Source organism: Dipodomys spectabilis, unplaced genomic scaffold, assembly GCF_019054845.1.
Source record: "Dipodomys spectabilis isolate Male_0828 unplaced genomic scaffold, ASM1905484v1 ptg000157l, whole genome shotgun sequence".
Lineage (NCBI taxonomy): Eukaryota > Metazoa > Chordata > Mammalia > Rodentia > Heteromyidae > Dipodomys > Dipodomys spectabilis.
The window spans coordinates 19,011,421-19,083,509 of record NW_024870834.1 but is presented as its reverse complement, the minus strand read 5'-3'; positions in this window follow the sequence as shown (position 1 = coordinate 19,083,509).

Below are 72,089 nucleotides of genomic sequence, written 5' to 3'. Positions count from 1 at the left end.
GGGTATCCAAACACTTGAACCATGACCCAGTTTTTCTTTAAAACATTTTTTTCATAAAGCACTAATAAGCTAGTTGTTTTTTAAGTAGTTGTACAAAGGAGTTTCAATTAATATCTTTTTTATTTTTTTTTCTGGTTGTGGGGCTTGAACTCTGGGCCTGGGAACTGTCCCTGAACTCTTCAGCTCAAGGCAAGCACTCTACCACTTGAGCCACAGAACCACTTCTGGTTTTCTGGTGGTTAATTGGAGATAAGAGTCTCATGGACTTTTCCTGCCAGGGCTGGCTTTGAACTGTGATCCTCAGATCTCAGCCTCCTGAATAGCTAGGATAACAGGCATGAGCCACCAGTGCACAATTCAAAAAAAAAACCTAAAACAAAAACAAAAACAAATCATGTTTTCTGTCCAAAGACACTAAAAAATTAGCTTTCCCTATTCATCCTTTCTAACTGTAACTTTACTTGTAACCATGGAATAAGGGCCTGTTTAAAGACTTAAAAAAGAATCATTTAAATCTTTTAAAAACAGATTAAATAGCTGGGCCCTGGTGGTTCGTGCCCATAATCCTAGCTACTCAGAAGGCTGAGGTCTCAAAGTAGAGTTCAAAGCCAACCTGGGCAGAAAAGTCTATGAGACTCATCTCCAATTAATCAGCAAAAGCCTGAGGTGAAGGTGTGGCTCAAGTGGCAGACACTGGCTTAGAATGGAAAAAGCCAACCAGGAGCTAGGAGCTCTGAGTTCAAGCCCTAGTGCCAGTAGTAATGAACCATAAACCCCCAAACAAAAACAAAACAAAAACCCCAAACAACAACAACAACAAAAACAAACCCTCAAGAATAATCAAGCTAGCAAAAAAGTACTCATTTCCTACTTTCCTTATTTTAAACAACCAAATACTCACATAAACATATATTGACAAAGCAAACACTATAGGTTCAGGACAGGTGCAGAAAAAATGCCATAGGGCTGGGAAGGTGTCTCAGTGGTACTGTGCTTGCCTTGCATGCACCAGGCCCTGGGTTTGATTCCTCAGCACCACATAAGCAGAAAAAGCTGGAAGTGGTGCTGTGCCTCAAGTGGCAGACAGCTAGCCTTGAGCCGAAGAGCTGAGGGAAGTGCCCAGGCCCAGAGTTCAGGCCCCACGACTGAGGACAACGAAAGATATTTACATTGATAGTAACTCTAAAAAAGGATTGCAATCTTGAAACAGCATTCCTAGTTACCGATTGGCTTCCAATAGAAGGACTCAGCTATCTGCCTTGATTTAAGAGTATGTTTGTAATGGTTAAGAAAAATCTGAGATTGCTATGGTTCAGAGTATCCAAGCCTATAGGAAGAAGATTGCAACTCTACTCAATCAGATTTGAAATAAACTAAGAATGACTGTACAGACAAAGACAAAGAAGTGAAAAGTAGCCTCAACAGTTGTTTTACTGTGTCTGACCACTTGGGAGTTGTGATTAGTGCTTGAAGTTTTAGAAACGGTAAAGCAGTGCAGTGTTATGTTCAGTCATGTTATTTGGCTAATGCACATTTTAGTATAAACGAAATAATTTTTAAACTAGATTTCAATGTTATCTTTAAAAGGGAAAATTCCTTACATTTTTTTTTTTAAACCAAGGACCAAGGCGGGTTTGGTGGTGTGTGCTTGTAATCCCAGCTATTGTTGAAGGCATCCGTGGGAGAATCGTAGAGAAATAACTGGCTGCATGGCTCAAGCGGGGGAGTGCCTGCAGGCCCCGAGTTCAAACCCCAGAACTGCCCCCAAAACAAAACAACAAAACAACCAACAAGAAACATTAAAAGATAGAGCGTGAACCTCTGACATCCTAGAGGGGGATGGAGAGTTCCCCCCAGCCTTGATTACATATCAAGGCCTTGTCTGAAAACATCCACAAACAAACAAAAGCCCAACTAAAAGGCAAGGGAGGAAACAGAAGATCGAGTCAGCAGTGGTCGCACTCCTACCCGTCCACTTCTCCTGGGAGACCTAGGTCAAACTCCCTCTCTCAAGCGGCCACAAACCGCTCTAAACACCGCGTACACCTTTTTCCTTTCAAAAACACCGTCCCAGCCCCTGGCCGGTGAGCCCTGCCCAGGTTCTCAGGGTCTGGATAATCAAGTCTGGGCTGCAGAAAGGTCGGGACCGGCTCAAGGTCGTCCGGCCGGGGACACTCGTGAAGACAGACCCGGGCTTCTCTCCCTGCACGGGCCCCGGAGCTCCGCGGCAAAGGCAGAGCTGGCTCCCGGGGCCGGGAGGCCGGGGGATGTTCTCCGAGGCCTCCCGGAGGGACTCGGGCTGAGCCCTCCGACTCCCCCCCTTCATTTCCCGCATCCGCGCCACGCCCCCGCCGGCCTGCGCCAGGCCCAGGCTTCTCCCGGCCCTTCCCGGCTTCCGGCCCTTTGCTCCAGGTTGGGTCGCCGGGGCCGGCGGTGCCAGGAGCCCGCGCGCCCTCTGTTTACTGTTTGGTTTCCACGGTGACACGTAGGCGCCGCCAGCGCCGCCCGTCAGCGGCCCCGCAGCGCTGCCCGCACCCGGCGCCGTGACGTCTGCCCACCGCTTCCGTTCTGCCCATATTTGGCGCAGCTGCCGCGCCGGGCGTCGAGAGGGGAGGGGTGGGGGGGGGTAATGAGAGCCAGACCGCCGCGCCCCCTCTGACCACGCCCCCGCAGGCCACGCCCCCGCAGAGCGGGCGGGGTCCCCGCTCCCACCGAGGCAGCCCCGGGGGCTGAAGGCTGGGGGCTGGCGGGGGCGCCCCGCGTCCCGGGTCTCCGCTCGGGGACTGCAGGCCTGATTTGGGGGGCTGTCTCGTCTGTGCAGGGTGGGTGATCTAGCATCACGATTTTCTCTCTGGGTGCCCGGAAATCCTGGGAACAAACGAGCCGTTCCTGGCTTATTTTATAGGCTTGAATTAAAAAAAAGAGCGGGCCCTTGGCGCAGGGGAAAGCTTTGAGCCCCGAGGTCGTGGGGTCGGCGCTGGGGGATGGGGGGCAAGTGACCTTGGGCCAGGCCTGGTCACATGACCTGCGGGGATGGGGCCCCGCCACCTCCTTGCCCCGGGCGGGTCCCGCCCCCCCCTCCCGCACACTCCCACCCCGGGGGCCTTGGAGGCGGCGGGACGCGGGAGGGGCGCCTCGGGGACCCCCTCTCCCCGCCGGGGCTCGGGTGTGCGTTGCCGTGCGCCTGGCTCGGGCCGGGCGCTGTGAACTGGGGTGAAATGATGACGGAATGGGGCCGATCCCCAAATCCGCGCCCTGCGCGGCGGCGCTGCTCGGTTGCTGATGCAAAGCGACGCGCGGGTGTGCAGGGCAATCAACATTCCCGGGCGGAATCCGGTGAGATTCCAGAAGTCTCTGCGGAGCCGTGGGCGTGTGGCGGGGCGGTGGGGGCGGGGGCGGCGGCGCGGGCAGTGCCGCAGTGGCCGGGGGGCCGGGCAGCCGGGCGCCGTGGCCCGGAGATGCGCGCGGGGGGGGGGGGGACGCTCTAGGATGCGCGTCACCCCTCTGCCTGCGCGCCCCGGGCCCCCCGGCCCCCTGGCCGGAGGAAGGTCAGCACCGAGGGCACGTCAGGGATCGATCTCGTGTTAAACTGGTTGTTTTCCCCAACCGGGAAACTAAGGCTCAGGGAAGTTGGCAGAGCTAGTTGGAACCACTCCGGGCGGCTTTCTGCCTTCCAGCGGCGGCGCTTGCAATCCCGCACCGGCGCGGGTCTCAGCTTGGCGGGGTGGGCACTCAGGGTTCGTGCTGCCTTCGGGGCCACCTGAGGGATGCGCGTGGCAGGGGCACAGACACCCGCGGGGCACAGCGTGGCACCGCGGGCCGGGTCGAAGCCCACCCCTGTGCGCGCGTGCGCGCGCTCCCCTGCAGCTGCTAGCATTTAACTTGATGTAGAGCAGAGAAGGAGCAGAATCGAGGTCAGCTGATGCTGAAAGCCAGACTAGAGTTAGCTGGTCACTTCTTGGTGACCCAGGCTACGCAGGAAACTCCGCCGGCCTGCAGCCGAAGGCCGACGAGCCCGAGCCCCAGGGAACGAACCTGGGCCCTGCAGCCTGGAGGTTATTTCCAGGTGCCAGGAGGTCCAGGCTGTGGGAGTGACTCCTGGATGTGTGCTGTCCATTTTCCGTTTAGCCTCACCCAGCCTCCTCCCACAGCCTCTCTGTCCTCTCACCCCCCAGGAGGAGCGCGAAGCCGTGGACACAGGATGGACGGGCCCACCGCCACCTGCCCTCCGGCCCGGCGCACTGGCTTCAAGGGAGGAAGGCTCTGCACTCCTCCACCTCGGCGCCGGGGGTCCGGCGAGCTGTGGCTGCAGAACTCCAGCTCTGCCACCTGGTGGCCGTGCACGGCGTGGCGCCGCTTCCCATTCCAGAAGCGTCTGTGGGCTTTGGAGCTTTCCACCCTTCACGATGATGAGCAGAGCAAAACACGATGGAGAAAACTCTAAAACAAAAATCAAGCACATAAGCAACTCTATTTCTTTTCTTCGTGGTTTATTTATGAGGATCTGGTGCATGTAGGAGACAAGTCTGTAGTTGCTCTTGCCAGGGCTTTTTTGTTTTCTTTCAAATAAAAACCTGCTTCTTCCTTTCAAACCCCATTTCACATTTCACCTCCTTCAAAGTAATTTTTCTGACCCTCTCAGCATTCTGCTCCACACAATCCCTAGTGTGCACAAACAGGCTGACTCCTCCTTTTCTTCCTCCTCCTTCACAGGATCTTGAGATATAGTCTAGGCTGACCTTGAACTTGCAGTCTCCTTCCTGCCTCACACCTGGGATTACAGCTGTGAACTACCATGCCCAGTCTATATACTATCTTCTTTACTAATTTCATTAGGTAGAGCCATGTCTTGTGTCTTTTGTGTTTATAGACCCCCATTGTGCCCAATACAGGGCTAGGGACAAAAATGACTCCCAAGAAGCCATTGTTTATTAACAGATTCATTTATACAGAAACATCTCTGAGACTTTGCATGTACACATCTTCTAGCACTTTTAGTTCTTTGGCCCTGGGGAGGAGGAGAGGTCTAGATCGTGATCTAATCAACTGGAGCCTTGCACAATAAGGAGTTTCACAAAGCAGTTTCACAAGAACACACAAATACCACCCAGAGTGGGATGAGGAAGTCTGAAGTTTGCAGAAGACTTTAGAAAAATGAGGAGGAGTCACTTAAGGAGGGAGAATGAGAAGGGGGTGTGTGGGGGGGTTCTGGGCCCTTTGCTTTGGAAAGGCAGCGCAGGCTCCACAGACAGCTTCATGTTCCAACCCCATTATTTGCTGTGTGACATTGGGTAGGTTTACTTTCTTCTCTGGGCCTCAGTTTTCTCTTCTGCACAAATAAGTGATGCAATGCATTTGAACCGCATCACTATTTGTGAAGTGTTAGAACAGCGTTCTGACACACACAAGCACTGTAGAATGGCCTGCACGTGCCTTTCCAGCTGTCTTGTGGATGGAATAGGGAACATGATACAATCCCCAGATCCCCTTTGGCATTGTTCTCTTGGGGGTCCCTCAGGTCCCATTTCTCAGTAAGTAGCTTTGTGTATTTGGGGGATCACTAGTCTGTGGAGCTTTGGTTGTCTGTAGGGATGATTGTGTGTGCTGTGAAAAGTATGGCTACGTGTTTATCAGATGCCTGGCCCATTAGGAGCTTAGTAAACAGAAGCTAGTTACTCTGTTAAAGGAGACTAGACATTCCCAAATCTTTGACGTTTCAAGAAAGATTGGACTTGGTGAATGGTGGTGAGGCAGGCTCTGCTTACAGAGCGTGGCAGGGCCATGGAGCTGGGTCAGGGCCACTGACAGCTATCAGAGCTTCTGAAGCAACCAGGAATGGGCCAACTCTCCCATCTCTAGGAACATTTTCTGCCCCAGGGCTGTGCTGAAGGTGTGGACCCAAGTGTGGCTGGGAGCCAGGAGCTGTAGCCCCTCCTGCCTTGCTTTCCCAGGAGTGGGGGCTTGAGCAGGAGCGGGTGTGTGCTGGGTGGGCCTTGGCAACCTGTTCTTGATGCTTGTGTGCATGTGTGGGAATGGCCTAAGGCCCAGAACATGGAGTCCTGGGCTAGGAGTAACCCATCCACACAGCGCCCACCCCCTCTTCCCAGCTCTGACTGAAGATGTCCCAGATTGATTGCCTGCCACTCTCCCAGGTGTGTGTGTGTGTGTGTGTGTGTGTGTGTGTGTGTGTGTGAAGAGCCACAGGAATAATCACAATTCCCCTGAACCACATGGAGTGGAAAAGTACTCAATGGGCCATGCAAATGGGTGTATGATTTCTTCCAGTTCTTTCTGAAGAAGGAAGCAGGGTTGCAAAAGTGAACGAGAGGGTGTTGCAATCCTCGACGTGTGGGGAATCACACAGCCCTTCCCCACATGGCCCAGCTCTGTCCACACGAGGGGTTCAGTGCTTCCAAACAGACGGGGGCTGGGAGTGTCCCACTGCTATTCCCGCGTCCTAATGCAGCACAAGATCCAGGCAAGCCCCCCATTGGAGGAAGCGAAGCCTCCTTCCCAGTTAGATCCCAGTCATGGAAACACGGTGGGCCCCATGAACAAGAGAAGAACTAGACAGTAGAATGGACCCTAAAAATACTGTAAGCCTACAAAAAAAACCCCAAGGGGAGAATATCAGTTGTCCCTTAGAGGGAGGCAGGGTGGGCTTGTTTGTGTTTTCTTGTCTCTTGTTTTTGAAATAAGGAAAATATTTAAAGTGTTTTCAGCATTGCTTGTTTTTAAAAATATTAAGAGAATGTAATAAATGAGATGACCCCCCCACCTCTGCTTTCTTCTACTGGCTTCGCCCTCTAAAAGAAATAGATGTTCCTGGTTTAAAAAAAATCCTTTGAAAATCTGGATAGTTATAAGAAAAAACTCAACTGAAATCCCATCAAAAGGATAAAAAGTGTTGGCAGTTTTCTTTTGTGCCAGTACTTCCGTTTCTGCCCAGGCTAGCTTGGAACCTGGATCCTTAGATCTCAGCCTCTTGGGTAGCTAGGATTACAGGCCTGAGCCACTGGTAGCCAACTTACTTCTCTCCGCACCCCCCTACCCCCCAAGATTGCTTGGCTTCAGGGCCTTTTGTGTCCCTTAGGAACCTAATCATGTTAATAGTCTACTTCGTTGGCAGTTATGAATATCTCCTAATGTAACCAATTGTTTGGTGTTGAACCTTTGGGTTGTCTCTGTAGTGTGTTAAAGGCATGCGATCGGTATCTTTGCAGCTGAGTTTTGTACATATGCAAGATTAGTTGTTTAGGAGTGGGTCAGAGGCAGTGCTCCTTCAAAGGGCTTTCGAAATAGAGCTGCGTGATCAGCACTGTGCCAGGTAGCATGCTAAGCAGGCCCTGTGGTCAGATAGGAAGGAGGTTTGCAGGTAGCACCTGAGTCTGAAAATCACACACCTGAAATGCTTCAAAATCTGAAATGTCCAAACCCAGCGTAGTGTTACGTGCCTGTAATCCCAACACTCAGGAGACTGAGGCAGGAAGATTGCAGGTTGAAGGAAGCCCGAAGCTACATAATGAGCCTCTATCTCACAAACAAAACAAAATCAACAAGAAATAAGCAAAAACAAAATGACACAACACACACACACACACACACACAACCAAAAAACAAACAAACTAAAAACAAGCTGGGCACTGGTGGTTCACATCTGTAATCCTAGCTTGTCGGGAAGCTAAGATCTGAGGATTGTTGTTGGAAGCCAGCTCCAGGACCTGCACCACATACCACACACACACACACACACACACACACACACACACACACACACACACACACACCTAAAAACAACAATAAACAGACCAAAAAACCCCTCAAACCTCTCAAAACTATCTGTACTGATATGAGGCCATCAGTAGGAATTGTAGTCAAAATGGAGGCATACCAAAAATATTGTATAAAGTAACTTTTGGGGCTGTTTTATAAGGTATTTATGAGACAACAATGAATGGTTCGTTTAGACCTGAGTCCTATTCCTGAGACATCTCACGGACATGTAAACATTCCAAAACCCAAAGCACTTCTGGTCTTACACACTTGCCTGCTGCTAGCTGTCGAATTGGAGAAAATGCCCTCAGCTAGCAAACTGGAGCGATCGTTTTGAAGACTGACTGGCAAGATGGTGTGAAGTGAGAGCTGTTAATAAATGGTGATGGCTTCTGCCTTACATATAGTTCCTCATTTTTTCCAGGAAGAGAAAGCTGTCTTGGAGATTGAGGCTATGGCCTGGACCAGTCCTGAGGAGCCTCCAAGCAGGTGAGTGGGGAAGGCTCTGGAGAATGGACAGAAAGAAAGAGAGATGGGAAAGATGACTGGAGGAGAAAACAGGTTGGGAATGGGGAAGATGAGCGCTCAGTGGACATAGGGCCGATGTCCACACAGCTCATTGGGAGACAGGACCCTGGGCAACAGAACCAAGTAGCAGTCATCTGACGGCCAGGGAGGCTAACTCTGTAAGGTCCCAGGGCATGCTCCCTGCATCCGCTGGTCCCTGGCTCCTGGGGCCTGCTGCTTTCTGCTTCCTCTTAGCCTCCTCTTGCCCATATCATGCCTGTCTCTCAGTTCCTTGAGTGTGTCCGGTTCCTTCCTGGGGGATGACCTTTGTATACTTTGCTCCCCTGCCAGAAACTCCAACTGTTTTCAGGGCTGCATCCTGGGTATCCTTCAGCTAACGCTTGAGAGGACCTGTCCTGTCAATCAGCCCCTCTTCCCTCCTCCTCACACCTTTACTTTCTAAGGCTCCTCTCTCTGTACCTGCACAGCAGCGCCCAGGTTTTGTAGCTGTGTGTTTGTGGAAGGGTGTAGGCTTGGTGTCTCTACCAAGGAGCTGCAAGTTCCCCGGGGGGCAGGAACAGGTCTGTGTTTTGTATACTACTGTCTTATTTATTGGAATGGAAGAAGAACACACCAGTGGTTTCTTTCCTAAATTTATTTTTGTGCTGGTACTAGGCTTGCACTCAGGGCCTTGTGCTCTTGCTTAGCTTTTTGTGCTCAAGGCTGGTGCTCTACCACTTGAGCCACACCTCTACTTTTTGCTGGTTAATTGGAGATAAGAATCTCTCAAATTTGTCATCTCTAGCTGGCTTCAAACTATGACCCTCAGATTTCAGCTTCCTAAGTAGCTAGGATTACAGGCATGAGTCACTGGCATCCCACTAGACCAGTTATTTGTGACATATGAGATCCTTTGATGCCTTCTCTTGTGGCTTTCATTCCTCTTTTCCTTTCCTCTCCCTCCCTTCCTCCGTTCCTTCCTTCCTTCCTTCCTTCCTCCCTCCCTCCTTCCCTCTCTCCCTTCCTTCCTTCTTCCCTCCCTCCCTTCCTCCCCTCCCTCCCTTCCTCCCTGGTACTAAGGATTGAACTCAGGGGCATATGTTTGCTAGGCAGGTGCTCTAGCACTTGAGCCATCTCCAGTCTCTTTTTATGTTGATTATTTTTGCTTTATATCTAAGCTGGCCCGCAATTCTCCTACTTTTATTTCCCTGTCTTACTGAGGATGACAGACACGGGCCCCATTACCCATTCTTTGTGCCATTGTGCTTTCCTGTGGTTGGGGTAAGAGGTTTGCACCATTGTGCCAAGCCAAGCCACTGAATGAGATGGAGTTTCTATATATATATATATATATTGAGAGAGAGAGAGAGAGAGAGAGTGTGTCCTAGGGCTTGAACTCAGGTCCCTGAGCTTTTGTGCTCAAGGCTAGCTTGAGTCACAGATCTACTTCTTGCTCTTTTTGGTGGATAATTGAAGATAAGAATCTCACAAAAATCTGGGCGCTGGTGGCTCATGCCTATAATCCTAGCTACTCAGGAGGCTGAGATCTGAGGATCATGGTTCAAAGCCAGCCTGGGCAGAAAACTCCGTGAGACTCTTATCTCCAATAAACCACTAGAAAACTGGAAGTGGTGCTATGGCTCAAGTGGTAGTGTGCTTGCCTTGAGCTGAAGAGCCGAGGGACAGCACCCAAGCCCAGAATTCAAGCCCCATTACTGACAAAAAAAAAAAAAAGAATCTCACAAAATTTCTTGCCAAGGCCGGTTTCAAATTGTGATCCTTAGATCTCAGCCTCCTGAGTAGCTAGGATTACAGGCGTGAGCCACCAGCGCCCGGCTACAAGGGTACTTTTTAACTTGCACATTCTGGCATGAGAGGCCTCGGGAGGGTATGGAAACAGCTCTAAGATGTGCTGTGAATGCTGTTGATCTCTGGACCACTCTGAGCTGCAAGGCTTCTTCACTGCAGCCTGGTGTTGTCGGCACTGTGATTTCTGCGCTTAAGGTTGAGTTACAGCGACCCCTTTTGGCCACTATGGGGTACAACACTCTCCCATCAAATTGATGACAGTAGACATGGATTTTCAAATTTCCTTGGGAACAAGGTCTTCTGTTAAAAGCAGCATCTACTAGTCTTTGGAAACTTACTCTGAGGAACTCATCCAATAAAAGGTACTTGATATCCTGAGGCAAAGGTATTCCTGGAACTAAAAGACAGTACAGTAGGTGGAGAGCCTTTACACTTAACTAATGAGCACTTTTCTTTCCCCTTTGCCTGTTTGCTTCCCACTCCCCTCCTTCAAACAGCAGAAAATTGATTAAGAATTGCATGTGCATTTTGCCAGAATTAGTTTATTTAGTTTCCTATATATTTTGTAATCCAAGCTACATAGAAGGCTGAGATCTGAAGATCAGAGTTCAAAGCCAACCCTGGCAGATCAACCTGAGAGATTCTTATCTCCAATTAACCAACAAAGACCCCCAAAGTGGATTTATGGCACAAGTGGTAGACCCTCAGTCTTTGAACAAAAAAGCTAAGGGATAGTATCTAGGCCTTGTGTTCAAGCGCGGTGCGCGTGCGCACACATGCACACACACACACATACACACAAATTGTGGCAAAATACCCATTGCAGCCCTTGAGTACTGTCCATCTCTAGAACTGTTTCCATCAAAAACAGACTCTGTATGTATTCAAGAATAACTTCCTGTTCTTTCCCTTTGGCTCCTGCCCTAACTGCCATCCATCTCTATAATTGAGATCACTCCTGCGACCGTATAGAAGTGGAATCATATGGTATTTGTCTTTGTCCTCCCTTTTTCTTTCCTTTTTCTTTTTTGTCAGTTGTGGGGCTTGAACGCTGGGCTTGGGCACTGTCCCTCAGCTCTTCAGCTCAAGGCAAGCACTCTGCCTCTTGAGCCACAGCACCACTTCCAGTTTTGTGAGTGGTTTATTGGAGATAAGGATCTCATGGAGTTTCCTGCCCAGGCTGGCTTTGAACCACGATCCTCAGATCTCAGCCTCCTCAGTAGCTAGGATTACAGGGGTGAGCCACCAGCACCTGGCTTTCTTTTAAGCTATGATTGTGATTATGATGATTTTGTGCTAGTATTAGGGCTTGAACTCGGGCCACAGGGCTTTTGCTCAGCTTTCTTGCTCACAGCTGTCACTCCACCACTTGAATCATTCCTTCACTCTAGCATTTTGCCAGTTAATTGTAATGGAGGCTTACAGACTTTTGACTTTCCTCAAACCATGATTGTCCAGGTTTCAGCCTCCTGAATAGCTAGAATGCAAATGTGAGCCAACAATGATTGGCCTGTTTGTTCCCCCTTTTATTAGCATACATTAGTTGAACAAGGGGGTATTCATTGTGACATTTCCACACATGCATTAATGTTTCAGCAGATTTCATTGTTGTATTTTGTTTTTTGTCGGTCATGGGGGCTGAACTCTGGGCCTGGGTGCCATCCTTCCTTCAGCTCAAGGCTAGCGCCCTACCACTTGAGCCACAGCACCACTTCTGGCTCTTTTCTGCTTATTTGGTGCTGAGGAATCGAACCCAGGGCCTCATGCATGTGAGACAAGCACTCTACCACTGAGCCAACTTCCCAGCCCTGTTCTATTTTTTAATACATGCAAATAAAAAGCTTGCTTTACCCAGTGCTGGTGGCTTACGCCTGTAATCGTAGCTACTCAGGAGGCTGAGGTCTGAGGAATTCAGTTTGAAATCAGCCCAGGCAGAAAAGTCCCTTGAGACTCTTATTTCCAATTAACCACTCAAAAACCAGAAGTGTTACAGTATCTTTACAATAAAAACAATTAATAAAAAAAATAAAGGATGTGACAAATGTAAAAAAAATAACAACCAGAAGTGGTGCTGTGGCTTAAGTGGTAGAGTGCTAGCCTTGAGCAAAAGAGACTCAGGGACAGTGCCCAGGCCCTGAGTTCAAGCCCTACAACACACACACACACACACACACACACACACACGTGCACACACGTGCACACACGTGCATGAGTGTGCATGCTTGTTTTTATCTTCTGATTTTTTTTTTGAGGCAGGGTCTTGTTATGTAGCCAGCTCACCATCTCCTGTCCTAGGTGTTGAGTGCTGGAATTACACATGTATTCTAACACTCTAGTGATTTTTTTTGGGGGGGTCCGGTCGTGGGGCCTGAACTCTGGGCCTGGGCGCTGTCCCTCAGCTCTTCAGCTCAAGGCTAGTGCTCTACCACTTGAGCCACAGTGCCACTTGCGGCTTTTTTCTTTTTGCTTATGTGGTTCTGAGGAATTGAACCCAGGGCCTCATGCATGCAAGGCAAGCGCTCTACCACTGAGCCACCTTCCCAGACCCACTCTAGTGATTTTTAAAGGAAGCCAAATATTTGCATGGATTCCTAAATATATTGAGGACCTTAGGTACCATGCTTCCTGTGTGAGCCCTGCTGGCCACATGGATTATGTCTCCAGGTGCCATGTGTAAGATTATACCTGATGCTTTGAGGGCTATGTTGCTTTGTATGCAGGAGACTACACTGGACATGCTAAACAACTTAACATCCATTGTGCAGAGTGTTTACCACATACCAAGTGCTTCAAATCAATCATTGGTTAAGTTTCAGAACAGTCCAATAGGTACAACTACAGTCCACATTGCACTAATGAGAAAAAAACAGTCGACAGGGTGACATTACTCTCTTCACATCACATGACTAGTAGGTGGCAGAGCTGAGACTTGGGTCCTTGACCTGTTTGGTCCTGCCAGAGGCTGTGCTATTGATGTAGACACCTTCTTCTTCATCCTCCCCCTCCTCCTCCCCTCCCTCCCCTCCTCCTCCTGAACAACTTCTTCTTCTTCTTCCTCCTCCTCCTCCTCCTCCTCCTCCTCCTCCTCCTCCTCCTCCTCCTCCTCCTCCTCCTCCTCCTCCTCCTCCTCCTCCTCCTCCTCCTCCTCCTCCTCCTCTTCTTCTTCTTCTTCTTCTTCTTCTTCTTCTTCTTCTTCTTCTTCTTCTTCTTCTTCTTTCATTTGTGGAGTTTGAACTCAGCACCTGAGCACTGGCCCTAAGCTCTTTTTGCTCAAGGCTAGTGCTCTACCACTTTGAACTCCATTTACGCCACAGCTCCAATTCCTATTTTTGGTGACTAATTGGAGATAAGAGTCTCAGCCTTTTCTGTGCAGGCTGGCTTCAAACTATGATCCTCAGATCTCAGCCTGCTGAGTAGCTAGGATCATAGGTATGAGCCACTAGCCCCTCGCTGAGACACCTTAGGTTCCAAGGTGTATTGTGGTTCCCAGTACCTTTTTTTTTGTCTTTTCACTTTTTGTTACTTGGGATTGAACCCAGGATGTTGCACTTGCTAGGCAAGTGTTTTTGCCACTGAGCTACATCCCAGCCCAGTCCCCAGTATCTTGACCACTTGGTCAGGATATCAGGAAGGCTGGTGGAGGTGCTGGTGGAAGAGGAGAGTTGAAGGAGGCTTTGGGGAAGGACAGTTGCAGAGATGGAGTTCAGGGAAAGGTTTTTGGCAGCTACAGAGATTTGGAAGTAGGCACAGAATAGCATGTGCAGGAGACTAAGAAGAAATCTCAAGTTAGGGATGTGGGGGGGGGGCTCAAAGTTAGGAAGCAGAAGGCCAGGAGCATGTGTGGTTACATATAGAGAGGTTTTGGGGGTACAATCTAACGTTTTATGGTGGGGTCTTTGTTCCTGTGAGCTTCAGAATTTTGCCCCAAATCAGCAGTTACAACGCTTCCCTACACGCTCAGAGATGTCAGATGTTCAAATGACCACCAGCCCTATAGAGGTGGGGGCCCCTGTCTGTTGAGGCTGTGTCCACAGGGTCTGTCCTTCAGCTCGTGTCATGGAGGAATGGATACAGATCCTTTGTCTCTTACAAGCTCCAGTGGTAGGCAGCCTGATGGGAGGAAAGGCAATGAGCCAGCAGAGGGCGCTCTTCAGCGAGACAAGGCTTGGTAGAAGAAGCAGGAGTGTGCATTGAGAAATGGCATTCTTGGACTTCCCTTAAGAGTGTCTGATAGTTCCATTCTTGCATTTAAATTGTCTCAAACTATAGTTTCCTAACTCAGAAAAGGGACAAACATAGTTTATTTCTTTTATTTTGTATTTTTTAATAATGTTTTACTCACCTACTACACTCGTATTTTGGAGGAGTTGCTTTTAAAGTGACCAATTTATTGCATCTTACGATTTTTGTCAGTGAGGGGTTAAGGCAGAACTTGGCTGGGAAATTCTTCACTCTGGCCATTATGGATCTTCTGGGGGTATTCAGCGGAGGGCTGACTTACACTTTGTGTAGTTATTTAATTACTGTCTGCCTGTCTCCCTAATGAATCAGGAAGCGTCTATTCCATAGGACAGGTAGAGTGTTTTGTTTGTTAATAATTTAATACCTGATGTCCAGGGCAGTGTCTCACCTATGGAGGGTACTTAGTAAATATCTCTTAAATGAATCAATGCTATGATTTTTTTTTTAAAGTGGTACTGTTATTGAGGCTTGAACTCAGGGCCTGGTTGCTATCCCTAAGCTTTTTTACTTAGGGCGGCTGCTCTACTACTTAAGCCACAGCTTCATTTCCAGCTTTTTAGTGATTGGAGATAAGAGTCTCGTGGACTTTCCTACCAGATCTGGCTTTGAACTGGGAGCCTCAAATCTCAGCCTCCTGGGTAGCTCAGATAATAGGTGTGAGCCACTGATGCCTGGCAATGTGGTAATTCTAAGGAAGAGTTTCAGGACCTTCAGAAAAAAAGGTCCAGGTGGATGTTGATAATAGAATTAGTGTAGCAAGTGCTTAATACCAGACTGTACTTAGTCCTTTCAACCTGGATCACTATATTATTATTATTAATAATAATTTATTACTTTCTTTTATTTTCTTTTTTTTTTTTTTTTTTTTTTTTTTTGGTCCAGTCGTGGGGCCTGAACTCTGGGCCTGGGCACTGTCCCTCAGCTCTTCAGCTCAAGGCCAGTGCTCTACCACTTGAGCCACAGCACCACTTCTGGCTTTTTTCTTTTTGCTTATGTGGTGCTGAGGAATCGAACCCAGGGCCTTGAGCATGCGAGGCAAGCGCTCTACCACTGAGCCACCTTCCCAGCCCTCTTTTATTTTCTTATATATCACTATTATTATTATTGTTATTTTCCTTTTTCTTTTGTTTTCTTCAGTGCTAGGATTGAGCCCTGGGCCTTATATAGTGTTGGTCTCATTTTTTTCTCAGTTCACCGATGAATTAACACAGCCCTTGTACTTCAGAGGATAAAACATAAAAAGTGCCTTTTTATGTCTCCAAGAATATCACATGAGATATTAAAATGAATTATTTGAGGAATTAAAACCAGAAGGAGGGCTGGGAAGGTGGCTCAGTGGTAGAGCGCTTGCCTTGCATGCATGAGGCCCTGGGTTCGATTCCTTAGCACCACATAAGCAGAAAATAAAAAAGCCGGAAGTGGTGCTATGGCTCAAGTGGTAGAGCGCTAGCCTTGAGCTGAAGAGCTGAGGGACAGTGCCCAGGCCCAGAGTTCAGGCCCCACGACCTCACCCCCCCCCCAAAAAAAAATAAAAAAATAAAACCAGAAGGAACAACAAAAGGCCAGAAATAGCTTTTGCATTAGCTGCCCACACCACTATAGCTTGCTACTTCCACAGCTCTCTGTGTGACAGGCAAGAAGAATTCTCTTGGTAAGAAAGAAAGAAGGAAAGAAAGAAAAGAACCAACTCAAAGAGTTGGAAGTGTGGCTCAGTTAGTAGAGTGCTAGCAGCAGGCACCAAGTTTGAGTCCCAGTCTTGGACCTTAAAAAAAAAAAAAGAAAAGCATTCTCTTGGATGTCTCCTAACATATCCATTTCACTGTTCCTCAAACTCTACATGATTGTTCCTTTTCCTTCCTGGTTTATTTATTTATTTTAGTATTGGGAATCAAACCCGATGCCCTATACATGCCAAGTGTGTATTTTACCACACTTCAAATCATGTTTAGTTATTTCTTTTCTTTTCTTTTTTTTTTTTTGGTGCTGGTCCTAGAGATTAAACTCAGGACTAGGGTGCTGTCCTTGAGCATTTTTGCTCAAAGCTAGGGCTCTACTACTTAAGTCATAGCTCCACTTCTGGCTTTTTGGTGGTTAAATGGAGATAAGAGTTTCATGGACTTTCCTACTTGGGCTGGCTTCAAACTGTAATCCTCAGATCTCAGCTTCTCACGTAGCTAGGATTACAGGTATGAGACACCAGAATTCAGCATATATTTGTTTGTTTTTGATGTTTTGCACAGCTAAACTTTCTGTCAACATTTTTTCTTGTCTACATATTGTTTTTGTTAAATAGTGTGTATATTACCTTAGATAACACTTTCATTGATGTTTAGGGAAAATTATGTGTTGTGTTGAATTCTTTTCTTTGTTTTCTTTTGTCTGTTGTGGGGTTTGAACTCAGGGCCTGGGCACTCTCTGAGCCTCTTTGTGCTCAACACTAGCACTCTACCATGGTGGCCATAGTGCTACTTCTGGTTTTTGAGAGGTTAATCAGAGGTAAGAGTCTCATTGAGACTTTTTGCCCAGGCTGGCTTCAAACCTCAATCCTCAGATCTCAGCCTCCTGAGTAGCTAAAATTACAGGTGCCTGTTTTTTTTTCTTCTTTTCTATTGTTGTTATTGGGGCTTGAACTCAGGGTTCATACTCCTGCATATAGCTAGCACTTTCTCATGGACTTTTCTGCCTAGGTTAGCTGTGTTTGGCTCCAGAGTGAGTTCTTAGTTAAAGGTATACCTATGTGTTTGTAACATTTACATTTGGCCCCAAGTGTTTTCTCATACAGTATTTGTGGAAATTGAATCAGAAAGTACTTACATTTATTTTTAATTGACAAAATCTGTATGCATTGATAAGCCTTTGTGATGTTCTGATGTATGTGTACATTGTGTCATGTTCAAATTGGGATAAGCTGATTAATCTCCTCAAACACTGTTCCTTTAATTTTCCAAATCCATTCTCTCAGCTTTGCAGAGTACACAGTACATTCCTGTCACCTCCAGCAGTCCCACTGTGCCTCCACACCCCAGATCTTCTTCACCAAGTATACCTTCGTAGCTACTGGCCATCATTTCTTCATCCCTCCCTTGTGCCTTCCTCCCTGGGTCTCTGGTAACCACGATTCTACTGGCTAACTTCTGTAGTGCTTCTTTGGTTGTAGCAAATAGCACTTCAGCCTTTAGTTACAAGTGTGGCCTCTTCAAAGCCCACATGGTTTTGTGATGGGTCTCTTGATTGAAGCGGACTGTAAGGATCAGAGTATAAGCAGATGAGCTGAGCTGATGTCATCCCCCCCCCCCCCCCCGCCCCCCCACCCACCTTCTGCCTTGCCTGAAGGGCAAAGATACTTTCCTAGATCTTATTACCATGCTGGGGGGAATAGCCCAGGGTGCCAGGAAATGCCTGCCCAGGCAGGAGTTGACTTCCCAGTATTCCAGAGTTGCTGATCTCCACCCCTTACAGCCAATCAGCACTGGAGCTGCTACAAATGGACACACATAACAAAGCCCAACAAAAGCAGCTGGGATCCAAACAGACTAGGGGGTGAGGCTGCAGAGGGGAGTCAGGCTTGATGTTGTCGGCTTGCCCGCCAGGCTGTTGCCTAGGTGACTGGCCAATCTGTTTACCAGCGGGTAGCAGTGCCAGTTCTCTGAGGGGAAAGCCCAAAGAGGGGGCCAGGATGCCCAGGGGAATCCGAGCTTCTCCAGGTAACCTCAGAGAAGGCCTGGCAGCTTCTAGAAAGCTGGCTAGGAGGCTTGGGAGACAGAGGACTGGGAGGGAGGGAAGTGGCTACTGACCCAGCCAGGAGGCTCTAAAGGGGAGAAGACCTTCTGGGCAGAAAGGATTTGAAGCTGTGTTAGCTTTCTGGGTAAAAGGTGACCTGAAGTGAGTCTCAGCGTTTTATTCAAAATAAAAACAAAGCACCCACACATACACAGGAGCCAAGCAGGGAGAGAATGAGGAGAGGATTTGGGGGAATCGCAGAGGTAGAATGCAAAGTAAAATCAAACATTAGAAAATGTCTGGGGGCATTGGGCATGTGCAGTATCAAACCACGTGCCTGGGGGTGTCCATGCCCAACACAAACAGGTTACAGGTTACGTCAGGACAAACAAAGAGACCCTTTTTTTTTTTTTTTTTTGGCCAGTCGGCAAAGTCAGTGGAAGAGTAAGCCTCTGTACTATGCATCTTGCTGCAAATGTATCTGTCCTGGTTTGGGTGGTAGAGCACCAGCTATGAACAATCAAAAGCGTCTGTCCCAAAGAAGGAGAAATATGGTGTATTCTATTGCCAGGAGGTTCTTCAAGTGGTCCAATTCACAGGCAGAAAAAGTAGAATGTTATTTTGGGGTGGGGGGAGGATTAGAAGGAGAGGTGGGAGTCAGTGTTTGATGGGAATGGATAGCAATGATGGTTACACAACACTGTGAATATACTTAATGGTATTGAAATGTATACTAAAAAAGGCTAAAGTCAGGTGACAGTGGTGCATGCCTGTAATCCTAGCTACATCAGGAGGCTGAGATCTGGAGATCACAGTTCAAAGCCAGCCCAGTTAGGAAAGTCTGTGAGATTCTGATCTGTAATTAACCAGTCAAAAGTCAGAAGTAGAGTTTTGTCTCAACTGGTAGAGCACATCCTTGAGTAAACAAGCTAAGGCAGAGTGTTCAGGCCCTGAGTTCAAGGCTCCCCCCCCCATACCAGATATAGCTAAAACCAGCCACAGTGGCATATATTTGTAATCCCAGCACTCAGGAGATGGTAGGCAGGATCATCTTGAGTTCAAGGCTAGCCCTGGCTACATAATAAGATCCTGTCTCAAAACAGTCAAACAAACCATCACAACCACGGGAACGGGGGATGAAGGAAATGGCTTACATGGTAAACTGTGGGTATGGTTTATACATATTTTATCACAATAAAAAATGGTAGGCCAGGCACTGGTGGCTCACCTCTGTAATCCTAGCTACTTAGAAGGCTGAGATCTGAGGATTGTGGTTTGAAGCTGGCCAGGGAAGAAGAGTCCCCGTGAGACACTTATCTCAATTAGCCACTCAAAAACTGGAAATGGAGCTGTGGCTCAAATGGTACAACATTAGCCTTGAGCACAAAGAGGCTCAGGGACGGCTCCCAGGCCCCGAGTTCAAGCCCCATGACTGACAAAAAGAAAAAAAAGTTTGTCAGCAAAAACTATCTTCCTATTGCACCAGGAAGCAGTAGCTTTTTATTTTATCATTATTATTTTTTATTTTGGTGCTGGGAGTAGGCAAGAACTTTGCCACAGGTAGAGATCTCAGACAGGGACATTAGCTTAAAGGTTGACACCCCCGGCCATGCCTGTTTCTTTCTCTGAGCTCAGTTGCGCCCTTGGGTAGGACTTCCTGTCTTTTTTATACCAGAGACTCAACATGAAAACTTCATGAACAGAAATACACTAAAAAATGAGATATAATTTTAGTTCATTCAGTCCCCAAATGCCTAGGGCAAGTTGAAAAGAAGCTTTGGAGGAAACTGAGGAAAGGATTGCTCTGCCATTCGAGGACCTGGAGTAGGAGAGGATTTGGGGCTCATGCTCGGGCGGAAGGGATGAGAAACAGGGGCTCTCATAGCCAGTTCAGATACTTCTCCCTTGGGCCCTGGCAAAATTGAGAAACAGACTAAGCCCACCCATCAGAGGAAATGAAACAATGTCAAAACATCACCTTTCAGATTTCACCAAGGGAAATGGTACAATTACAACATGATGCTGGGTGGAAGGTCACTGGATTTAGAACCAAACGCAAAGGGAACCCAGGTCACCATTACAGAGAGGTCCAGCAACGGTCATAATTTCTTCAAGGTAGCTATTTTTTCCAGTCTAAGGAAATAAATCCCAGGATACTGTAAAGACACTTGTACATCCATGTTCATTGCTGCATGAATCACAATAGCTACGTTATGGAAACAGCTCAGATGCCCTACAATAGGTGAGAGGATCAAAAAAAATGGTACCTATACACAATGGAATTTTACACATAATATTATGTCATTTGCAGAGAATGGATAGACAAATCCTTAGAGCAATCATATAAGCCAAGCTCAGAGAGACAAATAGTGCATGTTTTCTTTCCTAGGCAAAGCTAGATCTAATATACTGGGGCAGGATAGATTGTGTAGGGCTCTAGGATTTCACATTGAGGGAGAACAAAGGAAGTTGCTCCTAGGGGAGGAACACGAAGGCCATGCCTCTGTGCCTCCGATCATCTAAAATAACATTTATCAAAATGAACTCCAGGAAATGGAATCAACACTTCTGTTTTTCTTTTCTCTTTTGTCTTGTTTGTTCACTTATCTGCCACTGGGGGTTAAGAGGCAACATAGAAATGGACGGATAAAAGGTGAACAAATGCAGCCATGGTACTCATTAGATATCATGTTGAAAATGAACTACATATACAACTTGTGAGTGGGGGTGGGAGGGAAAAACTGGAAGAGAGCGAGGGAAGGGGTGACATTGTCCAAAAAGACATGTACTCATTAACTGACTTATGAAACAGTAACCCCTCTGTATATTACCTTTAAAATAACAATTAAAATTTAATTAAAAAAGAAATAAGTCATTAATCACTACCATCTCGTATGGAACATAAGTTATATTAGCATATATTAACATGTGCTCAGCACTAGTCTAAATATAGTACCTTATCTTTTTATTCCTGGAAATAACTATGTGAGATGAATCTGTGTGTGTGTGTGTGTGTGTGTGTGTGTGTGTGTGCGCGCGCGCGCACGCACACGCACGTGCACCAGTACCAGGGCTGAACTCAGGCCCTCTGTCTCTTGCTTGGCTTTTTTGCTCAGCTGGTCCTCCATCACTTGAAGCGCATTTCTAATTCCAGCTTTTTGCTGGTTAATTGAAGATTAAAAAAAACCAAAAAACCAAACTTTCTCAGATTTGACTTTGAACTTTGATTCTCAGATCTCAGCTTCAGGAGTAGCTAGGATTATAGATATGAGCCACCCAAGTCTGGCCAAGGTGACACTTCTTTCTAGATAATAACTGGAGGCTTATGCTTACTAATTTGGCCTTTGTTTCCTGAGCTGTTACAACAGAAGAATGTCACAGCTAGAGAAATTTAGCAACTTGATCCAACTCCCACAGCTGGGAAGTAAGTAGTGACACATGATTTGAACCCATGTCCATCGGACTCCAAAGCTCTGTTCTTGAACCCCAGTGTATTGGAGACACTGTTGCTGAGAAGCTTATGCATTTAGACAGATAATGAATATTCTGCTATGCGAGCATTAGAATGAGCGGTTTCAATACTGCTCTGTATGACATTGCACAGGGTTGGGTGATGGAGGGTGGACAGGCTGTGTGGGAGCAAGAACTAGGCTTCAAAGCTGAATGAAATTGTGAGCGCTGGCTATGAAACAATAGTTGTTGTGCCAGGTGTATGTGTATTGTGGAAGTTGTATGTTGCATGAGTTGTGAGTGTGTGTACTGGGTCTAGTTGTATGTGTGTTGTGTAAGAGTGGGAGATCTGTGTGATGACTGATGTATTCAACACTGTGTTCCAACAGCCAGTAGGCAGTACTGACTGTGAGACACCATTCCTTGAAGTGTGTTCCATGTAACAGCTCCTTCATCTTCTAGCGACTCAGCACAATTGCTACTCTTACCATTCCCATTATATAGATGAAGAAATGGAGGCACAGAAAGACCAAGCCACTTGTCATTCTTCCCTCTAATTGTAGGAAGTGGGACTGGTATTGAAACCAGGCGGATTGGCTTCTAAGTCTGGCGTCTTTTATTTTCTTCTTCATTAGTATGCTCAGATCATGCTGTGAGAAATTGGATTGTTCTTCTCACTCTGTGGTTGAAGAGCCTGTGTTGCTAAGGCAACCTGCACCCCTTCATTCAGCATTAGCCCAGTGAGCCCAAGTGAGAGCAAACATGCCTTGCAGGGCAAATGCAATTGTGGTAAACTCAACAGTTGTTAAGATCTGAAAAGGACAGTTGAGCACTTGGTGCACACCTATAATCCCAGCACTTGGGAGGCAGAGGCAGAAGGATCTCCAGTTTGAAGGAAGCCAGAGACCCTGTCCCATAAACCAACCAACCCACAAACAACTGAAGACCAAAATACCAAAACAAGAACAAAACCAATGCACACAATAAAAGAATGTTGCCATACCTGCAGCCCTTTTTGCTTTAGGTTATTTTTTAAAATATAATTTTACTGTTATTATTAAGGTGTCGTACAGAGGGGTTATCATTTCATCAGTCAGGTAATGAGTACATTTCTTTATGGACAATGTCACTCCTTCCTTTGTGTTCCCCCAGGCCCACCCCCCCTCCATCTCTGCCCACAAATTGCATCATTCATTTTCCACATAGTGTAAACTGAATACCATGTCTGCATTTATTCACCCTGCCTCCCCCTTCTCCTGTGTCTCCTCCCCCTGCCAACAAGACAAAACAAAAAACAAAAACGGATACCACCACCAACACTAAAAACTAAAAAACCCTGTGTTTCCATTTCCTGGAATTCATATTGATAAGTAGTATTTTAAGTCCTCAAAGGAGTTGTGCCTTTGGCTTCCTCCCCTAAGTGCATTCTCCTTTAGTTTGTTCCTGTGTAAATATATAGAGCCCTATATAAGTCACCATGTCTAGTTGTATTCTAGATCTAGGTTACACATATGAGAGAAAGCATGCACCACTTGTCTTACCTCGCTTAACATGATTTATTCTAGTCCATTCATTTCCCTGCAAATGACATAATATTATTCTTTCTAATGGATGAATAAAATTCCATTGTGTAGATGTATCACTCTTTGGGGGTCCATTCCTCTATTGTAGGGCATCTGGGCTATTTCCATAACTTGGCTGTTGTGAACAGTGCAGCAGTGAACATGGACGTGCAAGTGTCCTTTACCTTATGCTGACTTGTGATGTTCTGGGTAGATGCCCAAGACTGGTATGGCTGGCTCATGGGGAAGTTCTATATTTAGTTTTTTGAGGAAGCTTTAGATTATGTTTTAGATGAGTGTCTTGTGTGTTCTCAGGCCTTGGGCTGAGATAGATCCTTCTGCCCAAGTCTCCCACATAGGTGGGATTACAGGCCACCCAAACCAGCTGTTAATGGAAATGGAGGCTTAATAACACTAGTTTTGCTCAGGCTAGCTCAAGGATAGGCTGGGCTAGCCTTCAACCATGATCGGATCTCTGCATACCATATAGTTGGGAATACAGACATAAGCTGTTGGTCTAGGCTAGACTTTGTTTTTTGATGGAATTGATCATCTTTCCACTGGTGTCACATAGATTCACTTTAAAAAAAAAATCAGTTATGGGGCTGGCACTCTGGGCCTGGGTACTGTCCCTGAGCTCTTCAGCTCAAGGCTAGCACTCTACCACTAGAGCCACAGCGCCACTTTCAGTTTTCTGGTGGTTAATTGGAGGTTAGAGTCTCACAGACTTTCCTGCCTGGGCTAGTTTTGTACCACGGTCCTCAGATCTCAACCTCCTGAGTAGCTAGGATTACAGGCGTGAGGTACCGGTGCCTGGCTAGATTCACATTTTCACCTTGCTTTTAGTTTCCTGCCACTGTTATTCTGGGAATTGGGCCAGTACATTTCACATAAGAGCTCAACTTTGGGACTGGGATGGGTGGACCAGCTGGAAAGAGACAGAGTTTTGTTTTAAAACAGGACAGAGTTCTGCTTTATGGTCACTTGGAGGCAGGGTTTTGCTTTCTCATATCTGGAGAGGCCCAGTTCACAGTTTGAATCTGGCTCCAGACAAATGCAAAGCAGGATTTGGCACAGACCTTGTTCTGAGCTTGGCTAGAGGAAAAAGCCTGTCCCAGTCCTCCGGCTTCGTAAGTCAAGTGATGCTGACTTATAAAGAGACAAATATAGAGATAAAAAGATAGGGCTGCTTCTCCTACCATCTGCAGGGACATGAGCCATGTTCCCAACTGATGTCTTACAGCACAGTGGAACGCACATTGCATTTAAAGCCAGGCAGAGCAGAGCTCAAATCCTGAGCTGAACCCTGTCCTGCTATTGAAGGATGTGGTTTTGTATTGGGGGTGTGTGTGACAGAAAGAGCTGTACAACCTATGGTAGGAGAGGCTAATTCTGAACAAGGGAACTGTCTGTGTCACCTGTACTGTTTAAGAATATTGCATTTGCAGCCAAGCACTGGTGGCTCATACCAGTAATCCTAGCTACTTAGGAGGCTGAGATCTGAGGATTGCAGTTCAAAGCCAGCTCAGGCAGGAAAGTCTGTGAACTCTTATCTTCAGTAAACCACCAGAAAGCTGGAAGTGGAGCTGTGGCTCAAGGTGGTAGAGTTCTAGATTTGAGTAAAAAGAGCTCAGATAGAGCACTCAGGCACTGAGTTCAAGCCCTATGACTGACCCCCCCCCAAAAAAAAAGAGAGAGAGAGAGAGAAAGAAAGAAGAAAAAAAGAATATTGGATTGCTACAGCAACTGAGAAATATGATTTATGAGACAGAACACATGTCATTTGTTCATTTATGGTAAGTATAAAGTGACAAAACAAACACCAAACAAATCCAAGAATGTCAGCTTCAGACAGAACAATGGACAAGTAGACTTAGGTTTTCATAAGGCACAAGTATTCTTTCAGATTGAAGTGATGCCATTGCTAAATTGACCATCCAGTGAACACTTACCATGTTCAAAACACATAGATAAAAGCAAGTAGATTGGGGCAGCAGTACTCATGCCTGTAATCCTAGCTACTTTGGAGACTGAGATCTGAGGATCCTGGGGTTTGAAGCTGGCCTTGGTAGAAAAGTCTGTGAGACTCTTATCTCCAATTAACCAGCAAAAAGGCCAGAAGTGGAGCTGTGGGCTCAAGTGGTACAGGGCCAGCCTTGAGCAACAGTACTGGTATGTGCTTGCGATTGTGCACGCACATGTGCGTGCATGCACACGTGCGCGCGGGCACACACACACACTCAACTGGGGGGTGCTGCAGTGTGTTGAGATGTACTTGCCCCAGAATCTTCCCAGTATAGTTCCTCCTTTGACCTGCTCTCCTTGCTGGCTGTTAACTCTACCCCTGTAAGGGAGCAGGCAGGAGGGAAGGTAGATGCAACAGCAGACACAAGATGTGTTAATTTGCATAACCTGGATGTCAGGTAGGGCGTCTCCCATATGCTTGTATTTAGCCTACATGTTTCCCTCTGTCCTGTCCCTTCTCCTTGTCCTTGCTTCTTGCTCTGTGTGTGTGTGTGTGTGTGTGTGTGTGTGTGTGTGTGTGTGTGTGTTACTGAGGTTTGAACCCAGGGCTCCTCATGCTTGCTGAGAAGGTGTTCTACTGCTTGAGCCACCCCTGAGCCCTTGCTGCAGGTTTGAAGTTGATTGAGCAAATGGTTCTGCTCAAGCATCTGAATTTTCTCGGAGAGCCTTTCTGCTCTGTGACCTCTGCAGTAGCTTGCTGGAAGTAGTTGGAGGCTGCTATGGCCCCACTTTCCCAGATGACAGGGAAATGATTAGGTTTCCTGACACAAAAACAGAACACAGATGATTTACAGGGCATGCTTTCTGGAGAAAAGGTCTGGGTGGAAGACAGGACAGGGGAAGAAGTCCAGCAAAGAAGAGGCTCAGCTGTGGTGAAGGCTCCACTAATCCCTGGCCTATAGAAAGCTCAGAAGACTTGGACTCCCTGGAGGCAAGGTGGGTGGTGGTAGAGGTTGTGGTCTAGCCTTTTGCTCTTTGTTTCCAGGGTACCAGCAGCACTTGTTACAGCAGATTGGCTTGAATTCAGCTCTCCTCAGTGAGTGCTGGGGGCAAGAGAGAGAAGTGAGAACTCAGTAAGCTGGGAAAGCAGTGACAAAGGTCCGGAAAGACACAGTGAGATACATTTGGAGGTGTTTAAAGGCCTGAACAAGAAGTACATGCCAGATTCCATGGGCAGAAAGCCATAGGGAGCCACTGTGTGTTCTTGAGCCATGTGTGTGATTTGGAGCAGCAGTTACGAGGAGTCCTAAGGCAGTGCATGTGCTGGGAGAAAACGGCTGGCACAGTCTGGGACTGGTCTGTGCAGAAATTGCAAGTACAGTTGTTTAAAGTATCTTTCTGCCATGAGGCTTTGGGACAGCTCTGTATACTCAGACGGTTTCTTAACAGCCTCTAGCTCTGCAGCCATCTCTCTGGCCGAGGTAAACCTTGCTATCTTGGGACTTGGCAGCAAATAAGGGTACTAGAGGATGCATTGCTGAAGGCTCTCCTTCAGGGAGGAACACTGTGGAAAAAATTCCTGCAGATGTCTAGCCTGGCTTCAAGGGATGATTACTTTTGGAGTGGAACAAACTGACCTGGTTCCTTAATTTTTTAAGCATGGGTTTCTTATTTGAGACACCGCAGGCTAACATGCTTTGGCTTATTTCCTGGTAGTCCCCCAACACAAACATGTTTGGGGCCTGCCAAGAGATAAGTTAAGAATAGGTTAGGTTGTGCTGCAGTAACAAATAAGCCAAGTCTTTTTTTTTTTTTGCTTTTCTCAAACTGGCCTTGAACAGGTGATACTGTCTCTGCCTCCTGACTGTCAACTTTATGTATATCTGACAGCCTAATCCCACTGCAGATCAGCAGGTAATATTTTTTATTTTATTTCAATTCTTATTATAGAGGTGATATACAGCAGCAGGGAATATTGATAGTTCAATCTAGTTATCCAAGAATGTGGGCTGGCAAAAGTGCATTCATTCTCTCTCTCTCTCTCTCTCTCTCTGTCTCTCTCTCTCTCTTTCTGTCTCTCTCTCTCTCTTTCTGTCTCTCTCTCTCTCTTTCTCTCTCTCTCTCCTTTCTTTTGTGCTAGTCCTGAGGATTGAACCCAGGGCCTGGGTGCTGTCCCTGAGTTTGTTGGTTCAGAGCTAGCACTCTACCACTTGAGTCACAACTCCACATCTGGCTAGTTTCTGCTTAATTGGAGATAAGACTCTCATAGATTTTCCTACCTGAGCTGGCTCAAGCCAGGATCCTCAGATCTCTGTCTCCTGAGTCATTAGCTAGAACTCAGGTATAAGTCACTGGTACCTGCCTAGAAGTCCCTCCCCCCATTTCTCTTTCTCTTTCTCTCTCTCTCTCTCTCTCTGCCTCTGATATAATTTTATTGTTACTATTAAAGTGTTATACAGAGGGGTTACCACTTCATAAGTCAGGTAATGAGCACATTTCTTTTTTTGGACAATATCTTTCACTTTCTTCCTTTGCTTTCCCCTAGATTCCCCCTCCCATTCCTGCTCACAACTTGCATAGTTCATTTTCCTCATAGTGTATACTGAATACCATGATTGCATTTGTTTGCCCTTTCTCCTTCCCTTTCTGCATTACCCCTCTCCACGCCCCCCCCCAAAAAAGACAGAAAAAACCCCAAAGGCAAAAACAACCAACCCCCCAAAAAAGAAAAAGCAACAAAAAAAACTGTGCTTCCATTTCCTGGAATTTGTTTCCATAAATAGTATTTTTTATGTTCAGAGGAGTTATGCCTTTGGGTTCCTCCCCTAAGGATATCTTCCTTTAGTCCAACTGTGTGTGAATGCCTACAGTCCTGTATATGGGTTATTGTGTCCAGTTGTATTTTATTTTTTATTTTCTTTTGTTGGTCATGAGGTCTGAACTCTGGGCCTGGGCACTGTCCTCAGCTCTTCAGCTAGGCTAGCACTCTACCACTTGAGCCACAGCACCACTTCTGGATTTTTCTGCTTATGTGGTGCTGAGGAATCGAACCCAGGGCCTCATGCATGCAAGACAAGCACACCACTGAGCCACCTTCCCAGCCCCTTCAGTTATATTTTAGATGGAGCTAGAAGCCCTCTTTTGACATTGGCTTCCAGTATTGCAGAGGTAGGGAAAGGGGACACTGGCTCTTGAATTGTACTTTTCCAACTGGAAATAATACAAGTGTCACTGCTGTTGCAATTGCACTGGTCAAGTAAATTCCACGGCCATAGCATTTCATTAGAGTATAGAAATAAATGTAAATAATAACACAGTTCACCATGCCAGCCCACTCAGGAGATCCCAAAGGCAGCTCCCTTTTCTCCTGTCCTCACACACACCATATCACCTGCCTGAAAGATCTCATCTCCAACTCTCAGCAGGTTAAGGCTTCTGAAAGTCTCATTCTAGGTCACCTGACACCAGCTCTGGGCACGATGGATTCCGCACCCCAATTTCCAGCATGCTGCACCTTTTTCTGTCCCTCACTGGACCCTGGGCTTCCAGAGATGGGGACACATGGTGACAGGTCTTGCCTCGTTAGCCCAGGAGCAGATGTTCAGGGTAGAACAGCTGGTGACTAAGAGCTGGTTTAGGGCCTTTCCCATAGGAACAGGATGTCTGCGGGCTTGGGAAATGGGGAAGAGGAAGGTGAGAACTCTGACTTCAGGATGATCCGGCCGCACTTGGGGCCGAGGCCCCTGTGCTAGCAGTGATGTTGGCCCCCTCACGGAAAAAGTCTCAAGCCGGAGTTAGTCACTGCTGGAGCTGGTGTGTCATCACAGGGTGAACTTCCAGCATCCTGGCCAAGGACATTCTGCAGCTGGAGGAAAATCCTTGCTGGCTTTGCTCTGGGGCCACAGACAGACCTGGCAGAGAGGCAGGTGCTTGTGGCTTCCCTAGAGACGGCCAGGCCACAGCCTCTGGGTCCTGGGAAGACTGGGGTTCTGTGCATCAGGACTCTCTGGGACTCACCTGTTGGGTGGCCACACCTGAAGTCAGCACACAGGAGAGGCTCAGCCCAGCAGAAGTAAGGGGGGGGGGCCCTGAGGGGTACTAGTTGGCTATCAGCTTGGCCTCAGAACCCTTGGGCTCTTCCCCTTGCCCCTCACCCCGCCAAGAGCTCCAGAGAACAAACATGTCTGTTCTCAGGAGATCTCAGGCTCTCACACATCTGGGCCTAGATGTACATTAGTCCCAACAGAATTCCAGGCCCCCTCACATTTTTGTTTGTTTGTTTTGTTTTTAGAAAATTATAGTCTTCAAGTATTCGCCTCATTGTGGTGCAGGTTTTACTGAAGTTTGAGCGAGAGGTCTGTGCTAGGTGTGTTCAGGGCTCAGAACTCAGCTCTCTCCTCTTTTCCCTCTTCCTACTTCCTGGGGAGCTCCCAGACACTTCCCTCCACCAAGCCCAGAAATTCCCTCTGTCCTGTAACCCATCTCGGCCACCTAGATATCCTAGACCTAGACACTCAGCTCTGATCCTGCCCAAATTCAACATGCTTCCTTCCTTCCTTCCCTTCTTCCCTTCCCCTACCCCATCCCTTTTCCTTCCCTTCTTTCCTGCTTCTCTCCCTCCCTTTGTTTTGAGGCCTGGTGTCAATGTTTAGGTTAGGCCAATCTCAAACTTGCTGTAAAGCCCAGGCTGGCCTTGAGTTTATGATCCTTCTGCCTTAGCCTCCCAAATGATAGGATTACATGTGTGTACCACCTTGCCTGGCTCAAAATCTTTTCTTGAAACAGAAGCCACTCTGAGAGGTTAATCTGAGAGGCTGATCTGAATCAGATTCCCCCCCCCCCCCCCCCCCCCGCCACTTCCCCTCCTTCCTCCCTTCCCCATGTCTCCCCCTACCCCCCCACTGGTGAGCTACTTCTTTTGCTTAAATGCCTGGTTTTACTTTGTCCAGCTAAGTCGGACTCCTTATATCTCAGCCGGCCTGACTCCCCAAAGTTTAGTTTAGGTCTCACCACTATATTTCCATGCTAGAAAGAGCTGATTGTTAACATTTCAGGACTTTTGCAAACTGGTAGGTTAATTCATACATTATTAAAAAATTCAACTATGGTCGGATGCTGGTGGCTCACGTCTGTAATCCTAGCTACTCAGGAGACTGAGATTTGAGGATCCCAGTTCAAAAAGCCTGGGCAAGGAAAGTCCATGAGACTCTTATCTCCAAGTAACCACCAGAAAACTGGAAGTGGTGCTGTGGCTCAGGTGGTAGAGCACTGGCTTCGAGCTGAAGAGCTCAGGAGTTCAAGCCCCAGGACCGTCCCCCCACCACAATAAAATAAAATGCAACTACGGTTTATGCCTGTGATCATAGCTATTAAGAAGGCTGAAATTTTGAGGATCGTGGATTGAAGTCAGCTCCAGCAGACAAATCTGAGAGATCTTAATCTCCAATTAACCAGCAAAAAGTTGGAATTGGAGGCGTGGCTCAAGTGGTAGAGTGCTAGTCCTGGGTGACTAAAGCTAAGCAGGAGTATAAGCCCCTGAGTTCAAATCTCAGTAAAGCAGACCCACATACAAATTCAACTATGGAAGTATGGTGATACACATCTGAAATCTCAGCACTCAGAAGGCAGGATAGATAGATAGTGCAGGATAGCCTGGACTATATAGTAAGATCCTGTCTCCCCAAATAAGCATGATCAACTATGATAATAAATATTAAAATACCTCTCCTAATTTTACAACATTTTGCCATTCCTTATGCTCTTGTGTTTAGTCTCTTATATCCATGCTGTAGAGGTACTGTTAATTCCTAGGCTACAAGATGCTTCGTCGTACTGCAAACTTGTGCAATTCAGACTCCCACTGCAGCTTGTGGGATAGTCAGACTGTGAAAACTGCAGACACTACATGAGGGACTTATTTCATTGGGTCAAATATTTAACTTAAGCAAGGGATGGAGGAAATGTTTGTCATGCGCATTGAACTTCAAAGTGTGGTATCCTAGCTTCTAAGGCATATCATATTGAAGAATTTTTTTTTTTTTTTGCCAGTCCTGGGGCTTGAACTCAGGGCCTGGGCACTGTCCCTGAGCTTCCTTTGCTCAAGGCTAGCACTCTACCATTTGACCCACAGTGCCACTTCACTTCTGGCTTTTTCTGTTTATGTGGTACTGAGGAATCGAACCCAGGGCTTCATGTATGCTAGCAAGCACTCTACCACTAATCTATATTTCCAGGCCTGAGGAAACATTTTTTAATGTTCAGAAATGATCACTTAATTCAGCAAAGAAGTTGTTCATGTCCTTGACAAATATGTGACGTTCTGACATATGTCTTTTGCTATTTTGCTTTTGTTTAGACATAGATAGTATCAACCAGTGCTCTTTAGAACTGTATTTGTAGATTGGCTACAGTCCCAGGGCATAGTGAAGGTAATGTGAGTAGTCTATAAAAGTCAATTGGTTACATGGAATTTACAATAGAGCATCACATATTGGTTACCAATTGTATGCTATGTAATCTTTATATTAGTAATATGCATAAATACAAGCATGCACATACCCTTATATTTTTCTGCAAGCTAATTATTATACATTTGCCAGCATTTGCCTGCCCAGTCTTCTATTTGCCACCATGGAACTAGCCCGCTTGCTTTAATGGCTGGCTTGTCATCTGTGCCCCCTGCAGAGCTACAGCTCTGAGGTGGGAGGGCCACTTACTTCCCTTCTTTTTCACTTGTGGACCACCCACACATGAGTTCAGGACTTAGTGCTCAGAAATCACAGGTGAATGACCAAATAAACACCTGTTGGATGACTATGTTAATGCAAAAAATACTTCTAGTTCTGACTTCTGCTCTCTGGGTCAACCTACATATTACGTGTGTGTGTGTGTGTGTGTGTGTGTGTGTGTGTGTGTGCATGGATGCTCTTTCTTTCTTGTGCCAATGCTGGAGCTTGAACTCATCACCAGGGCACTCTCTCTTAGCTATTTCACCAAGGCGAACACTCTAGCACTTGAACCACAGTTCCACTTCTGGCTTTTTAGCGGTTCATTGGCGATAAGAGCTTCATAGACTTTTCTGCTTGGGCTGGCTTTGAACCAGTTAGCCTCGTGGGTAGCTTAGATTATAGACAGGAGCCACAAGCACCTGGCTTCTGCTTCGCTTTCTCCTAGGCCTTGCAACCTTCTGACAGGTCATGCATTTGTTTTTCTCCAGATTTGTTTGTTTTTCCTATCCCATTGCCTGCTTTAGCCCAGGATCTAGAACAACAGACACAATGAGAAGTCATTCATCACTCACAGAAAGCCTGCTGCCTGACAGACAGCCTGAAAGAACAAAGCACATGCTGTCAGAGAGAAGTAGCTACCAAACGCAACCCTCTAATCTCTTATGCTTAATTGGCTCTCAGCCCATTGTCTCTGGGGTAATCTGAAATTCTGTTTTTACTTATTTCCCTGGGGTTAGCTTCTCAGCCAAATGGGAAGTGTCACTTTTTCTCCATGAAGAAACTCTACTACTGTTGTCAGACAATAGGGCTGTATTGCATCAAAGCAGTCTGGTGGGTAGAGGATTGGGACTGGCCCCTTGGCTTCTGCCTGGAAGGTGCTTTGCCTGATGTATAAACACCTTTACTTGCTTTTACTTTATGTTTTCAAATGAAAGCAAAATGCAGAAAGAGACATTTCACAGAACAGTTCAGAAGATCTGGTGACAGTGAGCCAGCGTCCTCACCTGGCACAATCCCAGGGTTGAAAAGCTGGCCTGGTTTAACCCGGGCTTGCTTCCAAATTGCCATAGTGCCTCCAACCACACTCGAGGTATTTGCTTGGTGCTACCTGAGATGAAGCAAATTCCTCATGGCTTGCTCTTCACACTAGCTGTGGGGCTGGAGCAAGGCCCAGAACTTCTCTGAACCCTCCTTTAATGACACTTGCCCAGGTCCTTGAGTCTGTGTTGGGGGAATGGAGAAGAATCCTTGGGAAACAGAGGATCCTCAGTTCCTCTTCTACCTGCTGCTATCCACTCCCTCTTCCAATCCCTTCCCAGTCCTGGGCAGGCCGCTTTCTGAAGGCCCAGGTGGATCCTTATTGGGATCCACCAGCAGAGAGAGGTGGGGATCCCCAACATGCTGCTGCACATGCTTCATGTGAGTTCCCCATTAGGGAAAGACACTGAGTCACAGCCAAGGGCAGGAGGGCTCTGAGGCTAAGCTGGGCGTGGCCTGCAAACAACTAGGAATGAAATTTGAGTAGTGGTCACCTCCTTCCTTTCACATGACCCTCAGACAAATGGTTGCTACTTAAAATTCTTCACTTTTGAACCCTGATGCCCTTGTTCTAGAACCAGGTGTTACAGCAACTGCTGGCGAGGTCAGCTGGGTTTGCTCAGCTTCGCTTAGAAAATAGCTACTTTTCCTCTCCCAGGGCTATTAAGCTAAGGCACCTTTAAAGGGCTTTACACTTTTATTTCTTCCTCTGAATGAAGCATTCCTCCCAGTTCAAAATTAATTGCACTTCCAGTGGATTTCCTAGGATTTTTTTTTCCCTTTTTCTTTATTTAGGGTAACAGGGTCTTGCTATGTATGTAGCCTGGCTTCAACTTGTGATCTTCCTTCCTGAAGTGACCTCCGTGTTCATTATAGTAAAACTTGGAAGGAAATAAAACCCTCCCATCATCACTGTTAATTTTTGTTGTTGTTGTTGTTCAGTTGTGGGGCCTGAACTCTGGGCCTGGGCGCTGTCCCTCAGCTCTTCAGCTCAAGGCTAGTGCTCTACCACTTGAGCCACATCGCCACTTCCAGCTTTTTCTGCTTATGTGGTGCTGAGGAATCAACCCAGGACCTCATGCATGCAAGACAAGCACTCTACTACTGAGCCACCTTCCCAACCTGAAATCTGTGAGATTCTTATCACCAATTAACCAGTAAAAAGCCAGAAGTGAAGGTGTGGGTCGTTAGTAGAGCATCACCCTTGAGAGGAAAAAGCCCCAGTCCTAGCACACATTAAACAAAACAAAACCACAACAAAATAAAACAATACACCAGACACAGTGTTGTTTTATGTTACTATCATTTAATCCTAATAACATCTTATAATTCAAAGTAGTCTTATCACTTATGTGTTATAAATGAGAAATCAGAGACTCAGAGAGGTTGTTACTTGTTAAAGGTTTCAAAGTTAGTCAATAAGACGGACATATAGCTCTTTGTGTTTTTTGTACAAATGGATTTACAAGTGAAATTTTGTTTTCAGACATTATTTTAAGCAGCAACCTGTAGCCTGCTCTAGGTAAAAACTTCTACTAAGATGTAAAAATATATTCTGCTTTTGGGGGGTCAAGAAAACTAGCTCTGTAAGTGGCTCCTTCTGTATGATCTGGAGGAAAGAACCTGGCCTCTTCTCCAACATGGGATGTGTGGGAAGGAGGAGGGGTCATACCCTGCCTGGCGTGTGGGAGTGGCTGGTATGCACTGACAATTATCAATGCCAATCAGAAAGTCACAAAAGCCCAAAGGTGCTTCTATGGCACGGTGGCAGCAGACAATGTGGGTGTGACAGGGGTTGTGATCTGTCAGTAGAGATGCAGTCATATTGTCTATCCACATGTTTGTTTTTTTCTTTTGGTGCCACTCCTGGGGCTTGAACTTAGGGCCTGGGCACTGTCCATGAGCTTTTTCACTCAAGGTTAGTGTTCTTTCACTTGATCCACAGCCCCATTTCTGGCTTTTTGGTGGCTAAATGAAGATAAGAGTCTTACAGACGTTTTCTACCCAGGCTGGCTTTGGACTGTGATCCTCAAATCTCAAACTCCTGAGGAGTTTGAGCTAGGATTACAGGTGTGAGCTACTCCATTTAATGTGGAGAAATGATTAACCTCTAAATGTATCTAAGTCTTAAACGGTCACAGCAGTACCTCTTAAGCCTTTTTGGGTCAAGTAAAAATGAGTAACGAGGGAAAAATGAAGATGAACAGGATTCTCAAATTTGAATTCAATTGTGATTAAGAATATCCCAGTTTTTCCCCCTTCCCTGAGGCCTGTTAATGTCTCTATATGTTTTCCTGAGTGTCCAATGGGATTAGTAAGGCGCTCTCACCTTGGGAGAATTTGGGGGCGGAAAACATATGTGAAAGTTAGCTCCAAGTTTCAGTTAGAATGCCTGTAATGAGGTGGTCTTACAGGTTTTGGGGTTAGATCTAGTTTGAACTTCTGATTCTGCCACTTTCCAGCTCTGTCCCTTAGGCAGGTTAGCTAGCCTTTCTGAGCTGATCTCATTGGGTTTGTAAAGATTAAGTGGTAATATATGTAGGCAGGCCTCCAATATCAAGTATTATGCTGACAAGCTCTTGGCCTTCTCCAAATCACATCATCACTTTGCTTTCTTTGACCCCTTGTAAAGCCTGACCATAAAATGCAGCCCTTGGTCATTCCCTGCCTTTGCTGTACTGACTCGCTGCTCCCCCTCTCCCTCCCTTGCTGCTCTTTTTACATGAGATTCAGAATCTTGAATGCACTGTGTGGAATAGAAGCTTCTTTGATATTCCTTTGGAGGACTCACGCATGTTCGATAAATCTTGGCTGCCTCTGATTGATGGCTCTTTCCCCTCTGATGTCTCAAGGTTTCACCCAGATTGAGTTGAAACCCTTGTAGAAAATTACAGCAGCCTGCGCACTCCCCAGAGACCTAAAGCGCTTGGCTCCTCTGCCAATGACAAATGGAGCATGGGGAGGGCCTGCCTGCCTCCGCAGACAGCTAAGGAGAGGAGCTGTGTAGCCTCCTCCTGGGCCCTCCCAGCCACCTGACTCTGTGGCAGTCATGTCTGTGGCTTTGCTGGACAGCTGTAGCCTTAGATGGCACTAGAGCTTCAGATGCTGCCTTTATTTACTTAGCTGCTGTTTTAATGCCTTGTGCTGGATTTACTGTGGTCCCGACAGGTGATGGAGAGAAAAAGATACACATGAGAAGAATGAGCAAAGGGCACAGGAAGGAGTTGGCAGTAGATCTTTGGCTTTTGTATTTAGTGTCTGCAGCTGAGTGTAAGTCACCAAAAAGCAGAACTTTCCACCCTCCCAATTCCTCAATTATTCCTCATAGTTTACCACCAAAAGAGACACTGAAGGCTCAACGAAGTAAGAGAGTTGACTTTTGGTGAAGAGCAGAGCTGAGGGAAAGCATGCTGATCTGTAGAAATAAAAATCCCTTGAGCATAATTTCATAATTTCAAGCTGTTTTTCAGTATTGAGCTATACTTTAGAATCCAACTCTTTTGTTATTGTTGTTTGACTGAAGAGCGATGAAGTCCTTTCTTTATTCACTTAACACATGTTGCATAGGCGGGGAGCTAGATTCTGTGAATACCAAGTTCATTTATGCACAGAGTAGATATAAATACTGTTGACTATACCCCACGAAGGCCTGAGTCAGGGTTATGGTTGTGATTGGGTAAGGCCTGGGCCCCACCTTCTTAGACCCACTGGGGAATAAGAGGCAAACTAATGGCCAGTTATAAAATAGGGTGCAAAATGCTAAGAGCGATTTCATAAGGGTGATGAGGAAGATCTTAGGAAGAACCCCAGCCCCAGACTTGGGTGTTCAGGAGGAAGAGACAACTCAGTTAGGGCTCCTAGATCAGCAGGAGGTGTCTAGATGAAGAGTGGATGGTAGAGAGACCAGAGAGAAAACAGCTACAGGCAGAGGACAGCAGCGCATGTGCTGGAGGAAATGGGCTCAGTTCTGCTGCAAAGGGAAGACCTCACACCGTTAGCCACTTAATGCAAGAAGAGCTGATTTTCGATTCATCTGAAGTTCAATGTGAATTCAGTGCAACTGTCTTCCAGGCAGTGCCTCAGTGATCCAGGATACTTCCATCTCAAGACTCCATCATCTCAGCATTCAGCTGGGAAGAGGAGAGAGAGATGGAGCTAGAAAGTGGGGGAGAGGAAATAGGAGGTGAGATGCTTTAGCCTCATAGTGATCATGTACCCATTCAGCCATTGTCCAGAACTGCTCTCATGCTTCCTCTAACTGCTCCAGGGCGAGGAATGGAGGGCTCACATATAATATTTGGTGAGCAACACTGACTGTGCCACACAGAAAGAGTGAGGCATGCTAGGAAACGGAATAGTTCCAAATGAATGGAGCCTACTGGGCTCATGAGCAGGGTTTGAAAGGGAGATGATAGTGAGAAAAGCTGAGGTCTTGTAAGCCACAGTAAATGTCAAGGAGTCTGAGGGAGAGGAGATATGACAACTTGTGTGTGTGTGTGTGCGCGCGCACGCACACGCACCCACACACATGCGCGTGCGCGCACACACACACACACACACACACACACACACACACACACACACACACACACACGCCAGTCCTGGGGCTTGAACTCAAGGCCTGGGCATAGTCCCTGAGCTTTTGTGCTCAAAGCTAATGTACAACCACTTGAGCCACAGCTTCACTTCAACATTTTCTGGTAGTTAATTGGAGATGAGCCTCATGGACTTTCTTGTCTGGACTGACTTCAAATTGTGATCCTCAGATCTCAGCTTCCTAAGTGGCTAGGATTACAGCATGAGCCACTGGTGCCTGGCTTTTGCATATACTGGCTGAGAGAAGTTCAGGGGTATTTGAACCTAAGGATCTGGAGCCTGGGAGTCAAGCTGAGATTGATTTGGGAGTCATGAATGTGTAGGTAGTGTTTGAGGCCTTGTCTATCAACAACTTATTGATGCATCCTGGGTACCCTGAGTCTGCTTTACACAGTTGGAGTTATATGATAAGGTAGCATTGGTGACAAGGTGTTTTGTTTTGTTTTTGTTTTTTGGTGCCAGTACTGGGGCTTGAATTCAGGGCCTGGGTATTGTCCCTGAGCAGAAAATGAAGGTCTTGTGATCATTTGGCATTTGTCAAGTCTCTCTCCTGTTTGCTGAGTCCCTGGGACTCTTTTCAAAAAGTTCTGGCCTATACTTATAAATCTGGGCATTATCTGTAGCTTTATGATGTGGACAAAGAACAGAAAAGTATTAAGAATTCTCAAGCACTTGTTACCTTGTCCCAAGGAAATGACCTGAGGCCATTTCCTCCTTAATCATGACTCCATTTATTTAATGGCCTTCCATAAGACTTTGAGGTAAATTCATGACATCATGTCATTTCACCTAGAATATGTCACAAAATACACCTTGAAAAGATGTCATATAATTGCCACCCAACAAAATGAACACTTATTTATAAGGTGATATTTTTAAAGTTTTGGGGAGGTAGTGTTTGGTAACTGCAAAGAATCTATGACCATGTATATACTTCAGGAAGCAGTTTGGGTTGTAAGATTTAGTATAGATCTTTCTTTCCTTCCTTCCTTCCTTCCCTCCCTCCCTTCCTCCCTCCCTCCCTTCTTTCTTTTCTCTTTCTTTCTTTCTTTCTTTCTTTCTTTCTTTCTTTCTTTCTTTCTTTCTTTCTTTCTTTCTTTCTTTCTTTCTTTCTTGTCTCCTTTCTTCCTTCCCTTTCTCCCTCCCTCCGTTCCTCTCTCCCTCCTTCCCTCCTTTTCTTCCTCCCTTTTTCCCTCTCTCCTTCCTTCCCTCTCTTCTCTCTCTCTTCCCTCCTTCCCTCTCTTCCCTCTCTTTCCTCCCTCCCCTCCCTCCCTCCCTCCCTCCCCCCCTCCTTCCTTCCTTCCTTCCTTCTTCCTTTTCTGCTGGTCCTAGGGCTTAAGCTCAGGGCCTAGGCACTGTCTCTGAGCGTCTTTTGCTCAAGGCTAGTGCTCTATCACTTGAGCCACAGCTTCACTTCCATAGATCTTACTTCTGCAAGAGACCCCACTGGGTAATCCAGGATGACCAGGGTTAGTGAGGAAGCCAGGGTGACTTAGGGTTATGGTGGCTGCATCTTGTAGGGCTAGGAGAAGCTGGAAAGGGGAATTCCCTAGCCCTCCTGAGTGCCCTTGGTGGGTGGGGAACTTCATGCATCTAAAAGAGAGAAAGTAAGAAAGGAATGTTGTAGGAAACAGGTATTAAAAGAGAGAGAAAGAGGACAGAAGGAAGGGAAGAGGAAGAGGAGGGCAGAGCTAAGTATGGAGCATCACATGGGACACTGCTGCATCCCTATCCCATGTTTCAGGGAGAAGCGCTCCTCAAACAGCCTGGGCAAGGCAGGAGGGTCAGATGTGCATGTTTGTATGAAGTAGATGTGCTGTGTTTATAAGGGAGAGGGGCTCTGTCTGCAGTAGGGGGCAGGCCCCACCATTGTGCTGAGAGCAGTCTCCTCAGAGGTCTCAGCAAGGCTGAAGAAAAGGAGGTAGCTCCAAGATGGCATCTCTCAGTGCAGGGGTGAAGGAAGGCTGCAGAGATGGAGGGGTGATTCTACCATCAGAAAGGTGCTATTTGAGGTCTGCCCAGGGCTCCAATTCATCCAACAGGACCCAGTGCCAAGCACAGCCCTGCAGGTGGTAGAGAGTGGCCACTAAGCGTGGTGTAGAGTGCGGAGAGGGTGATGTGGGGAGGGTGGGGTAGAGCAGAGGGGTCTCTAGATTTTGGCAAACCCTAGACAAGAGGTTCCATAGTCCCTGGGAAGGGCGCAAGGCAGCCCAAGGCAGTACAGAGAGGCCCAGGGCCCAGGGCACTGTGGCTGCAGCTGCCACTCAACCCCTCCCAGCTGTCAACCTTTGGGAGCTATCACCAATGGCAGGAGGAAGAGGGCGCCTTCTTTCAGGACTTTAGGGGAAAAGAGGGAAGCAGGGCTGGCAGCTGACACCCTGGCTGGCCTAAGTGCCTCCAAGGCCCTAGTTCCTGAATCAGTCACTCGCTGTTCTTTCCTGGGGGCCTTCCTGTTTCCTCTCAGCCCAGAGCTCCTTCTTGTCCAGTTTGGGTGGAAGCCCCAAGAACAGGGTTGTGGTAGGCAGAACCTCTGTTCCCCCCTGCAACTCCAGCAGTTACTTAACCATCAGTCCAGTGTGTTTGACAAGGCCTGGGCTCGTATTTGCAGAGCACTTCCTTCCTGGGTGTTGTCCTGTAGATTGCAAGAGGCTCCTGGTCCAGAGCCAACCTCACCCAGGGAGATGGCTGCCTGCTTCTTCTTAACTAGAAAAGGCACAGGCTAGAGGTGTGCAGGCAATGGCTGGTAGTCTCCTGAGGCCTAAGGCTTTCTCAGACCTTGAGAAGTAGATGGGAGCTGGGTGCTGGTGGCTCATGCCTGTAATCCTAGCTATTCAGGAGGCTGAGATCTGAGGACTGTGGTTCAAAGCCAGACTGGGCAGATAAGTCCCCACGAGACTCTTATCTCCACTTAACCACTCAAAAAATGGAAGAGGTGTTGTGGCTCAATTGGTAAAGTGCTAGCTTTGAGCACAAAGAGGCTCATGGACAGTGCTCAGGCCCTGTGTTCAAGCCTCACAAGAGACTAAAAAAAAAAAAAAAAAAAAAGGGATTCACCAGAACTGAAGACGGCTTTGTCTGCAATAGCGCACTTTACCACAGCAAGAACTTCTTGTAGGTCAAAACATGGTCACAAACATTGTTCTAATGTAGGAGATGCAGATTTTAAACTGTTAAATCCCAAGACACTTCTGGATTCACAGATAAAGCCTAGGCAAAGAGAGGTAATGTTACTTGGCCAAAGTCACATAACTTCCCATGGCCAGAGTTCTCATTTGCCTTTGTGAATTGGAGGGAATTGCATTGCACTTTCTGAGGGAAAACCACACCATTGTCCAGGATTTATTTGAGAATGCAAATTGCAGAGCTGTTGCTGACATCATCTTCCATGCAGTAAAACGTGCCGAAGTCTCCATGTCCTTCTGAGTCTCTGGTTTCAGCATAACAAACAAGTGTTCATCAGAATGACCTTGATGTCACCTAAGAAAGGCTAATATCCTTCATGCACGCTCTGTTTACTAGGTAGGGGAGTGAGTTACAAGTTTTTCTTTTCTTTTTGCTTGTCCTGGGGCTTGAACTCTGGGCCTGGCCGCTGTCCTTGAGCTTTTAGCCTCAAGGCTAGCCCTTTACCGCTTGAGGCACTGCTCTACTTCTTGATTTTTTTGTAGTTTTAACGAAGATAAGATTCTTACAGTTTTCTGCCTGGGCTGGCTTCGAACTGTGATCTTCAGATTTCAGCCTTCTGAGTGACTAGGATACAAGTGTGAGCCCCTAGCATTCAGTCTTCAAGTTCTAAAAATCTCAGCATCAAACCAAATTGCTGCTGGGTGCCAGTGGCTCACACTTGTAATCCTAGCTACTCAGAAGGCTGAGATCTGTGGTTTGAAACTAGCTAGGCAGAAAAGTCTATGAGACTCTTATCCCCAGTTAGCCAGCAAAAGGTCAGAAGTGGAAGTGTGGCTCAAATGGTAGAGTACCAGCCTTGAGTGAAACAGCTAATGGACAACACTCCGGCCCTGAGTTCAAGTCCTAGTACCAGCCCCCAAACAACAACAACCCACCACCACAAAACCCAACCAGATTGCTAAACACTTCAGAGAATTATCCTTCTCTCTGAAAGGCTTGGCTAGCTTAGAAACCCATGTCAAGGGGAAGCTGAGCTTTAGAAGTCAGATCCTCTGGGGGCATTGTTCTGCTTCACCATTGCTGGGCGCCTGTAAAAACAGGAAGGACAATGTGTCCCCACGGTTGCCCCGACAAGAACTCCAAAGATGGCGGAGATCACGTGGTAATGTTCTCTTTCTTCCACTGGCCCAAGTCTGGAATGCCCCAAACACTCGGGGCCTCGCAAGGCCGCGCAGCCATCAGTTGCCCTGGCAGCGTGCCCCTCTGTACACAAAGCAATGCCTGTTGCAGAAAATGAGGGTCCTGTGACCACTTGGCACCGCCCCTGGCCTGGCATGTGCGTGGGAGCAGAAACTTTTTTTCACCCTAACGACACAGTTTGCTCACAAAATAGGCCCCCTTTTGGGAGAAATGGCTTCCCATTGACGGCCTTTGCCCAGAGGTAAGAACTGAATGATGCAGTCAGAGGGATTTCCTGGGGAAGCCTGGTAATGTCACCAAGGGTCCTGAGCGGCCCCTGCAGCCTCACGGCCCTGGACTCTCATCTGGGTCTCTCCCCTTTGCCTTGGCCCTCTCCTTGAATTTGTTTCAAGCAGTGCACATTTAGTCCCTGGCTACTGTGACAGGACCCCCGAAATTAAGGTTTAAAATTCCAGTTTTACCTTTACATGTAAGCAGATATCATGACTCTTGTTTTTCCTCCCTCCCTCTCTCCCTCCCTCCCTCTCTCCCTCCCTCCCTCCCTCCCTTCCTCCCTTCCTCCCTTCTTTCCTTCCTTCCTTTTTTCCTTCCTTCCTTCCTTCCTTCCTTCCTTCCTTCCTTCCTTCCTTCCTTCCTTCCTTCCTTCCTCCTTCCCACCCTCCATCCCTTCCTCCCTCTTACTCTTTCCTCTTTCTCTCCTTTCTTTCTTCCTTCCTTCCTTTCTCTCTCTTTCTCTCTCTCTTTCTTTCTTTCTCTTCCTTCCTTCCTTCATTTCTTTCTTTCTTTCTCTCTCCCTCCCTCCCTCTTTCCTCCCTTCCGCCATTCCTTTCTGCATTCCTGCCTTTCTTTTCTTTCTCTGACTTTCTATCTATCTTTTCCTGTCTCTCTCCATCTCTGTTTCTCTGTCTTTTTCTCTTTCTCTCTTGTGCTGGTACTGGGATTTGAACTCCAGTAAAATGCTGGACTGGAGACTTGGACTTTTCTGCCCAAGCTGGGCTTTAAACTGTGATTCTTATATCTCAGCCTCCCAAGTAACTAAGATTACAGGTGTGAGCCACTGTGCCTGGGATAATGGTCCTTTCTTCCAGGTAATATTCCCCTGGGCTACTTTCCTAAGCAATTAACACTGGTACATGCTATAGTTTGCATTTGGAATGTCTAACAAAGGCTGGTGTGTTTAAAGGCTTGATGGTCAGCTTGTAGTGCTATTGGGAGTGGTGGACCATTTAGAAGATAAGACCTTATAGGTCTTTAGGTCATTGGAGATATGTCTTTGAGATGTGTCCTTCCTTCTGCAATACACTCCTGCTATAAGTACTTTTGGGCCTGTGCCTTGCCACAGGCCCAAAAGCAATGAGGTCAGCCAGTCATGGACTGAAATCTTCAAACCTGTGCCAAAACAAACGCTGAGGGTAAGCAGTATATGACATTATAAGGGTGATTATTGATGTCTGTCATGGATATAGAATGCAAAGTAGTAGCAAATATGACACATACCTGGCGTCTCCAGTTTGGATGTGTTACCAGTATTACCCTGAAATCTCTGGAAACAATATTATTTTTCTCTGATTTTACATAATAATGGAGAAAGCCAGGACTGATTGATTGGTGAGAATTGAAACCTAGACTCTGAGTTACTCTGTGTATGTTCTCGAGGAAGATGAGAATGTAGAATTACATAAAAATTCTCCATATAAAACCAAACCATCTACCCAATAATTTTGCATTGAGTATCTACACTGTGTGAGGCAGTTCTGGGTAAATATCTACCCTGAAAACACAAGTGACCTTCCTACTCTTATTTCCTTAAGAGTAGAGGGTCGAACCTCCTGGTTGGACAGAATGTATGGGCCCATGAAATTTCTTTATTTCTATCAGTCTACCTAGGGATATAAAATGATAAGTTTTGGATCTGATTCCCAGAATTCATCAAAGACATAGACAAATAAAGCTCATCAAGGCCTGGTGAGGGTAGCTCACACCTGTAATCCTAGCTACTCAGGAGGCTGAGATTGAGGATCGTGGTTCAAAGGCAGACTAGGCAGGAAAGTCCATGAGACTCTTATCTCTAATTAATCACCAGAAAACTGGAAGTGGTGCTGTGGTTCCACTGGTAGAGCACTTGCCTTGAGCTGAAGAGCTGAGGAACAGAACCCAAGCCCAGAGTTCAAGCCTCATGACTGAACAACCCCCCCCCCCCAAACAACAAAAAATACCACATCAAATTTCTCATGGCACCCAGGGAAAGCTAGCCGGACAAGGAGAGACCTTCATTCCCATTGAGTACTATCTATTGTTCAATGTGCTTTTGGAAAGTATATTAGTTTTCCATTGCTATGACAAATACCTGAGGTAAGTATGTGTAAGAAGCAAAAAGGTTTGTTTTAGCTCACAGATTTGGAAGGTTTGGGCTGTGGTGAGACTATACATCATGGTAATGGAGCAAAGCAACTTACCTGATGGATGAGATTTTAAAGAGAGGAGGTCCCACCATTCTCCCTTTCTCTCTCCCTCCTCCTCCCCATCTCTCTGTTCAAGACTGGGACTCAGTATCTGATGCTTTCATTCATTAGCAGATACTCTGCCGCCTGAGTCGCACATCCAACTCCATGGTCCCAACCATTGTCTTCAAGTGAACACTCTCAATGACCTGAAGATCTCCCTCTAAATCCTCATTGTAAAAGTGCTAGCACCTCCCAATGGTGCCATGGGCTAGGGACCAAGCCTTTAAGATGTGAGACTCTGGGAGCTATTCCAGCTCAAACCATAGCAGGATGTAATTGAGTTGTGAGTGCATGGGTTTTCCCCTTCTTGTCTGTCTGCAGGGACTATGGAGAGGTCTGTGCATCTTGAGTTGGGGGTCATGCATATTGCTCCTCTCATCACTTCATGTCTGTCTAGAAATACATTCCCTAGAAACTAACATGGCAACCTCTGCTGCTTTTCTCCCTGCACTTGGCCTCTCTTTGCTTAGCATTGTAGGCTTCTAGTCACTTCTCTCAGGACCAGTCTTTGTTCACTGTCCAGGCAGTTCCTGAAAAGGCTGTGCTAACTTAGACTGATTACTTCAGGACTTGAAATAGCTTTTTTCCTGCCCCAGATATGACACAGTTACTTCCTCAATAGAGCCATCACTGGGAGAGGAACAGGACGTCCTTGTAGTGGAGCCAAGGTCATGTGACCAGTCAGTTGTATGTGTGTTGGGGGGGAGGGGGGGCGTTGCTCCTGGGATCTTGCTTTTCCTTCAGCTGTCTGTGATAGGCTCTGGCAAGCTACCAGGAAGCGACTCCTTTGAAAAGTTTCAGTCTGGAGCAGCGTTTGCAGGGAATGAATGATGAATGAATGATGGGAAAGGTGGTTGGCAGGGAATTTCTGTAGAATATTCCTGAGAGAGATGCATCCACATATACAGATCAGGGAATCCCCAAGACTTCATTATCTTGGTCCCTTAGTGACACCCCCTAAGTGAGGCTATACCATTTGGACGAGCAGCTTTTTTTGCTGAGTGGGGAATTCCTTGGCCTAGTCTGAAGCCAGCTGGAGCTGAGATTGAGCAGCTGAGGGGGGAAAGGTTTTACTTAGAATTCAAGGTCAAACAGAGAGAAGGGCATTTATGAAGGATGAACCTCAGTCCTCATACAAGCTCCAGATGCCCAGACCTCATGAACACATGGTCAGATTTTATTGGGAAGTGACTAGGCACTACAGAGGAAAATATGACCTAGACATCCATGCAGCAGCAGGGATGAAGGGGCTGAGGAAGGTCTCTGAGAGGCCCCCAAAGGGGAAAATTAGCTGAGTCAGAGCTGAAGAAGAGGACGCAGAGCAGAGCAGGGGAACTTTGCCCGTAGGGTTTAAGGCTGCCTCACATTGGAGTTAGGCATTTTTTTCTGAATCTTGAATTTCCAGTGCCATGAAAAATCGTTGGAGGCTGAGTGAATTTTTTTCTTTTTACATGTTTTAGTGAAATTAGAAAAGAGGATAGCCCTCAAAAGGTCTTTGGTGTATGGCAGGAAGTTCTTAAGAAAAACTAGTCTATGAGGCATTGGTGGCTCATGCCTGTAATTTTAGCTATTCAAGAGGCTGGGATCTGAGAATTGAGGTTCAGAATGAGCCCAGGCAGGAAAGTCTGTGAGACTCATATCTCTCATTAATCAGCAAAAAGCCAGAAGTAGAGCTGTAACTCAAGTGGTAGAATACCAGCCTTAAGTGAAAAAGCTAAAGGAAAATGCCAAAGCCTTGAGTTCAAGCCTACTACCAGCACACACACACACACACACACACACACACACACACACACACACACACACACACACACACACACACACACACGCAGTCTGCAGGAAATACCCAGCTGCATGGGTAAAGTAATAGATTCTCTGAGCTTAGTTAATTGCAGGCAAAATGGAGAAATAAGAAATACTTGTGGTCCAGATTCCTTATATAAGCAACCAAAACAGTCATTATTATTTTTTTTATTTCTAAGATCCTTACAGAAAGACTTTTAAAGTCAGGTGCCAGTGGTTCATGTCTGTAATCCTAGCTACTCAGGAGGCTGAGATCTGAGGATTGCAGTTCCAAGCCACCTGGGCAGGAAAGTCTGTGAAACTCTTATCTCCAATAAAAATATTCAGGAAAAGCTGGAATAGGCGCTGTGGCTCAAGTGGTAGAGCACTAGCTTTGAGTACTAAGAGGCTCAGGGACAGTGACCAGGCCCTGAGTTCAAGCCCCAGGACCAACCAAAAACAACAACAACAAAAGAGTTTTAAGTCACCCAGAACATTGTGTTGCCTATAGTAATACTTTTCTATTCTGGGCACTATGAAAGATGTCAGCAATTATGCACAGGACTTCTAGTGTTAAAGGGGAGACCTGGAAGCTACACCTACACTTACATCCACAATAGAAGCTTAGCCAGGCTCTACATGGTAAGCACCAGATGAATGGCAGAGACCATTGATCATGGAGCTCAGAGGAGAGCTGTGGTTTGGGAGTGCAGGGTGGTTTCTTTGGAAGAGGCAGGACCTGACTGGGAGCTTTAACAATGAGATTGAGCTAGAGACTATAGAGGAAGTAGTAGTGCTGTCAGGTGGGAATGAGTGATGCTCGCTGGCAGTGAGTGGAAGGTGTCTGCAGAAACAAGACGCATCAGGAGATAGTAGGTGATAAGTTTGAAAGCAGAGCAGGGTGTGGCTAGAACTAGCGGAGATAATGACAGAAACTTGACACGGAACCCGTGTTTGGAGATGCTTGATTGCTACATGGATTAGTCTGAACTGTTTTAATTTGTGTTGGACCGGGAACTCAAATTAACTTAAGATAAAAGAGAATGTATCATTTCATCTGGAAAGCCCAAGGGCGTGAGTTTAACAGGTGGTTAGATCCAGGTGTTCAAAAGATATCCGATTCCCCAACGTCTCTCAGCTCTGGTTTGTCTGGGTTGGCTGATTTGGGCTTTCTCTACGTGGCGCTCCCTGGCCAATTGCAGGGTCTCTGTTTTCTCTTGCCAAATATTCCCAATGGGACTTTCAGAATTCTCCGGACTAAGGCTTGTTGGTTGTCCATCGGAATGAAAACCACAGAATTGTAAACACAGCCAGGGGAATGTGCGATTTCTTACTGACCAGGTCTGGGACTAGAGTACTCATGTTGGGGGGCACAGGCTACACCATGGGTGGATATTCTCTGTCTCCTAATAACGAGTAATTGATGTGTGTGTGTGTGTGTGTATTTGTATAATCTGAGGTTCTTGTGTTTTTATTTTATTTATTTATTTTTTTCTCGGTCGTGAGGCTTGAACTCTGGGCCTGGGCGCTGTCCCTCAGCTCTTCAGCTCAAGGCGAGCGCTCTACCACTTGAGCTACAGCGCCACTTCCGGTTTTCTAGTGGTTTATTGGAGATAGGAGTCTCACGGTCTTTCCTGCCCGGGCTGGCTTTGAACCGCGATCCTCAGATCTCAGCCTCCTGAATAGCTAGGATTACAGGTGTGAGCCACCAGCGCCTGGCTCTTGTGTTTTTAAAGGCATCTTCCTTATATATAACCAAGGAAAAATTTTTGGTTTTGTGCTGGTCCTGGTATTTGAACTTAGAGCCTGGGCTTTTTTGTTCAAAGCTTGTGCTCTACCACTTGAACAACTCCTCCACACTGGGATTTTCGATGGTTAATTGGAGATAAGCATCTCCTGGACTTTTCTAACTGTTTTGGCTTTGAATGATGATCCTCATATGTCAGCCTTGTGAGTAGCTAGGATAGCAAGTTGGAGCCACTGGTACTCAGCTAAAGGGAGTGTCTTTAAAAGGTGAAATCTCGTGGTGAGTGTTTGCCTTAGTAAACTATACAAGATGAGGTCTTCTTGAAGACAGGGACCATTGTTTAGAATTTGCCTTCATTTCTCTGGCTCAGGCTAAGCATTCACTCAATGTTCGCCTAATGAAGCTGATAATTAGGGATATTTGAACAGTTGAGTTTTGGCTGCTAAGAGGCGAGACGGTTGAAAATCCTGGGGTATAGGGACTTCTTATATGGTTAGGTTGCAGCCTGAGCACTCAAGCAGAGTCCTGTTTCAGATCATTATAATATATTCATTTCTTCTAGGCCCCATAGCTGAAACCACATTGTCTAGCTTTTTCAATTCCCTTCCCTTCCCCTTCCTATTTCTTCTGTGTGTGCCAGTCCTGTGTGTGCCAGGACCTGGAGTCTGTCCATCTGTCCTTGAGCTTTTGTGCACAGGCTAGCTAGCACTCTACCAGCTGAGCCACAGCTTCATTTCTGGCTTTTGACAGTTAATTGGAGATAAGAGTCTCACAGACCCTCCTGCCTGGGCTGGCTTAGAACTTAAATCTTTAAATCTTAGAGGAGAGCCAGCACCGGTGCCCAGCTGTCTAGCCTTTCTTGCAGTTAGATGGGAATGCATTATAACTAAGTTCTGATCACTGACACCTGTGGGAAGTACCATACATCAATTCCAGGCCTCTGTCACCCCTCTTTTGTGTTTCATTTGCAGACTAGATGCTGAGGTGCTGGAGTGGGGATCTCCAGACTTCAAGAGATGAGAGAACTAACTACTAGCTAGAAGAGGACTGGTTTCCTAAATGACTCTGAGGACCAGAATTTCTCCCCCTTCGCTTCCCATTGATCCGTGACAGGATGAGAAATAAACTGACATTGGTTAAGCCCACAAGAGCAGTCATTAGCTATGCCTACCTACTACAGCTGGTGTCAACTTGGGGAGGAGAGTGGAGCCCAGCCTCATCAGGCAAGACAGAGTCCTGGCTCAGTTTCCCTCACATACTGTACAAACAGGCAGATGTGCTCACAGATGCAGGGGAATTAGGAGAGAGTAGATTGTCAGAGAGGATTTGGGCCTCCTGTAAGCATGAAGGTTTTGAAGTGCTAGGGACACCCAAGCAGATTGCTGGAACCAGGCTAGGCCTGGGATTTGGTTAGAATCTGTCCTCCCAGGAGTGGTCACTGGAGCTATGAGGGGAATGGTCTGCTAGCAATAGGAGAAGAGCAAGAAATCTTTGACAATTTCTTTTTTCTTTTGTCTCTCGTGGGGCTTGAACTCTGGGCCTGGATGCTGTTCCTCAGCTCTACCACTTGAGCCACAGCGCCACTCCCAGTTTTCTGATGGTTTATTGGAGATAAGAGTCTCGCAAACTTTCCTGCCCAGGCTGGCTTTAAATTGTGATCCTCAGGCCTCAGCCTCCCGAGTAGTTATGATTACAGGAGTGAGCGCTTGACTGAATTTTGATGGCTTTCCAGAATTAGGAGATGGCTAGAAGAGGAGCTGATGAAGGTTCTGCCAGAGCTAAGGGCGCAGATGCCTGAGGGCACCCACAGGTAAGATGGAGTCAGAGCACAGGTAGGAGCTGGGGCTGCGCATGGAAGAGATTTCACTTTGCAAACTGAAGAGTGTCAGAAAGAACTTTACTTTGCTCAGGTCCAAGATGACTCAGGAAAGGTTGTGAGTGGTATGGATTGGAGCAGGGAGGAGCCAAGGTGAAAGCACTGTCTCTACCACCTGGGGATGCTGCCCACCCCATGATTCTGACATGTGCAGAGCTGTGGCTTCTCACTTTACCCTGAGCTGGGTGATCTGGGAAGCCTGGAGAGAGCCCCCCTCCCCCCCCACACACATGCTCTTCTGGGGAATGGTAGAGTTACTTTCCTATGCAGCTGTCTGGGGACTGAGAAGGGAAAGAGAAGGAACAAGGAAGGGTAGCATGATGTTTCTGTCAGCACAAAGGGATCAGAACCCAGGACCATGATCAGTTTAAGCACAGTTGCATGGCTTCAGCTACATTTGGGTAGATCTCCATTGTGGCTTCGTCCTGTATCAAGAATCCGAGAGGGAGGGCCAGTGTGTTAGTCAGGTTTTTTTTTTCCTGGTTCAACTTTTGATTGTTATTATTAAGGTGTTTACAAAGGAGTTTCTGTTTCATGTCAGGTGATGAGTATGTTTCTTTTTGAACAATATAGTTAGGTTTTTTGTTTGTTTGTTTCTGGTCAGTATGACAAATCACAGAGAAATATAGGAGGAAAGATTTCTTTTGGCTGACCCTTTGAGAGGTTCACACCAAAGTCAGTTGGAGACATTGGTTTGGGCCTGAGGGGGATGCAGAATACTATGGCTGTGGAACCTTGTGGCATAAGAGGCAGAGAGAAAGAGCAAACCTGTGCTAACTGGTTCCTTCCTTCCTCCCTCCCTCTCTTCCTTCCTTCCTTCCTCCCTTCCTTCCTTCCTTCCTTCCTTCCTTCCTTCCTTCCTTCCTCTCTCTTCCTTCTTCTCTTCCTTCTTCTCTTCCTCCTCCTCCTTCCCCTTCTCCTCCTTTTGTTCCATCCAGGCCCCCAGACGATTGGATGGTGTTGCCCACACATTCAGGGTGATCTTTCCCCTTAGTTAATAGTCTCTGGAAACACCCTCACACATACACCCAGAAGTGTGCTTTACTAATGTCTTAGGCATCTGTCAGTTTAATCAAGTTGACGGTTAAGACTGCCCAGTGCATCTAGGAAATGACACAAGCAATACTCTGCAGTTGATGTGGTCATGAGAAAAGTCTGTATGTAACATTGACAAGCTGCCCTATTGTACTCAAGCCGGTGGGTTTGGGTATATTTTGTCTTATTGGCCCTCTGTTTCTTCATCTGTAAAATGGGACTTAAATGATTCTTAGCTCAAAGGACCATTGGTAATCTTCCATAACTCATTGTAGTCAAATGGTGCAAACCAAGAGACTCAGTAAATGGTTACTTAGTCTTAATTTGTAGGAGCTCTGGAAATAAATATCATCATCATTACTATTAATCAGACATGGTACTTGAACTCAGTGCCTGGGCACTGTCCAGAGCTCTTTTGCTCAAGCCTAGAACTCTACCACTTTGAGCCACAGCACTACTTCCAGGTTTTGGTTAATTGGAGATAAGAGTCTCTTGGGGAACTTGTCTGCCCATACTGGCTTCAAACCTTGATCCTCAAATACTCAGGAGAGTAGTTAGGATTACAGGAGTGTGCCACTGCCCACTTGAAATAAGTATTATTAACTGATACTTTACATAGAACTTTGCCTAGGGCAAAAACCTTTCATACGAATAATATCAAATAATCCTTTGGCTCTGAACTTTCATTGTTTTTAAGACTTGAAGTCATGGAGGCATGAAGATTTTAAAGAAAGAGAGGAAGCTATGATTATTCTCAGCTTTGCAGCTCCAGTTTACCAGGAAAGAAACTATATTTCCCAAACCTACTCCATGTCCAAAGTCCAGGCCTGATTGTTCTTGGTTCATTGCTTCTACAATCCTTTTATTGAGCCAATAGTTGTGGAGAGGAGAATGGAATGGGTTGATTGGTTGAGACCCAGGTCATATGCTCCACTCTGGAGTCAGGAGAGGCCTCCATCTGAAGCTTTGGGACTAGGATTAAGGAAGGAGTACGTTCTCTAGTAGCATGAATAGAACCTAGGTGACATACCAGCAGATATTTCTGAGAACTGGTGTTTTGTTTTTTTTTTTTTTTTGAAGGGTGGGGGCTTCTTCAGGTTCTCCAATGATATATTTGATTGCTTCTCTAGTGTAGACAGGTACTATTAATAGTCTTTAGATCTCAGCTCCCTGGGTAGGAACAGGGAAATTTCAAAGCTACAGCTATCTCAATGTCAAGAGAGGTTAAAAGATCAAGAGTCTAGAATACCAAGAGATAAAGAATAGAAGCCTGGCTCTCTTACAAACCTTTCTGTGTGCCAGACTCTGTGCTAGATACTTTTCTGGAGAATCCCAGTTCATTACCCTCATAGCTACCCTCAAAGTCTATGTCACTACTAATCTCCATGTGCCAGGGAAAATTGAGGCTCCCCAAGGTTAAGGGATTCCTGCTCAAGGACATATATGTTAGTGAGTGCCAAGTCACAAACTTGATCTGAATGATTTGATTTCTAGACTTCCAAGGACTGACCACCTTGGGAAAACTGAGGCAGTCCCTGGAAGACACTGATTTTAGGATTAGGAGCCCCTGAACTTTATTCTACTTAAGAGATTATTGTGTTAGTTTAAGGGTATGGATACAATCTTAGGACAATGAGTGACAACAGATGAAGGGAAGGTTTCTAGAAAATTCATTCAAAACATACCAAAGTCTTAAGGTAGAGAGATGGATAATAGAAGCCCACCTTCTCTTTCCCTCCCTATCATCTCCTGCTATATTCAGGCCTAGACAAGCCTCTAGACATGAAGGCAGCTCCCTTACCTCTGGGCAGATGTGTTGGTGCTGCTGTTCTGAAGAGTCTCACCTGGTTCTTCTGCAGAGATGGCAGCTTTTCATCCTCCTGTATTATGGTATATATATCATGTGATTTGTATTGTTTATTTCTCCTTCCCTCCGCAGCAGAATGGAAAGTCTGGAAAAATCAGGATTTAATTTTATATAGAGTTGGATCCCCAGTGTCTAAAACAGAAGTTGGCACATAGTAAATGTTAATGTTGAATGCAAACCTGTTTTCAAGGCATTTGCACTAAATTCTACTGGTGCATGATCTCATTGGATCCTCAAAAGCCCACCCTGGCTTGCCCACTGTGGGCCCTGGAAACAATTTCAGTAGAAAGGTACTAGAACCTCAGTAGGTAGGAAAATAGGTAAAGTGGAGACCTGAGGTGTCCTGTGTGGGTAAGAAGTCCTAAGGGAAGACCAACCAGAGAACAGGCTGTGACACTCACAAGGCCACGTGTTCAGGGAGCTCCCACCTTGCCTGCTGTTAATGGCACCAGCAGCTTCACACCTGCCTTGGTGTAAAAGCCCTTGCGGGTACAGGGCAATCACAGCTTCCAGTATCCTCTTTTCAGAAATTAGCAACAGCTAAAGAGGAGCAAGCCACCCATAGAAGAGCTGCTTTGGGGGTGAAGAGAAGCTAGGTGTGGAGTTTCTCCCCTCCCTTAAAATCTGCCTACTTTGAGGTCAATTCATGAGCATGTGGCTTGTTACTGAAGACCTCAAGAATACAAAGCTGTGCTGGGTGCCAGTGGCTCACGCCAGTAATCCTAGCTACTCAGGAGGCTGAGATCTGAAGATCACGGTTCAAAGCCAGCCTGGGCAGGAAAGTCCGTGAGACTCTTATCTCCAATAAACCACTCGAAAACCAGAGGTGGCACTGTGGCTCAAGTGGTAGAATGCTAGCCTTGAGCTGAAGAGTGCAGGGACAGCACACAGGCCCAGAGTTCAAGCCCCACAACCAACAAAAAGAAAAAAAAAAAAAAAAGAATACAAAGCTGTGTCCAACTCCATGCCCTAGATAGACACAAAAGGCCCCTGCTTTCTCTTGGGGCTCAATCACATTCTAAAAAACATTGTAATGTGTGTGTGTGTGTGTGTGTGTGTGTGTGTGTGTGTGTGTGTGTTGCTAGAAATCAAACTCAGGGCCTTATGTGTGTCAGGCAAGCGTTCTACCACTGAGCCACACCTCCTGAGGCCTCTTGGGGCTTGCAATCCAGTGGTAGAATAATTAATTCAGCCCACAGTGCAGACCTAGCAGTGTGTTCTGAGTGATCCTGGGTTAGTTGTCAGAGGATGTGGCAGAAGCACACCCAAAACATGTCAGGATTATAAACACGGAGCACAAGCACTGGGAGTGTATGCCACCCCGCACAACTGTTCCCTCTTATCCTGGGGGGCTGCAAACTTGGACACAACTGGGGCCTTTTTCTGACTATGGTGTGGTCAAAATTATACAGCTGGTGGGTGCTCGCAGGGGTGGCCTGTGCCAAGAGGATGGGCGCTGGAGGAAAAGTTCATCCTCACTGGGCTCCAGGCCTGGCTCCTGGGCTGCAGGGCCTCTGCAGCGTTGGCAGGTAGGGAAGAGAAGGGCAGCATTGCTCCATGGTCTGGCCGTGTGGTTTGGACACACTTCCCAACAGCTTTCTGCCTGATAGTACCATAGTATCAGCTGCCTCTTCATCCATTCTGGGTCTGAATGGCACTGTGGATGCTTTGTGAGCCAAGTATATGGAGCAAGAAGGGGAGGGGAGCCTGGACAGGGGTTTGCCTATGCGGGAGGCATTGTCATGTCACTCCTGGGAGGCAGGTCAGAAGTTCTCATTTGGGACTTGTGTTCCAGGACACCAAGAAGTAGCTCAGGGCCAGTGAAGTGGCAAAATTCAGACCTTTAGCTTGGAAGGTCTTTTTCCTGTGAATCTGGCTTGAACCCGTCTTCTGCAGAAGAGCATTCTGAAGCACACAGTAAATACAGAGCCCTGGATTGAGGGTATCTGTCTCAAGTCACTGGACCTCTAATCTTCTTCTTACATTGATCCCATCAATAGTATTTTAAATTTATATAGATACATGCCTAGATGTTCATGATCAAAAAGCAAGCAGTATGTTTGCTTGCTTGGTTTTTGTTTTGTTGGACAAGGTCTTGCTATGGAGTCCAGGCTGGCCTTGAACTGGTCATCCTCCTGCCTCAGCATCCTGAAGGCTGGAATTATAGACATGTGCTGCCACACGTGATTTATGAACCATTTTTGGGGGGCAGTACTGGGGTTTGAATTCAGGATTATGCTTTCTAGGCAAGTAAAATACACTTTAGTTATACTTCTAGTCCTTTTTTGATTTATATTATTTTTCAGATGAGGTCTTGTATTTTTTTTCTGGGACTAATCTTGTACCTTGATCCTCATACTTGTGCCTCCTTTCTATATCTCCTGGGGTTATAGTTGTAAAGCACCATACATTGATTGAGATGATGTCTCACTAAACTTTTTGCCTGGGCTGGCCTGTGGGATTTTAAATATGAACCACTGTGCTTGGGGATTTGCTTCTTTATTTATTTATCTATGTGTTTATAAATGGTTGAAATAGTCTCAGTAGCTTGAAAGGAAAACAATACAACTACCATCAGTTTCCTGAAAGGATTTTTACATCCCCCTCTTCCCGCTGCCCCCCGCCATGTAAATGTTCTAATCCCAGTATAATAATGAAGCTGAACTACTATTGTACCAAACTGTGCTTTAATACCTGCTCAAATATTCAAACCTTGGAATTCATTGTAGGGTTATGGGTGTGTGTGTGTGTGTGTGTGCATGCGCGCGCGCGCGCGCTTCTGTACATGTAGGAGGGTTTTTGCTGTCATAGTATTTGTTACACTTAGACTTTAAATGACCATCAAAGTGATTATTCCTGGGAGACTCTATTATCTTTAGCTGCTCAGGCGTAATTCACCACTAGTGGTGGCCAGTGTTCCAAGTTCTTGCTTTCTGAATGCAGGAAATTCCTCTTTAAACTAGATGGTCAACTATATGGTGATTGCTGGAACTGGGATGACACATTTTCCCATGAATGAAACATTCCCTGCGGTGGATAGGGAGGCATAATTAATATCTGAAACTTACCTAGCTTCACATGTAGTTGAAACACTGCCTATGTTTTATAGAAAACCTGTAAAAATCAAGTAAGAAGTTGTACCACAAATGCTGGTAGCAGGGGTGAATACTGAGGATTGTCGGCAGGACCTGTAGATATTTTTCATGGCTTTGGGTTGTTGGTGGTCCTGGTTCTCGGGTGTGGCCAATTTGATTTACATTTATGACTTTTCCTTCTCTCTCCACAGCATCCTAACAATCCAACTCATCAGCTGTGAATTTGCTCACAAATAGAACAGAGTGAGGGAAGAAAGACATGTTTTTCTCTTGAGTTACTGGGTATGCATTGAAATGGAGCAAACAAAGAAACTGCTGTGGGAGGCTTTGTCGGAGGCCTAGGCTGGATGTGCATCTCTCGGCAATTATTTGGGATGAGGGGAAGGGAAGCAGAAGATAATGGGCAAATAGAGTCCAGCTGTATAGCTCAAACTCCACTGAATGTGCAGATCCATGAGCACCCCTTGTGTCTAATGTGGACAAGAGTCACTCAGAATCAACTTGTGAGCACCATTCCAACAGCCCAGTCCCACATGACCCCATGATAGAAATGCTTTGCAAGCACATGCTTACTCTGGCAGCTTCTGGAGCCTAGATCCAGAACAACTTTAGATATAAATCCCATAGCCTTTTGGAGTAGCTGGCCAACCTTGTACATTGAGGGAGTTGGAAGAGAATGTGGGAGCGGGTAGATACAAGGATTGAAAAGCACCCCAAAGGGGAAAGATGGGATCCGGAGAACAGAAGAGTTCTCAGACAACTTCCACTGTCCTATGAGTTCCACTCTTCTGAAGGCAGAACTGTGCAGCTGGGTGTGGTGGCACACAGCATTCCAAGTACTCAGGAGTCTGAAGAAGGAGAATCTTGTATTCAAAGCCAGCCTGGGCAAAGGTAGCAAGAGGCCCAATATCAAAAACAAAACAAACTAATGGGATGAGGGCATGGATCAAGTGGTAGAGTACTTGCCTAGCATGCACAAGTCCCCAGATTCAATGGGTACAATCTTAAGCATAGAGCTAGGGGCAGGAAAGCAGTACCATATATGAAAAAGTTATCTTGTGATAAGCTAACAAGGTCTCAATGATTAAGTGGGACTTGGAAAAACCAAAGAGCTTGACCTTATGTCTTCCCTGAAAAAGGAGATGGCAGGTGGGGAATGAGGTCTGGTTATTTCCCCATACTGTCTACCCCGGATACTTCATCTACCATTGGGCTTGGCTGAAATTAAAGCATAGAGAGTGTTTAACTGGCACCACTGAGTTGGTTAGAAGAACTCAGATGTGCACTGACTGCACTCATGATGCTTCCGAATACTTGGTTTGGAGAGATGAAGTTTTGATGAGGTCCATTTGAAGGTTATAATCAATTCATCCTTCCACTTCTCAAAATTTACCCTTGAATCATATCAGCCATTGGTCTAAATATGTGGTTTTGGTCTCCTGTGGTAATGCTTTTAATAAGCTCTACTTTGTTAAGAAGTCATCAACCTACATTGAGGGATGTTTTAAGAGACAATATTATGAGACTCCTTGTCATATTTACGGTAAAAGTATTGTTTCTCTTATGAGAATCAATGGAAGAAATTTCTCTTAAGTCTTTATTCCAGGAAGAGTTGTGTTTCTCCTAAACACCTGGCTTTTATTTTATTGGCTCTATAAACCATATAATAGACCATGTCTCTCTCTCATCCCTCTGACTTTTTGTCTTATTTGTTAGGAAGCTCATCTTCTTTGTTATTCCCTTTTTCTTATTTTTTCCTTTATCTATTAGTTTTCTTTCATTATATTGCAAGTATTATTTGGGGGCAGCACTGAGGTTTGGACTCAGGGCCTTACACTAAATCAATGCTCTATTATCTGAGCCACTCCTTCAGCCTAGCTTTTTGATTGTTATTTTGGAGATAGAATTGCTAGAAAATTTCTGCCTAAGCTAGCCTTGAACTGCAGTCCTCCAGATCTCAATCTCCTGAGGGGCTAGGATTACATGCTTGGCTATTGCATACATTTAAAAAAGCCATCTTAAATGATTTCTGGAACAAGGTGGTAAAATAAATAGGTAGAGAGGTGGTGATGGGGTACTGGCTCTCCCAAATGCAATTCCTAAGTGTGGTTGGGTGGCTTTGAACAACAGGCCATTCATAAGTACAGGAAATTTGCAAGACTGATGTTAGAAGCTCTGGAAGTACCTTTACTATTTATAGTTGCATTTTAAAACAAATTCTTGAATCTGAGCAGTGAATATGTACCATTCTAACTGGAAAGGTAATTATCAAATTCCTTAGTAGTCCATTTGGCCATGATATAGAAGCACCTCCACACTCCCGGGAGCAAGTGGCTCTGAGCAGAGCTGTTTTCTTTTCAAGGTTAATTCCTGTATGTACCTATTCAAAGATGAAAGTCCAAATACTTAATCAAAACCACTGATTTTGCAAATTCTCAGCCAATGTTAGACTAGATTTTTAACCACCAAGTACTAAAGAAAGCAAAGTGAAATGGAGTCAGACTGTTATACAATATGTATTGGATGTACTATTTTTTTTCTGAACCCTGTTGTTCTTCATTTTATCCCTTTCTCCTGAGCTGTGAAAAGAAATAATCTAAGGCTAGAAATGGCTTGAATGAGGCAACGTACTATTTTTTTTCTGAACCCTGTTGTTCTTCATTTTATCCCTTTCTCCTGAGCTGTGAAAAGAAATAATCTAAGGCTAGAAATGGCTTGAATGAGGCAAGCAGAGGGCCTTTTGGGGTTGCTGTTTTTAATCTCTTTCAATCTAAGCATTCTGAATTGGCCAAGGGTTCTTTTTGCTTGACTCAGATGGAAATCTCAACAAGGCAAAGTGCAGCTACCTTAGTGTCAGTTGCTCAGAGCTTTTAGTTACTGCTCTGGGGTTTAAGTGCTGGCAGCCCAGCACCTAGAAGCTAATGTTAACAGTGCACTGCATGTAACATTAGTGGCTGCTCAACTTACAATGGCTTTTTGGAGCTCTTCCAATGACTGATGGCAATAATTCTCTACAGCTCTTCTGGGGTTCTTCTGCCTTTACCCAGATTCAATTGCTGCCTCTTAGCTGTCGATTGTGGAGCTTCAACTCTGGGCCTGGGCACTGTCCCTCAGCTCTTCAGCTCAAGGTGAGCGTTCTACCACTTGAGCCATAGCACCACTTCCGGTTTTCTGGTGGTTAATTGGAGATAAAGTCTCATGGACTTTCCTGCCTGGGCTCACTTTGAACTGTGATCCTCAGATCTCAGCCTCCTGAGTAGCTAGAATTATAGGCGTGAACCACTGGCGCCTAGCACTCTTGGAACTCTTTAACTGCCTTTAGCCACTATGTGTGCTGGCTAGTCATCGTGGGAGTTGTCTTTTTGTGTGTGCATTACTCGCTCAGCCTCCTATACTCATGATAAAAGACCACATTAGGCAATAAAACAACTTGGATGAAGCTTTATTGCAGCCTAGGCTATAGCACCAGAGAGCAGTGCACAAAGGAGAGGTCTCTAGATGGACTCAAGTAGCATGAGAAGCATGCTGCTTAAATAGCTAGCCAGATGTGCATATAGCCTGCTGTCTGCTGGGCACAAACTTTTGCTTAGTCACACGAGTCTGCCTATCATTGGCAGAGGAGGTGCTACTACTGTCTGACCTGACTGATGATATCAGAAGACGTGTTGGAGCATCTATAGCAGCTATAGGTAGGGTTATCTGAAGCTGTAATATTCTAGTCTTTATAGGATGTCTGGAGTAATCATGACTGAAACAGAGCCTCCTGACAAGTAGCTGTCCAAACGATGTCTCCTTACAACAGAGGCAATGCTTCTGTGATGACCATAAGAGGTGTAGCAGTTTCTGTGGCTGGACTAAAGTTTCCTTTGAGTGTTGGTGGCTGGATCAGAGTCTCCCTGAGCAGCTGTGAGGCATTGAAAATAGCTATTGCTGTCATGATGACAGCTTCCTAGATCATGGAGGAAGCAGTTGGTTGATTGACAGCCCTAAGTTTTCAAGAAGGTATAAGGGCTGAAGTACAGTTACTTCCTTCTCTGGTGGAATTTTAAGAATGACAACAATATCACTTACACCCTGCCAGGCTCAGAGACCACACTGATAACGGTAACAGCCTCCAATCTGACCTCTGTACCATTTAGGCCTGGTTTATTTCTGTGTTCCATTCTGACAGTTGACATGGTGGCTGAGTGCTAGGGAAGACCTGACAGCTGCCAGTCAAACAGCCCAACTTCTCACTTCTGATAGTTTCAGTCATGTAAAGGAAAAGCAAATTAATTAGTGCTTGCAACCTCTTGAAAAACCTGGCTTAGCAGCAAGTTGCTGAGGACATTAAGTAATTTTCCTTAAAAATAAACAAAAAGAGTACTCTAGCAAAGATCTAACATGAAATGAGTAGCCTACTTCAGCATACTCTATCGAACAAATCTTAAGTATTGCTTCCATTTCAGTAAGAGGAAACAGCTGCTTGGCGATGAGCCTACCTGTTCTCAGATAACACAGAGCGGGGTACAGCTCGCTGCTGTGGGCTGGGCAGAAGATAGGTGTGACTAATGGAATTTAGAGTCTTCCTGGGCCTGATGCCTTTCAGTTAAACATGGAGGGAGAACATTTGGTCCTTTTTCTTTTTGGCCGCCTTGCCAATGATCATTGCTCTCACTTGCTTCAAATCAAAGATGAAAAATAGACTTTCTGATACAAATATTAATAGTACAGAAATATCAAAGGAATGTTTAAAAGTCCATTCTACTTATAAAGAAAAGAATGCAAAAAGCCCCCACAACTTACAAAATTCAAAATAACATTTTCCTTCTAGTTTTTTTTTTATGATATATTGATTCAATAAATGCATGCCTTTAGAAGTAAGCCCCAGAAATGCAGTTGGATAGAAGAGATAACTTCTAATATCCTATAGCATAGTTTGATAACTATGATCAACATGAATTAGTTGTATATTTTAAAAGAATTTTCTATTTTATTAGAATTTTGGATATGATAAATGATAATGTTTGAAGAAATGATAAATGTTTGAGAAATGATAAATGTTTGAAGTAGTGGCTATGCTGATTACTCTTATCTGACCATCACATATTGTGTATGTGTCATAAAGTATCGCCTGGAAAATTATTGTGTCAGTTTAAAAAATTAAAAATGTTTCACATATTAAAAGAAAACCCCTCAGAAGAATAGCAACAAAATTGTAGAGGCTTTTCAGTTCGAGTCTGAATTTCCTACCATGGAAGCAAGTAGCAGTATGATTGGATGCTAAGTAGGGATCAGGTTCTAGAGGAAATATGAAAAAAAGTCAAAGTGGCGCTGTGGCTCAAGTGGTAGAGCACTAGCCTTGAGCAAAAAAGCTCAGGGACAGCACCCAGGCCCTGAATTCAAGCCCATGAATGACAACAAATAAATAACTATGCTCACTGAAATTACTATTGATAATTACTTTCTCATTAGCATAGGCCATAGCTGGGCATGGCTCACTCCTGTAACCTCAGTACTTAGGTGGCTAACCTAGGAGAACTGTGTGTTTGAGGCCATCCAGAGCTACAGAGAGACTCTGTCTTAAAAAATGTGCTATAGGGGGCTGGGAAGGTGGCTCAGTGGTAGAGTGCTTGCCTTGCACGCATAAGGCCCTGGGTTCGATTCCTCAGCACCACATAAGCAAAAAGAAAAAAGCCAGAAGTGGCGCTATGGCTCAAGTGGTAGAGCTCTAGCCTTGAGCTGAAGAGCTGAGGGACAGTGCCCTAGGCCCAGAGTTCAGGCCCCACAACTGGACCCCCCAAAAAAATGCTATGGGGGCTGGGAGGGTGGCTCAATGGTAGGGTGCTTGCCTTGCATGCATGAAGCCCTGGGTTTGATTCCTCAGCACCACATAAGCAGAAAAAGCCAGAAGTAGTGCTTGGCTCAAGTGGTAGAGTGCTAGCCTTGAGCTGAAGAGCTGAGGGACAGCGCCCAGGCCCAGAGTTCAGGCCCCACAACTGGACCCCCCCCCCAAAAAATGCCATGGGGGTTGGGAGGGTAGCTTAATGGTAGAGTGCTTGCCTTGCATGCATGAGGCCCTGGATTTGATTCCTCAGTACCACATAAGCAGAAAAAGCCAGAAGTAGTGCTTGGCTCAAGTGGTAGAGTGCTAGCCTTGAGCTGAAGAGCTAAGGGACAGTGCCCAGGCTCAGAGTTCAGGCCCCACAACCGACTTAACTACTACTACTACTTTTACTACTACTACTATGCTACTCATAGTATTGTGTTACCTTGCATTTAGTGGGCAAGACATATTAAAACATACCTTATACATCAGAACCCACTTCAAAGTGCATAAGGCACCAAGCTGGGTGGAATTAAGACTAGCTGTGGGGACCTCTGCCGTCTTCACTTCTCATTGAGTGCAATGTCCTGCGTCTCATCTCCAAATAGACACAGGGCCCCAAGAGGAGATCTGGGGTCCCACACAGAGGGAGCAGTCACCCACACACACTGATTGTGTCCCTGTCATATGAGAGGCTCTGGAGCTAATACTGAATTTTGGCCTGTGTTCCAGGACCTTACAGATTCAGAAAGAATAATGTTCCTGTTTGTAAGCACACACAATGGTAAATTCTCCAAAGGGTAAAGGTAGAATTCGACAAGACTATTCCTAAGGCCCAATCTGGGCCATTTTGAGCAGAAGGTCTCTCTGAAGAGCTGCCATGTAAGTTAGGAACTGGGGCACTAGAAGGTGTGAGCCAGAATCAGCTGGGAGGGGAGGGGAGAGAACATTACAGTCAAAAGGAACCCATTCATCTCACCCCTAGTCCATGAAACATTGCTCCCTCACCCCCCAACTCCACCCCCAAACAAAGAGCAAGCAGAAGAAGCCTTTTTTTTTTTTGGCTAAGAATAAGCTTGCTGCACCTCTGGGGAAAATCCTGTCCCTGCCTGGAGAGGGACTCTAAAGACAATTCTGTGGCTCTACCCTGGAGCTCCACCTTACAGGATGTGCAGACCTGGTGGTCCTCAAGTGTGGCTCCAGACCTTCCCAGCTAATTTCACCTCCCCAGAGCGTGTCTCCAGTGTGGCTCAGCTCCCAAGCTGGGCGCCCGCCAGGCAGTCTGGCCTGGGAAGGAACTATTTTGGGAATTTTTATGATGGAACAATATTTTTTGGGTAAACAAGTGGAGAGCTGTTAAGCAGGGAGGCTCACCCCTAGCTCCTGGTTCACCTTTCTCCATGTGGAGGTGTCACAGAGGTAGCACTGTCAAATGTGGACAGTACACCTCTGCTACCCATCGCCTTTCACACACCCCATTATTCTTCCAAGGAAAAACATGGTTGGAAACCAATGGAGAAGGCTTCGTCCTCCCCACACCCTGTCTTAAATTCCTTGAAAACAGCACCCTTGGACCTAACTCCGTTAACCCCCTAGGGGCTGAGGCTGGACTAGACCCAGAATATTAGTGTTGAGGGGCACCTCAGAGGGCATCTGTTAGCTCCCTTCCCATCCCCCTCCACAGGTGAGGGGCCCAAAGCCCAGAGAAGTCTCCTTTCTCAAGGTTACAAATCTCATCAATTGTGAATAAGATCGGAAACTTAGGTACCAGTCTCCTGGCCCTGTTCTTTCTTTAGAAATAATAAGCCAGGCTAATAGCAAAGCCTATGCAGCCATACACTCATAGGAAACCATGAATGTGCATGGACCCTATTCTCCACCTCATGTGTGAGGGAATGTTCCTGCCAAGGACCAGTCTTCTATCCTGACACTGATCCCACCCCGTGGCCTGGCCTCCTCAGGATGGATGCTTCATCCTACCAGTGGTATTTGCCTCTGATTGGCTGCTGGGAAGTTTGGGACTTCCTTGAGTATTGGGAGACAGTCCCTACTCAAGCTTCATTCCTCTACAGTTCCACCATCTCTTCAACTCAGGGACACCCTAGGCAACCACAGCTGCTTGGGCCTGGTTTTCTCAGACTGCCCATGGTCATGTTTTCTGGTTTGTACTAGATAATTAAAACAGAGTTCATATACCCCTACCCCTTGCTGATGGAGCAAGGAGGCTGTTATAAAGAGAACAGTCATAACTGTCTTACTGAGCACCCCCCTGAGCTAATGTAGACATCTTCCTATTTCATATTCATAACTGTCCTGGAACTTATTTATTTATTTATTTGAGATGGAAAGAATCTGGCTATGTTATTCAAGTTGGGTGCAAATTCATACACCCAAGACCATGAATGTGATTCTCCTACCTGAGCTACCTACTTGTAGCTGGGACTACAAGTGTGTGCCACCACACCCAGCATGGTAGGGATTATCTGTTTCATGTTGCAGATGAAAATATTGACTGCCAGAGAGGTTAAATGTTATGTGACTAAGGGGTAAATGATGGAGATGAGATTCCTTCAGCTGTGTGTGGCTTGAATTCTAAAACTCTTTTCACCAGACCATCTGCTTCCAGGTATGAGGCAGTCTAGTCAGAAAGATGAAATGTTGGGACTGAAAGAAAGGGACAAATAGAACATAAATTCTGACAGGAGTCTTTGGTATTTGAGAGACAGAAACCTAGCTTGAGGGGAGGAAATCCTACCCCAGCCCTGAAAGGTATTTGTCTTCACTGTGTACCTGGGAAGTCTGGGGCTCAGCCTTTCTCTCTCCTTCCCTTGACCTGGTTTATCTTTGTTCTTCAAAGAGGCTTTCTTGACATTATGGGGTCAGTGGTTGCTGGCTGGCCTAGACTTACACTCTCCTGGCAACAGGGGTCCATTTTCGTTCATAACTTGGCTGATAAGATCCCAGGAAAGAGTCCAGTTGGCTGGCTTAGGTCATGAGCCCATTTCTGAACCATCCATCTTGGAACCAGTTACCTAGAAAACTCTAGGTCTGGGGATCATGTACCACTGGGGATGGGTGCCTTATAGGGACAAAGAGCTTTGATAGCTGGTGAAAAGGAGTTTATTTGATCTGCATCTGGTCTGAGAGGGAGGCAAAGCAGGTGTTTTTACTAATTTTTCAGAGATGGAGATGGGTTTGGTGGGCAGGTGGCAGGCTAGAACTCAGATGGCAATCCACCACCCTTCCCCCGCAACTGATGTTCTCTGAATCCAGTTTCAGGAAAGTAGACATGTTGCGTGTGAAGTGCCTGGTATCCTGAAGCCAGATGCTCCTTTAGAGGTGACAGACACAGCTGAACACTTCACCTTGGGGTCCTTTCGCCAGGCTTAAGTGCCATGTGGGCAGGGACCTGGTCTGTCTGGTTCACTGCTCTATTTTACTCCGAAGATGGTACCCAGGAAGCCGGAAAGCAAGATGAGCTGGTGAATGCCTGGTTAGGAGCTGAGTCTTTACAGAAGAAAGGGGAAGGAGAGTTTTGTTGCATTTCTTTGGAGGGCCATATTCAAATGTGGGTGTTTTCTTCTCATAGTCCAGTAACTGGAACTCAGGCATCTGGACATTCTCAGGGGCAAGGAGGTGCTGGTTGGTCTTGTGTCTAGCCCCCACTGGAGTTCTGCTATCAAGCAAGGGGGCGTGGCTAAGGTGAAGGCACAGCACACTCCAGTATGGAAATCATGATGAGCCCATGGTTAATGAAGGAATCCCAGGGAGGCCCAGGTTCATTTGCTCCTCTCTATTGTAACTGCTTAGTCCTTGCTGAAGTCTGTTCGGTGGAAGAAACCTGGGGAGGTGACTTCTTTGGTACCTGGTGTTGGACAAGTCATATCTTTTTGTTGCCACGTCTGTCAGGCAGGAATACTGAAACTTTTTTCCCTAGCTCCATGGGGGAGCATCTAAGAGCTGCAGACGTGAATAGGGTGTAGTAAGCGAGGTTACGGTGTGTGGAGTGTACTTTCAGAAGGAGGGAGTGCTAATCTCCCGTCACTCCACCGCTTCCTTTCAGAGCTGGTGAGTGGCTGGATTTACTTGCTGGTCCAGCCAGTCACATCCAGGTGGGCCCCATGGGTATTCACAATCTTCCCCTCCCCCCACAATTCTTTCAACCTCCTGAGTGCTCAGAAAACATGGGGTTTGTCTTGGCTGTAAGGAAGTAGACCTAAGGAAGTGATCTGGGTCAAAAGCTTTTATGCAGTTTTAAGTATGGGACGTGCTGAACTTAGTTGAACCTCATTAAAAAGCTATGGTGGGGTAAGTGTTTATATTTCACATTTGCAATGTTTGAATGTTTAAATTCGCATGAAAAATGTAAGCACTGAGGTGTAATAACTCACCGAGTCTGGGCCCCTATTTCAGGATGAAGCGTATCCTATGGTGACAGCAGTGTTGACAGGACATGTTTGCCCAGCCCAGCTCCCCTGCCCCACATGACCTATGCGGGATTTCCACTCTACTAACTCAACATTGACATCATTTGGCTTTGTGGTGTGTGTGTGTGTGTGTGTGTGTGTGTGTGTGTGTGTGTGTGTGTGTGTGCGTGTGTGTGTGCGTGTGTGTGTGTGTGTGTGTGAGTGAATACTGGGGCTTGAACTCAAGGCCTCATGCTGTTGCTTGACTTTTTCAAGGCTGACATTACCACTTGAGCCACCACTCCACTTTTGGCTTTTTGCTAGTTAATTGGAGGTAGAAGTCACATGGACTTTTCTACCCTGGCTGGCTTCGAGCCATGATTCTCAGGTTTCAGACTCCTGAGTAGCTAGGATTCTAAGTGTGAGCCACCGGTGCCAGCTATTTAGCTTTTTTTCTTTTACATAGTACTCAACACACAGTTGGCTGATTGGTGACACATAAATGACAGAGCTAGTTTTGGGATAGGTTGGCAGAAAGGAGGGTTTGAAGGTGTTCTGGGGAAACTGAATAAAGAAGGGAAAAAGGAAAAGCTGTGTAGAAAAGAATGAAGATGTTTTTGAAAACAGGAAACACACTTCTTAAATATCTCACAGTAGGACAACAGTAAGACAAACTATGTCTAAATCACTTACTCTATTCATTTAACAACAACAAAATGTGCTCTTCTTTTCTGGTTTGAGATATCTTCTTCCTGTCTGCTTTACTATCTGATGGGTTTGTTTTATGCTATTTGAACTACCAGTCTAAAACTTTGAGCTAAATAGTCTCTTATTTTGTAAGAAATAAAAAAAGGTATTGTCTACTCATACCTAGGACCTAGGACAAAATCCTCACCTCATATAACACAGCTATTTAAAATGGCAGTCTGCTGTGAACAGTGAGTCAAACCTATAATCGTAGCTACTAAGGAGGCAGATATTGGGAGGATTGTGGTTTGAGGCAAGCCTATGAAAAAAGTTCACAAGACCCCATCTCAACCAATAACAAGCTGAGAGAAGTAGTGTGTGTGCCTATCATTACGAAAAGTATATAGAGAGGATGATTGCAGTTCAGTTTAGCTTGGACAAAATAACCTGGAAACCCTATGCAAAAAACAATAAAAGGAAAAGGGCTTGGGGTATGTATGGCTCAAAAGGTAGAGTACCTGCCTAACAAATCCAAGACCCTAAGTTCAAACCCCAGGACTGCCAAAAATACATATCTACATACATGTGGGCATACATGCATGCATAAATAAAAATACATATATAAATAAAATAGAATGAATAAGAATGGAATTACCATCTGATCTAGCAACCCTGTTTCAAACACCTAGAAGAAAGGACTTTGAATATATGTGTATGTGTATTGAAACATCACCTGGTATCCTTTAAACACATAGAATTTTATATAACAGTTTAAAATAAATTTACATAGCAGATAAATAAATGAAAAGCCATTACCTGAACAGTTGACCGTTGTGCATTAGCCACTGCAGTCCACACTTAAGAAGCCCATCCTCTGGTGCCAGGCCAACAATGAATATCCTCCAGATGTGGGTCCCTGGTATTCAGAAGAGTTCTTGGTGATAGAAACAAACAAACAAAAAACAAAAGAGGACTTATATTTAAAAGTAGCTCTCCTATTCTTCTCTTCTTTGAACTCAGCCTGGCTTCCGAAGACAATGGCCTTTGTCTCCATTTTCAGTTCTGCCAGTGTCTCTAAGCAGTGTGTTAACACATCCATCCTTGGTGTTCATAGGGGCTTGATAGTCCTCAAAGGTATCAATATCCTATCCACGGAGCTTCAAATTCCTTACCATCTGTACTTCATTCCTCTTATATGCTTTTTATGTTTTGTTTTGTATGATAAACTACAAAGGGATGACATTTCCCCAAACTCCCTCTCCTGTTCAGTTTTCAGGTTAGCGATGGTGCAAGTTTGAAAGACAGAAGTGAAGCAACTGACATTTTTAATTTGCTTGTTGGCCTAGACCACGTGATATTGTGAGTTGTGTGAGCATCATTGACATGCAGCTCACCTAGCTGATGTTTCCCAGACCACTTCCATTTCTTCCTCCTCTTCCTCTTCCTCCTGCTCCTCCTCCTCGTCCTTCTGCTCCTCTTCCTCCTCCTGCTTCTCTTCTCCTCCCTTTGATGGCTCCTGGTCTAGCATAGCAACACAATGGGGACAGCAGCTTACAGAGATCACTCACACCATGGAGAGTGGAGGCAGAGACAGATGAGATTTCACTTGGTCCTGCCTGGTGGCCTCCAGGTTGTCCTTCCCATCACCACTTCCATCTTTCTTCCCAGTTGTCTCTGCCTCTGACTTCACATCAGATTCTATAATTAGGTCTCACAACTGCATGAAATCCAATCCCTGCAATAGTGCCCTTTTTTCCTGAATTCTAATTGCTACAGTCATTTGTGGTTCCTCTGTGGAGAACTTTGCCCATTAGTGCTCAATCATTCTTGGCTCCTTGCTTTGTAAGGTAAGCTGTTAAACACCAGCACCCTGGTCTCTTCTTTCCTTTCCTTCCTTCCTCTTTATCATCTATCTCTGTTACATTTCCAGGTGTAGTAACATTATATTCTATCCTAAAGCCATAGTGAACTTTTCCCCCTTTTGTCTGTGGTTTATTCTTTTTTTATTTTGGCCAGTGGTGGGGCTTGAACTCTGGGCATGGGTGCTGTCCCTCAACTCTTCAGCTCAAGGTTGGCACTCTACCACTTGAGCCACAGCACCACTTCCAGTTTTCTGATGGTTAATTGGAGATAACAGTCTCACGGACTTTCCTGCCAGGGCTGGCTTTGAACCATGATCCTCAGCTCTCAACCTCCTGAGTAGCTAGGATTACAGGTGTGAGCCACTGGTGCCTGGCAGTCTGTGGTCTATTCTAAAAGGTGAAACCTATTTAAAAAAAAAAAACATAAGGCTTGGTGATGGGCTATTGTTGTATTTCCTTTCCTGCATGTCAAGAGCAGCTGGTACTCAAAGGACAATATTCTTAGTCCCAGGATCAAAGATATTTTATTGTTTTATGCACCACCATTAGCCCAAGGGCATCTTATTTCTTATGTTGTTTCATTTTTGGTCCATGACATTCTTGCTTAATGCTTTGTTTTTCCTAGAGTTTTTGACTGCCTTCCTTTTTCTACTCAGGCAAAGAAAACTAGGTCCCATTATGTCTTAATTAAACTTAGTTTCATTTTATGTGTTGCTTGGAATCCATTCTACTCTTCTAGGAGATATTGTCCTTCAGATTTATTGACATGGATTTCACTTTAAGCCCACTAAATAGCTTCTGCTGTAGGACCCCCCCCTCCCCGCCCCTTGCAATTCTGGGCTAATCTCATCATCTGTGTTTTCCCATTACTTTTTTGTGCCCTTAATGTCCACTCTGGTTTTGCTGGCATGCATTCTTATTTAGTGTATCCAAGAAGCTGGCCACAAGAGGTAAATGACAAATATTCATATTGGTTATTTAAAACCTGTGTGATTTTGGCAACCTCTCCTCTCCTTTCCTCTCTTCTCACTCTCTCTCTTTCTCTTTGTGGTGCTGGTACTGGGACTTAAACTCAGAACTTCAAAGTCTCACTTTGCGTTTTAGTTCAAGGCTAACACTCTACCACTTGAGTTGTACCTCCACTTCCAGCTTTTTGATGGTTAACTGGAAATAAAAGTCTCACAAAATTTCCTGCCTGGACTGTGTTTAAACCATGATTCTCAGATCTCAGTCTTCTGAGCAGCTAGGATTGCAGGTGTGATCCACTTGTGCCTGGTGTATCTGGGTAAGTTCTTCACCTCTGTATTTGGTCTTCAAGTGCAAAATGGAAACTATGTCACATACATCACTGAGCCTCTGTCAGGATTATACTTGATAACATGTGTTATCTTGGTTCTTGGTGCTGAGCCAATTTTACCAATTAAGTCTCTCTTGTGCTAAGAGATCCTGAAATATTCCTATTAACTGTGGAATAAAGCTCAAATCTGCATGGCCTAGGTCGTCTATCATTGGATCCCAGTTAGCTTTTGAGATTTATTTCCTGTTATTCTTTTTATGCACCTTATTTCTGTTAGGCCCTTCTCTCTGCATACCTGTTACCTTCTAGTCATCAGAGTTTGACCTCTTTGTGTTCCCTTTCCCTTTCCTATAAAGCCTGGATGGGGCTGGGAAGGTGGCTCAGTGGTAGAGCGCTTGCTTTGCATGCATGAGGCCCTGGGTTAGATTCCTCAGCACCACAGAAACAGAAAAAGCTGGAAGTGGTGCTGTGGCTCAAGTGGTAGAGTGCTAGCCTTGAGCTGAAGAGCTGAGGGACAGCGCCCAGGCCCAGAGTTCAGGTCCCATGACCAACCAAAAAAAAAAAAAAAAAAGCCTGGATATCCAAACTCTTTGTCCTTTCCCCAGTACTCCCTCCTCCATCTATCCTTCTCTGACCTCCTGTTACCAGAATCCCATCTCTCCTCTGACTTGCATCCTCTCTACTGAGCATTACAGTTGTGGCCACACACTGGGCAGGCTGCCAGGGGACGGCTGGAACTTTCTCAATGCTTCTCTGCAGCTGGGACAGCCACAGTGTTGAATGAGTCCCTTTTTTTGCAGGCTGGGCAGAATCCAGGACGCCTCTAGGCAACATTTTCAGAAAACCAAAAAGCTATTGCTTCCTTCCTCTCTCCTGCCAGCGCAGCTTTCCTCCCCACGAAATGATCTCCCATCCCTACCCCAAGTAGGGGTCACTTTGCTTTCAGGGAAGCCGCTGGGGAAGTATTCTGCCATCAATTATCTCTCTCTCACTAGGATTTAGTTAAAGAAACAAAATGTACGTACCCATGGAGGAGTGCCAGATTGAGTATGACTTATTAGTAATACCAGCAACCAGTCATTCACTCACTCATGTTCTTATTCATCCATTCAATCAATTATTCTAGAAATATTTTAGATGTCTCTGGTGTGCCTAGCCCTGTGGCGGCTTGGGGACATAGGTAGGAAAGACATAAACCCTGCCCAGAGGGAAATTATAACTTGTTCCCCAACCATGAAATCCAGAAGGAGCTGAAAGCATGCAAGCAGAAACAACTGAAGACAGGAATGGTGGGAGATTGCATATGTGGACTGGGATGGTGGAGTCCTGGGTGGAAGAAGTTCCACGGAGCAGTGAGGTACCTGGGACAATTTCCTCTGCCTCTCAGTTTATTCCTCAGGGATAAACAGATGGAGCCTCATTGGCTAGCCGGCTAGGCAGGAAGAAAGAAGACAGAGGGAGATGCTACAGGCTCTGAATGCAAGGTTCAGCTCCATCCTTTTCATGATCTATATTCTCTACTGGCCCAGGTGAACAACTCCTCAAGTGTTACCTGAGGTAGCCACAGACAAGGGACACTCCCTTTATTCCCTTCCCAGAAATTGCATTTCATTTCCTGCATGAGCATCATAGGCATGCAAGAAAAGTGATGTCATCAGTGGGTGCTCAGCCCTGGCCTTCCTTCTTCTTTAGAGCCAGAGCTGGCCAGCTTTGAGTCAGAAGACCCCATCCTTGGGGAGTCATGTGTTTCTGAGTAGATGTTATAGGTGGTCACATCTGAGACTAGCTGCTCCACAACCAATAACGCTGTTTTTGTAGCTAATAGGACCAAAGGATGGGGGAAGCTGAGGTCTTCATGCGGCCAACCAACTTGCAGCTTAGATCAATACGTTGTTCCTTGGTCCTTTTCAAAATTAATGTTGGCTAATGTGGAGCTGTGGAGTCATGGGGAGCTGTAAAGGGTTGGGGGCGGGGGAGGAGGGCTGCTTGAAGCCTGGCAGTGCTCACAGGCCCAAGTGTTCTTTGCCCTTGGTCAGAGCCAGCTCAGTGTAAATTACAGCTCAGGTTATAGGAAGGTTGGGACTCCAGCCTTGTCATTAGGCTTTTGTCATATCTGTGCTATCCTGGAGGAAGGCCATGGAGGGAGCTCACCCAACACTCAGTCAAAGACTACAGGTTCTTACAACTGTGTGTCCTTGGAGACAGCCAGCCTGCCTGTTCATTTTTCAAGGGGGAGGAGGCAGAGCACAGGATTCTCTTATCTACAGAGCTAGTGCCTGTGTTGGGGTTAGACTCCAGACACCCCTTTCGAATGTCCAGAGATTCTTTTGCTTACACCAGGCATGGCTTTTCCTTAAGAAGTGTGTATACGTCAATAAAAGCACAAAGGGAAGAGGGCAATTAGCTCCACAG